General features: G+C 38.5%; 1 pseudogene; it reads left to right on the forward strand.

Annotated features, from left to right (window-relative positions):
* The first annotated feature begins 35,899 nt into the window (after nt 1–35,899).
* Nucleotides 35,900–42,898, forward strand: LOC102970795 (annotated as a pseudogene).
* The last annotated feature ends 29,191 nt before the right edge of the window (nt 42,899–72,089 follow it).

Raw genomic sequence — 72,089 nt, forward strand, 5'->3', positions numbered from 1 at the left:
GCACACACATACACACACGTGCAGGAAAATGTGAAAGATACACACTTAGTGACAGAACAGTAACTGCAACATGTTATCTCCACACTAGCCCACACGCATTCCTCCTGGTACGTACTTCCCAAGGTGACTGACTTCAAATTCACAGTATTGTGTGGGACATCCGACCGGTGTCCCAGCCGCAGGCAAGGCAAATCAAGGACGTGACCTGCCCTCTTAAAGAGACAAGAATCACATGGCAGGAAGGTTCCCCAGGATGTAGGAAAGGTATTCAAAAGATGCCGGACAGCAGAAGCATTGCTTCATTTCTCTTGTTGTTCAAGAAATCTTTGAGTGCCTACAATGTGTCTGCTGCTCTTCTGGGCCCTGGGATAAAACAACAAAATAGGGAAAAGTCCTCTTTCGTGAGAGTTTACGTTCTAAAGGGGCAGCCGGACAACAAACAAGGGAGCAAATAAATGTTCAACATGTCGGATGCTGATTAAGTGCTACGAAATAAAACAAGCAGGATAGAGGGGCAGAGAATAAGTGGGAGCCATCCTGACAGGGGGGTCCAGGACACGTCACTAAGAAGACTGCACTTGAGCAATAATACATAGTATACTACCTCCAGGCAGAGACACCCCCAGCACATGCAAAAGCCCGGAGGTGAGACAACTATGTTCTACACGCCGTGATAAGTCTCACGGACCCTTTAGGCGGATGTGCGAAGCCCAGAGTCGAACTCTATGTTATCTAGTATTCCTAAGAGCTTTAACATTTTTCCACACTTAAAATTCCCAACTCGCAACGGTGGGGGCCCGCAAGGCGCTTGTAAAAATCCAAGACTACTGAAGGAGGCCACCAGCAGGAAGCAGAGTTGCTTCCACCGTGGACACAACGTGTGTGGCCGTACACAGAGGTGGATCCTGGGTCAGCAAGAGCCAACCCTGGAGTCGAGGCCCTCGTTCCAATTCTGTTGTAGCTGCTACAGTAGCGTCTTATAAAGACAGAGATGTCCTTACCGCCAGACGCCTGTGTGTGGAGGGCAACACCTGACAGTGGGTGGATGACGTTCCCCACATACTGACATCAACTCATTCTGAAGAGTAGCAAGATCAGCATTTGTACAAAGCAGCAAATGACTTTCTGCGCAATGTGTAGGAAGCGGAAATAAATCCTGCCTGTGGCTTAATGTTATTTCAGTACGCACATTTCCATTCCCAAACATGTGTTCGCTTGCTCACTCTACCGGCAGACCCTCAGTTAGGAGTTTGAGACACAGCTAGAGTTGGATGAAGTCAGATGAGAGAAAGGATATTTGTTACAGATGATGTGAAGCCTCACAGAAACCAAGGATGGGAAAATGCTGGAAAAGAGACTCGGACCTCTATGGGCTCACTCTCTGCCCCATTCCTCTCTTCTCTCTTCTACCTTCTACACATTGGCTTCTGTTTTCCTGGTTGGAAACACGGCAGCCAACAGCCCTAAGCTTTACATGACACAGTACAGGAATCTAAAGAGTTTGAATTCCAATAACAAAATTTCCAAGCATGAACCCTGTGATATAATAAAGAATATATCTGGGCTTTGTCCTTGGTTCCTTGCAGAGTTTCAAAAACCATTGGAATTTCCTGAATGATAAGTGTCTTTGTTATGTTAATGGAGTGATTTTAGGTGAGCTCCCGAAGATCAGAGATGGCTTCTGGGACAGCCTTCACTGTCTGGCTGTCATCAGAAAGACTTGGCATGTGACTAGACAATTGGAACTTCCCCGGGAGGAAATGGGTGCTGGAGACTGAGTCTGATCACATGGCCAAAGATTTCATCAGTCGTGCCTCTTAATGAGACCCCAACAAAAACTCAACACCAAGGCTCTTTCTGGTTGGTAAAGATAGAGATGTGCCAGGGAGTGAGATGCCCTGACTCCGTGGGGAAGAAGCATGGAAGGTCTATGCTTGAAACCCTCCCAGACCTTGCCCTGTGCAGCTTTTTCATCTGGCTGTTTCTGAGTTGTGTCCTTTATAATAAAATTGTAATCGTGAATATAGCACTTCCTTCAGTTCTGTGAGATCTATTAAATTATTGAAACTGAGGGGTGCCTGGGTGGCTCAGTCGGTTAAGCATCCAACTGCTGACTTAGGCTCAGGTCATGATCTCGCCGTTAGTGGGTTCGGGCCCCATATCGGGATCTACGCTCACTGCACGGAGCCTGCTTCGGAACTTCTGTCTCCCCTTTCTGGCCTTCTCTCACTCGTGCACTCTCTATCTCTCTCTCTCTCTCTCAAAAATAAATAAACGTTAAAAAAAAATATGGAAACTGAAAGAGCCATAGAAACCCCCAAATTCAGAGCAGGTCAATCAGAAGTGTGGCTGACCTGGGGACCCCACTTGCATCTGGTTTCTAAGGTGAGGGCAGTTTTGCAGAGGACTGAGCTCTTAACCTGTGGAGTCTGGTGCTAATTCCAGGCAGTTAATGTCAGAATTGAATTGTAGTTAACCCATTTGGGAAGGGAACAACGGACTCTGACCAGCCAAGCCTAATTAATGAGGCCAAAATAGTGGGGTAATTTGATTAGCCCAGCTTGGATCTTCTTCCCACCCCAAACCAATGAATAGTCACATCTATAAACACGGCGACATCTACGGCAATCACATGAATTTAGAGGAGAGGGACACTTCCTAGAAAAGAGGTGTTTGGCAATTTCCTCGGGCCCTACTCCCACCGCACAGAGCTTCACCAACTGACTAAGTATGTCATGCATTTCATTCTCAAGCCTACTCAGATATACAGACGGCTCTCCGAGGCTAGAAATTCATGCAATCATGCCACGTAGCTAGTACATGTAATCCTGAACTTCTAAAATGAAAAAAAAAAAAAAAAAGACACTTTTCAGCGGCTAAAACATATTAAAATTGAGAGTTTATAAATAGTAACCGGATCTTCTAAACAATCAGCTGTAAATTCCATGTGTCTAGGAAATTATTCAGTGTTTTTCTCAAGTATGTATTTTCTTTGGCAACGTAGATGAGTAGTCTCCTCCACGCAGCCCCGACAATAAATGTAAGGTCTATTCTGGCATTACATATGCGAGAGAGTAGTTTCCCATGTGGTATTGTGGTAAGCTATAATTTGACTGCAAAGAACTAAAGCCTTGTAGATCTGAAAGAATAAAGACGGGGGTGCGTGAGTGGCTCAGTCCGTTGAGCGTCCAGCTTCAGCTCAGGTCATGATCTCACGGTCCGTGAGTTCAAGCCCCACATTGGGCTCTGTGCTGACAGCTGGGAGCCTGGAGCCTGCTTCGGATTCTGTGTGTGTGTCTCTCTCTCTGCCCTTCCCCCACTTGTTCTCTCTCTCCCCCCCCCCAAAATAAATAAGCACTAAAAATTTTTTTAAAAATAAAAGAATAAAGGTGAACATGATCTATGTTCGGTCACCAGGCACACACAAGAAAGAGGATGCTTTTACCCTGCTCTGCTACTTTCTGCCTACACAGTTTGCCCTCACACCCTGAGAATGTGTTCTGTATCTCCTAGCACCCCAACACAGTACTTCATATATTAGCTCTTAGATCTCTCTGTTGTAGTCGTCTGGAAATTCATCTGTTCCCCCAGAACACTCTACAGGAATTGAGAACAGAGGCTGCCTTCTATTCTGTTTTGTCCTCAAGACAAGCGTAGTGCCTAGGACACAGAAGGAGCACAATAAATATCAGTTATATTTGCATTGTTTGTCTCTGGCAATGACCTAAATTCTCTGAGTGTTGGTTTGCTTACGAGTAAAATGAAGGTAATTATAATCCTTACTTCACTGGGTTGTTATGAGGACTAAATGCTCCATAAATGCTGCTGTTGTTGCTGTTGATAACTGGGGCCCAGTCAGTAATCATTATTCACTGATTAGAAGCCATCAGGCCCAAAAGCAAGCTATTTATAGGTGGAGAAATCACAAGAGAATATTTCACAAGAGGTCCAAGTGACTGTTCTCAAAATAAGCAGCAAATGAAATCGCACTATTCAGACAGACGTCCCCTTTCCTGGCATCTCCATAGTCATTACACCCTGGGTATTATTAGAGCTTTTAAAATACATGTCAACCTATTTATACATTCGTATTTACTACCTGTTATTCACTTGTTTGTAACAAATCACCAATGTAACTTATTAGAAGTCAGATAATATAATTTTAGTTTACTTTCTGCTGCATGTTTAAAAACTTTATTAGATTTTGTGGCATTGCAATACAGAAAACAAAAATTCTGGTGCTTTTTCTCTTTATTTCATTAAACAACTTTGCTCCAGAGTACTTGACATTTGTCGTTTACTTTTTTAGCAGTCCAGCTCTGTTCCTTACTAATTCATGTCCTCTACCCTGCAATGTTAGTCAATAAAATAAACATATTATGGAAGCAATTTATAATAGACACTAATTATGTCATTAAGAAATCATTCTTATGCTTAGGCTCTACGAAAATCAAGAATCATAACATCCCCTTTGTGCCATAAATTTTTAAGAAATTTCAAAACACACACACACACACTTTGGAAAGAGCAAATACACACGAAGTTCCAGCAGGCAAAGAAAATCTCTTTTTAACCCAAAATAACAATAATTCTTCGGAAGGAACCTCTGAGATGTCATCTAGAAAATAATGCTACTAAAAATAATGACAGGTGCAAGCTGACAATTAGAACTATAGTTACACATGATACCCAGGCAACCCCTGAAAAAAGAAAACGATCTGTTTTCAAAAGTCATATTTACTGGGGCACCTGGGTAGCTAGTCATTTAAGCGTCTGACTCTTGGTTTCAGCCTAGGTCATGATTTCCTGGTTTGTGGGTTCGAGGCCCGTGCTTGGCTCTGAGCTGACAGCTGTGGAGTCTGCTTGGGATTCTCTCTCCGTCCCTCTCTGCTCCTCCCCCACTGACTCTCTATGTCTCTATCTCAAAATAAATAAACATTTTTCCTTAAAAAGTCACACTTGTCAAAGATGTATTTTTTAATTAGTAACGGCAATGCCATTAAAAAAATTTTTTTGATGGAGAAGGAGAAGAAAGCTCACCAGCTAGAATTCACATGTATTGCCTTAAATAAAGGTACTTGGCACTTGCCAACCACTGAATTAATTTGACAGAAAAACTGAAGTTATTTGAATATTAATTGCATGATGAGAATTTATGTTGGCCGGAAGCCATTTTTAAGAGCTTATTACTTTAAGGTGATTTCTAAAACTCTTCCATTAAGAACACTATTCCAAAACTCCCGGAGTGTATTTAAATGTGGAGTAAGCTGTCTACTGCCCAGAAGACCCTGCAAGCAGTTTCGTTGAAAACACGCTGATAATGCCTCTGTCCTTTCAAATATACAAAGGTGATTTTGTTACTGAAATCACACATTCTGTCCTTAATTGAGATTATAATCGTCAGTCTTTGCCCCAAACAAGTTCTTAGGGAATTATACACCAGGTCGTCTACTTGATTTTGACCCACGGTAAAATGTCACAATTTGCCGTCCGTGATCACAACTTTGGCATCTCGACAATGGCATGCGAGGCATGTCGCTTCCTGAATTGTTGCCAGCTAACGTTCATTTTGATATATGACTATCACCAGGGAAATTCAGACCCGTTCAGCCACTTATGTCTCACGTTAATACTCCCAAGAGGTTTTATGAAAGGCGCCAGCATTGCTACCCATTAGGAGTTGTCATGCAGTGTTTTATTTTGATATTTTACTTCACTGATTTTCATCATAGTTTCCTACCTAGGTTCCAGACACTATGACTGCATTCATAAACTTGCATATAATATGCATGTGAAATCATATTTCCTTCTTGGACGTGTTAGCAAAATTCCATCTGTCTGTTCCTTTTTAAACTGCTGAGTTTTCCACATCGAAAAGAGAATTGGGTTACAATTACCTACTGTGGCTTTTCATCAAAATAACGTTTTAAGTTGTATGTAATATTGTTCCATGTTATCCCTTGCCTGGGGAGTTTCAAAGATTTCACACACCCAGATTTTTCTACAATGAACCCAAAGACAGATTAAAGCATTTTCAAGTCGACAGGAATTTTTAGAGATTTTTCTAGCCTAACCCCGTCATTTTTCAGATAAGAAAGTTCAGCTCAAAAAGATTAGAGAAGCAGGAGTGCATGTGGGTGAGAATGTGAATTCTGGGGCCAGACTGCCTGGGTTCAAGGATGTCTCCACCACAGCCTTGTGGCGGGACGTTGCCAACTCACTTCACTTTTCTGTGCCTTCATTTCTGTGTCTGCAAAATTTTGACAATAATACCTGTTATATAGGGTTTATGTAAGAATTTACATGAGCTAATAGATTCATTACCAGGAAAAACAGTTCTTCTCCATGCCCATAACTTCGGGGAAGAGGGAATTTCCTTAAGTACCCCTTAGTATGACCTTGGAAGAAGGGGTAGAATGGGGGAGCCCAGATCCTTGCCTTCCCTTTATCCTGGGATTAGCTACCTACAGAAGACTCAACTTTTGTTCTCTTCAATACGGGATGCCCTTAAGATGCCCGTCAGTGGAAAACCTATCAGTCAACCAGCAAAGCCCAAGACTGAATGTAGAAATCTATCGTATCCCAGGGCTTAGCATTTGGGAGCCTGTCGTTTGTTGCCAGGCTATCTGATAATAGCTTCATTTAAAGGTGATATTTGGTTCTCCATCTGACCAGTTGTTCTCTCTCTCATTTGGTTCAGAACTCTGGCAAGAAAACACCAACATAAAGTGCGTAGTTCACAGAGTGCTTCACACAGAATGAGCACTCAAGTAGCATTAGCTGTTAACCGTCATTATTGTATCTTGCTCTAAGTCACCCGTTGCTTCAACACCAAAATTAACATTACAAACCAGATCCCTTAATTACAGTGCTAAGAGCTGATCTATGAACAGAAAAAAAGGACCTTTGATTATTTAATACCGTAGGGTCATATAATAATGTTTCGATTTCACAGTTCTTCAGATCCACTTAACAATCAATCCCTGTGCCCTTATTTGTTTTGTTTTGTTTTTTCAACGTTTTTTATTTATTTTTTGGGACAGAGAGAGACAGAGCATGAACGGGGGAGGGGCAGAGAGAGAGGGAGACACAGAATCGGAAACAGGCTCCAGGCTCCGAGCCATCAGCCCAGAGCCTAACGCGGGGCTCGAACTCACGGACTGCGAGATCATGACCTGGCTGAAGTCGGACGCTTAACAGACTGCGCCACCCAGGCGCCCCTCCCTGTGCCCTTATTTGAAGCAAACATATGCTATAAATATTGACCAAATATTCTTTGGGACCTACAATTCAAATAACAGTTATTTATATTCTTGCATAAAAATATTTAAGTCAGGGGTGCCTGAGTGGCGCAGTTGGTTAAGCGTCTGACTCTTGATTTCACCTCAGGTCATGATCTCACAGTCCTGAGACTGATCCTTGCGTCGGGCTCTGTGTTGGGCATGGAGGCTGCTTGAGATTATCTCTCTCCCACACCCTCTGCCTTTTCCCCATTTGTGTGCATGTGCTGACTCTCTCTCTTAAACAAATTAAGTTGTATCTTGATATTTTGAGATACAAAAATATGGAAGTAAAAAAAAAAAAAAAACAGCCACGCAGTGTTCGTTTCTCACATGAAGAACCCACATTTCTTGGATTTGAGTTTTCAGTTTAAAAATGCTTCATTCCTCATCTTTATAATTTGAGGTTATATTTTCCTCTTAAATTTGCTATTTGGCCCTCCCCACAATTACATATACATAGACACACACACATACACACACTCCATATAGACCATATACATAGGAGGAATATTTTACTTGTTAGTAAATTTATTTTTTTTAATTTCATAGTCTAATAAGAATGTCTATGAATGTTTGTATGGTAGAACTTTGAATAAGAGATTTTAAGTTTCTTTGGAGAAGTTCCAAGATCTTTTTCAATTGTGTTATTCATCATAAATCAGACCATATCAATTCCCTACTTAAAACCTCCGACAGGGGCGCCTGGGTGGCTCGGTGGGTTAAGCGTCCGACTTCGGCTCAGGTCACGATCTCGCGGTCCGTGAGTTCGAGCCCCGTGTCGGGCTCTGTGCTGACAGCTCAGAGCCTGGAGCCTGCTTCAGAGTATATGTCTCCTTCTCTCTCTGACCCTCCCCCCATTCATGCTCTCTCTCTGTCTCAAAAATAAATAAACATTAAAAAAAAAAAAAAAAACCTCCGACATCTTCTCACCCCATGTAGAATCAAATCCTCTAGAGCCCTTCATGATCTGGCCCTGCCTCCTCTCTGACTTCACCTTTGGGGAACCCTCCTTGTCATTCAGGGCCTTCCAGCCAGTTTACCTCCTCGCTGTGCCAGGACATGCCAAGAGTATCTCCATCTTGGACATTTGAACTTGCTCTTACCTTTGCAAAGAACTGTCTCCTGTCACACATTTGCTTAGCTCGCCCCCTCACTTCACTCAAATGCTGTCTCTCAGACCGTTCCTCGCCATCTTTGTGCAAATATCCCCACTCTCACACTCTATCACTCTGTATCACTTTATCTTGTCTCATTATCTTCATAGCCCTTATCACTACTTCATAATATATAGAGGTCACTTATTTCTTTATTTTTTTGTCCCCCCCCCCACTAAGATGGGAGTTTCAAAAAATTAGAGATTTAATTTACTTTACACTTGTATCTCAAGAACTTGGCAAATATTAGGCACTCAAAAATGTGTTGAATTGATAAATAGCAAATGAATCCTTGGTGTGCCAGTACTTAGCAAAGTCCCCAGCTCATCGTGAGCACTGGATAAGTGATGGCTGAATCAATGAATAAAATGTTTTGTTCAATCAAAAAATATTGCACCCGGAACAAAAGGCATGACCCACGTGTCTTCAGACGTCTTAGAAACTTACCGGAGACAGAATAATTGCTGCACTAAAAATTTTTAAATGATACATAATACTGCACTAAGCTGTATGCAATCAGTTCTACAGTAATTGTGTCTCAATCAATGATATAGCTAATAAGTTCATGACTGCTCACGAAGCAGAGTCTGATAAAGGCCGGAATTCTCAAGTCAGAATTCACTGGGTAACCATTTGAGATAAATCTTAAAGGACTTATCAAATTTGGATAGATAAAGAGGAGTTGTTGGGGGGGGAGAATATCACAAGTAGGAAGAAAAAAAGCCAGTCGTGATGGAATTGTATTTTCTTTTTTTGTTTTGTTTTGGTTTTGGGTTTGGGCTTTGGGTTTTGGGAACTGTATTTTCTTAGTATTTTTTCAAGTAAAAGTGTTCTGTTGGAAGTACAGTTGACTCTTGAACAGTAAGGGTTTGAACTGCACAAGTGCAATTACACACAGATTTTATTTTTAATGTTTTTATTTATTTTTGAGACACAGAGAGACAGAGCATGAGCAGGGGAGAGGGCAGAGACAGAGAGAGACACAGAATCGGAAGCAGGCTCCAGGCTCTGAGCTGTCAGCACAGAGCCTGATGCAGGGCTTGAACTCACGGACTGTGAGATCATGACCTGAGCTGAAGTCGGACGCTTAACCGACTGAACCACCCAGGCGCCTCCTACACACAGATTTTTTTAAATAATACAATACTGTAAATGTATTTTCTCTTCCTTTAATTTTCTTAATAACATTTTCTTTAGCTTACTTTATTGTAAGAATACAGTATATAATTCGTATACAAAATATGGGTTAGTCAACTGTGTTGACATTGGTAAGGTTTCCAACTAACCATAGGCTATTAGGGGTTAAGTTCTGAGGGAGTCCAAAGTTATATGCAGATTTTCAACTGTGGGGGGGGGGGGGAGTAGGGGGGAGGTGCCCCTAACCCTTGTGCTGTTCAAGAGTCAACTGTACATAATATAACAGATTGTATCTCTTGGGCAATGCTGAGATTCTCATGATATGAAGTTTAGAATTAGGAAATAAAAATTAGAAGTTAATTATAATCACCCGCATCTTTCTTCGTGTGCTAATATGCCCAATTATTTTTGCCTAAAGTAATTTAAGTAGAAGTAATTTAGTATCAGTATTAGTAAATTCTGCCTATTTAGAAAACTAAAATGCTTGTAGAAGAAAGGTTTTTAATATATTGAAGATATGGGAAGGGTACTGGAATATCTTCACATGGCCATATTCATAAACCTCATGCTTTTTATGATTACGAAATAAGTTATTGAAGATATTTTTAGAAATACTCATTATCTCTGACGTGCTCACTGTCTTAGCCTGTAGTTGACTAATAAGTAGCTTAAAAGGTATTCTCAGTTGCTTGTAATTCAATGTGGTAAAGCTGCTTATCAAAGTATGATACCTCCATGCCCTGAAAGAATTAGCGTGGGCTCCAAACTTTCAATAGGTTACACTTTAGTGAAGGATCAGGACAGTATATAATTTGTAAGAATTCATGCTTCATTGCTATATCCTCATATTGAACTTCTGATGCTATTTGACATTAGTCACCAAGTCAAAGCCAACATCCTGTTAGTAGAATGCACCACTGCGTCCCAGGGGAGTGAGTCAAATTCTGAGCAGAGATACCGCTGCAACCGAGGTATATGACTCTCCACTGGTTCAAAAAAAAACTCAAAAGAAATAGGTTTGAAGTGCACCATATTTCTTAAAAAACTGAAAAATTCGGGGCACCTGGGTGGCTCAGGCGGTTAAGCATCCAGCTTCAGCTCAGGTCAACATCTCACGGCTTGTGAGTTCGAGCCCCGCATCGGGCTCTGTGCGGACATCTGGGAGCCTGGAGCCTGCTTCTGATTCTGTCTCCCTATCTCTCTGCTCCTCCCCTGTTGTCTCTCTCTCTCTCAAAAATTAATAAACATTAAAAAAAATTTTAAACAAAAAAAACCTGAAAAATTAAAACAGCTGAAAAATTGGTGTCTTACTGAACTGCAAGAATAAGTTAGTAAAATAATGCCCTCATTCAAAAAATAGTAAAGAATACCTGTTTCCAATTTCCTTCTTCCTCTTTCCAGTGAATATGTTGAAGCTAGAAAAGTGAAATAAACTATATTAAATAGAAATCCGACCGGTCTGCCTTCATTTGACATTATAAATGAACATGTGGGGCATATGAAAGGTATTTGTGAGGAGACCTTTCTTAATGAAATGGTCATCTTAAGGTCCCTCTACCCTCATTTTCCTGGAGAGAAACTTTTAATTTACATCACCATGCATGTTAACTGTTTTCCAGTCAGTCTGTTGTCAAGCATGTGGCATGGGAAAGAGTGTCTGCATTTTTGAGGCTACCTGTATTCCCTGATCTTAGAAGATAGTAAGAGAGTGGAACCAATAATGGCTAAGGATTGAGTCAGAACTAAAAACTATATTCTTTCACTATCTGAACAGCTAAATTCCAATTACATCAATGAGTTTCTTTTCATTTTCAAACATATAAGCAGATATTATATAGACGAATGTTAAAAGAATGCACTGAATTTGCTTGAAAGATAAAGGCAATGTACAAAATGATAGTAAGACACATCTAACAACATCCAAATACAGTGACTGAGTGTTGACTCAGGATTTCAACTCAACAATTTGGAAAACATTGCTACACATGAAGTTTAGGCTGACGCTCCAAATTCTAATAATACTACCCATGAGCAATGTGACATTTATTTAATCTTCCTCGATTATCTGTCCTTACTGGAAAATGAGGGTAAAAGTTCTACCTCCCAGAATCACTGTGAGAATCAAATAAGATATTTCAAATGTGTATTGAGACAAAGTATGGGTGTGAAAATATTTCATAAATTGTAAAGTGCTAAACACATGGTAATTATAAATACATTTGATTTTTTTATTTGTGCAAAAGGACACAAAACGAGATTAACCATCATTTTTTAATTACTATAGAAGGACATTCTATGCTCTTATCTAAAGCTGACCCATCCACTTATGTATTTGATTTTCAGTCTTCTGCCTACTCAAGGCCACACCGGCATTTCTCACCTCTCTATGCCGCATTATTAATGTGGCAAACTAACCATTTCCTTCAACATACAAACATGCTGTCGTTTACCCCATCTTTAACCACACTTTTATTCCCATCTTTGACTCCACTTTTCTTTGCACAAGATACCATCATTTCACAACTCCCCTTAAGGCAAGTCTCAAAGCATGGTCTAGAGTGACTATTTCAAATTCGTCTCCTCACATTCTGTCTTATGTCACTTTTGACGGACTTGCTGTCTCTCCTCTCTATAAAAAAACATTCTCATCAAAGTCACTGAAGACCCCCATGTTGCTAAATCTGAAGATCAATTCTTTTTGTTCATGTTACTTGATCGAGCAACAGCATTTGATACAATTGATTCAATTGATATTGGTATTTGGTATCCTTTTTTAAAACTCATCTTCCGGAATACCACGTTCTTGGATTTCTTGCCACCTGGCTGATCACCGCTTCTCAGTTTCCTTTTCGTAGTTTCTTCTCTTTTGCCAGATCTCTTAAGATGAACATTGCCTGGAGCCCAGTCTTTGAGCCTCTTCTCTTCAATATCTAGAGTCACTTGTAGTGAGCTCAGCCTCACAGCTTTAAGTACTATCTGTACCACAATGACTCCCAAAGTTTCTCTCCTGAACTCTAAATGTGAATATCCAAACTTCTATTCAACATTTTCTCTTGGATATTGTGATAGGCAGAGTTCTAAGGTGGTCCCTCAAGATTCCTGGCCCCTGGTATACATGCCCTGAAAAATCCCTGGGACTGTAAACATGATGAATCTTCCTCCTGTGATGATGTTATGTTACATGGCACAGTTAAATCTTAAAAGGCAGGGTGGGGGTGACAAAATTAAGAGAAATTTTAAAAACAATCCCTTTTACAATTACATCAAAGGAATAAAATACCTAAGAATAAATTTAACCAACGAGGTGAAAAACCTACATACTGAAAACAATAAGACATTGATGAAAGCAGTTGAAGGCAACACAAATAATTGGTAAGGTAATCCATGCTCATGGATTGGAAGAATGAAGATTGTTAAAATGTACAAAGCAATCTACAGATTCAGTGAAATCCCTATCAAAATTCCAAAGGCATTCTCCACAGAAATAGAACAAATAATCCTAACATTTATATGGAACCACAAAATATCCCACATAGCCAAAGAAATCTTGAGAAAGAAGAACAAGCTAAGAGATCACCCTCCCTGGTTTCAAACTAATATTACAAACACAGGAATTAAAATAGTATAGTATTGGCACAAAAACAGACACATAGATCAATGGAACAGAATAGAAAGCCAAGGAATAAATCTCCATATATATGGTCAATTAATTTACAGCAAAGAAGGCAAGAATATACGAGGGGAAAGACAGCCTCTTTAATAAAGATGGGAAAACTAGTCAGCTACATGCATAAGAATGAAACTGGATCACTCTCTCACACTATACACAAAAATTAGCGCAAAGACTTGAGTTTAATTAACTTAAAGACTTGAATATGATACCTGAAACCACAAAACTCCTAGGAAAAAAATCTACGCATCGACTTTATTCTTGGAAATAATTTTTTGAACCTGACTCCAAAAGCAAAAATAAACATGGGACTACATCACCCTAAAAAGCTTTGCACAGTGAAGGAAACCACCTACAAAGTGAAAAGGCAACCTACAGAATGGGAGAAGATATTTGCAAACCATATATCTGATAGGGGATTAATATCCAAAGTACCTATAAATTATAGAACTCCTACAACTCTATAGCAAAAAAAAAAATATTTTTTCAATTAAAATATGGGGAGAGGATTTGAATAGACATTTTTCCAAAGAAGATGTACAGATGAGCAACAGGCACACGAAAAAATGCTCAACATTACTAATCATCACTAATCAAGAAAATGCAAATCAAAACCACAATGAGACATTATTACCTTACACCTGTTAGAATGGCTATTATCAAAACAACTAGAAATAGTAACTATTGGCCAAAATGTGGAGAAAAGAGAACCTTCATTTACTGTTGGTGGAAATGCAAATTGGCGCAACCACTATGGAAAACAGTACGGAGTTTCCTCAAAAAATTAAAAATAGAACAATCATATGATCCAGTATTTCCACTTCTGGGTATTTACCTGAAAAAAAAAAAACACCAATTTGAAAAGATAAGTGCACCACTATGTTTATTGCATCATTATTTACAATAACCAAGATATAGAAACAACCTAAGTGTTCACTGATGGGTGAATGGATAAACAGGATGTGGTATATATGTACAATGGAATACTACTTGGCCATAAAAAAGAATGAAATCGTGTCATTTGCAATGACATGGATGGACATTGAGGGTATTATGCTGAGTGAAATTAGAAAGACAGGGAAAGACAAATACCATATGATTTCACCTATATGCAGAATCTAAAAAAACAAAACAAAACAAGCACTCATAGATAACAGACAGCAGACTGGTGGTTGCCAGAGGGGAGGAGAATAAGGAGGTGGGTGAAATGGGTGAAGGGGAACAAGAGTTACAAACTCCCAGTTGTAAAATAAATAAATCATGGTGGGGGGTGCTGGGGGGTATAATGTACAACATGCTGACTACAGTCAGTAACAATGTATTGCATATTTGAAAGTTGCTAAGAGAGAGGATCTTGAAAATTCTCATCCTAAATTGAAAAAAAAAACTAACCAGGTTTACTGCCTTAATCATTCTCAGTGTATACGAATATCAAATCATTATGTTGAATATCTTAAACTAATATGATATTATACATTATATTAAATAAAATATTTCCAGAAAAGGGCAGAAATAATATAGGATGGTTAAGCATTTGCTGTTACCTATACTTTAATCTAATCATCTACTCTTTTTTAAACAGTTACTTATGTTTTCTAGTAATAGTTTGTTATACATAGCTCCTTTTCAGGTTGCTTGATACTTAAAGTTCAAGCAAATTGTGAATATTTTTTTTTTTAAAGATGGGGGTGGGAGATATCCAGGTGGGCTTAACCTAATCACATGAGCCCTTTAAAAGCAGAGAGCTTAAAAAAAAAAAATTAAATAAATAAATAAATAAATAAAAGCAGAGAGCTTTACACAATACAGAAGTATATCAAAATGTCAAATCATTTACCTTAAATATTTAAAAATATTATGTTAATTATACTTCAATAAAATTGCAAGAGGCGAATGTCAAGCCCAGTAAGAAAATGTGAAAAATAATAATAAATAAATAAATAAAAGCAGAGAGCTTTAAAAAAAAAAAAAAAAGCAGAGAGCTTTCTCCAGCTGGTCTTAGAAAAGGAAGTGAGAAAATTGAAGCATGAGAGGAATTCAACAGGAGGGAAATTTTCCTTTGCTGAGGGAGGAGAAGGCCATAGAGCAAAGACCTCAGGGTGGCCTCTAGTTGCTGAGAGCAGCTCCCACCTGACAGACAGCAGGAGAACAGGGACCTGAGTCCTAGCACCACAAGAAACCGAGTTCTGCCAACAACTTAAATGGGCCTAGAAGTGGATTTTTCCCCAGAGCTTTCAGACAAGAATTCAGCCTTCCCGACACCTTGATTGTAGCCTTATGAAACCCTGAACCGAGAATCCAGCCACGCACAGCCTGACTTCTGACCTACAGAACTCTAAGTGGGTGTTATTTGAATCCACTCCACTTCTGGTAATTTGTTACACAGGGAAAGGGCAGGGCAAAAGAAAGAAAAAGAGGGAGAGGAAGAGAGAGAGGAGGGGAGGGAGGGAGAGAGAGGGGGAGAAACAGAGAGGAAGGAAGGAAGGAAGGGAGGGAGGGAGGGAGGGAGGGAGGGAGGGAGGAAGGAGTAACTAAGAAAATACAAATGTGTAACCCCCGCAGATCATGGAACTCCACTGTTCACAATGCTGCCACGAGTCCTCGTTTTACTAAGAGCGAGTATGACAGCAAAGAGAGAAACAGGTTTCCCGTCCTGTTACCAGGATCCCGAAGAGGAAAAAACAAGGAAAGAGGTATTTGAACAGAAGTTCCAACAGAGTATAATTTTATCTCCAGCCACACTTCTCTTTTCATTGGACAAATTTATTTTTTTTTTAATTTTTTTTTTAACGTTTTATTTTATTTTTGAGACAGAGAGAGACAGAGCATGAACGGGGGAGGGGCAGGGAGAGAGGGAGACACAGAATCGGAAGCAGGCTCCAGGCTCTGGGCCATCAGCCCAGAGCCCGACGCGGGGCTCGAACTCACGGACCGTGAGATCGTGACCTGAGCTGAAGTCGGCCGCTCAACCGACTGAGCCACCCAGGCGCCCCTCATTGGACAAATTTATAAACAAACTCAGTAAAGGAAAAGTTCCCGATTATCTCAACACCCTCGAATTTTCTGCGAACAGTAAAAGGGCTAGACAAGTCTCTGCTCGAAAGCTTCCATTGGAAACTGTTGTGATTAAAAAAAAAAAAAAAAAAAAATTGGAAATTGGAATTCGTTTCCAGTACCTCTGCTATTTCCCAGCCACAGGACCCTGGCAGGCCCTATGGCCTGTGAGGCTCAATTTCTCATCTGAAATGGAAGTTTGTGAGGCCTGCCCTGCCCCATTCACGGGGCCACTGTAACAATTAACTGAGATTCTCATGTTTGGGGAAAATGCTCTAATGAAAGAGCTCTGTGCATATGTATATCCTTATTTATAACAAAACTGCTTAGCAGTTCCCTGGTGAATGAGTGGCTTCTCAGCACCTCATCACTCCTCCTGGAGCCAATGAACCTCCCTATAAAGTTACAAAGATTTCCAGACCTGCAGGTGACCCTTAGGCTTGGGTGCTGGTTGCCTACCCTGTGACCAAGTAATGAAGAGCACGTTATGGCTCGTAAATTTTCAGAGCTGTCTTTTTCCTGCAGAATTTGAAACGAAGGCGGAAAGGGGGATTGGCGCTATTTGGTAAATACATCCATTCCTTCCTCTTACACAGCGATCCCAGCGTTCAGATGTCAGCTAGTATTACAACAAATTTCAACTTCTGCCTTTCTTCATTTCCACATCCCCAGCCTTGCTGAGGAAAAAGAAAATGACAGAACAACCCCAGGAAAGAGCAGAGCAATGGTCCCAAGGAGAAGTGGCATTGTAGGAATGTGCTGTAGGTGCCTGCGTGAGCAATTCTGGTAGCATGGTTCTCAGCCGTGAGAGGTTTCTGGCCCGTTGCGCTTCCCGTGGCATTGCCATCACATGTGGTGTGCCTTCCCAGTGTGATTCGGGTATTCTGACAGAGGCTACAGAAAAAAATACAGCCACTAGAAGAGAAGCCTGAAAACCAAGTAGGAAAAACCTTAGAAGAAAGCGATTATCATAGTCTCTAGAAGCCATAGTTTGGATTCAGATGGACCACACCACACCCACCACAGATGAACTCAAACCAGAGCAGATCTTCGTGAGTCGTTTTACAAGGCCTGCGTTCTTTCACACCTCTGAGCTGTGTCTACGGTAAGAGCTTCATGTAGCCTTGCCGTATGAGGTATCTTCTGTCTCTCTCCAAAGTCCATGTTCTCTACCTTCTGGGCCTTGATCTCTAACTGGGAAGCCAGCCTGTGTGAAATTCATCATCTGATGATGTCTAGCTGGGTCCAGCCAAAGGGGATCATTACCAGGAGAGCAGAAGGAAAAGGAGAGCGAGATCTCAGGTTGTATCGTGCCCCCCAAACCTGCATTCTCACACCGGGGGCACCTCGGGCTGCTGTGTCCCTCAACCAAGGTCGCTGTTCATCTCAAGGCATTACTGCCCCTCCTCCTGGTACTCAGGTCTCCATGCCCTCCGGCTTGTCCCTTTGGGTCTAGGGATTGTGACAGCTCTGTTATTAATGGCCCTGAAAATACTTTCCATACACCATCACCGCCGCTTTATAAATTTATTCAACCCTCCTCAAGTTCTCCATTTTGCAGGTAGCATCTGTTTCTTGGTGAGCCCCTGCCTGATACAGTTGCCAATTGAATGAGCATGTCCTAAATATTTCTTTACCTCGTTTGTCAGACACATGACATAAAAGAGCCCCTTGGTAGAAATTCTATCTAATTTTAGCACATCCTATATAAGAAGCGTCTTTATATTTTAATAACTATATCCTTCGGGGGGTGCCTGGGTGGATCAGTCAGTTAAGCGTCCGACTTCAGCTCCAGTTCTGATCTCACGGTTCGTGGGTTTGAGCCCCACGCGGGGCTCAGCCCCACATCAGGTTCTGTCTGGAGCCTGACAGCTCAGGATCTGGAGCCTGCTTCGGATTCTGGGTCTCCCTCTCTCTCTGCCCATCTCCTGCTCGTGCTCTCTCTCTCTGTCTCTCAAAAATAAATAAACGTTAAAAAAAATTTAAGTAAAAAAAAAAAGTATATCCTTCGAATCTCACCTTAAATGTCTCTTCTTCCAACCTGTATTCCCCAAACCACGATCTCTTTTGTAGCATCTTGCTTTTCTTTACTATTGCCTAGCACGGTTTCTTGTTATATACGTTTGTTTGTTTTCGTGTTCAATGCCTATTGCCCACCAGATCTTAAACTTCATGAAGGCAGCAGCTATGCTCCTCGTCTTCAGCACTGCGTTCCTCACCAAGGCACCCTGGACTATGAGTGATGTGCAATAAACATGTGCTGAGTAGGTGACTGAGTTAAAATAGTTCAGGGGGAGGGGCGCCTGGGTGGCGCAGTCGGTTAAGCCTCCGACTTCAGCCAGGTCACGATCTCGCGGTCCGTGAGTTCGAACCCCGCGCCAGGCTCTGGGCTGATGGCTCGGAGCCTGGAGCCTGTTTCCGATTCTGTGTCTCCCTCTCTCTCTGCCCCTCCCCCGTTCATGCTCTGTCTCTCTCTGTCCCAAAAATAAATTAAAATAAATTAAAAAGTTGAAAAAAAAATTTAAAAAAAAATAGTTCAGGGGGAGAAGAGCCATCTAATTCCTCATGCCACACATTTCAACCTCAACACCTATGTAGCTTGCCCCACCCCCCTAATACAGGTCAGGGTTATCATCCTCCTTGTTCCTCGCCTGCCCAAATACAAGCATTCCATAGCACCTTAAAGCCCTCATTGGTCTTCTTCCTCTCTCTACTCCTGTATAAGTGAGTGTTGCTTCCCTAAAATAGACTGTAAGCATCTAGAATATAGAATCTATGACTTAGATTTATTTTGTATCCCCTATCAAGCACTTTAAATAGGAAAATCTATTGTATGGAAACCAATTTGACAATAAATTTCATATTAAAAAAAAAAAAGAAAAGAAAATCTAGGACTGAGTCCGCCCTAGGCCAAGGGTTCTCCACAATGGCACCAGAGCTATACGGCTGACAAAAGGGGCTCAAAATAACCTATCGGAAATATTTTACGTAACTGCGGGATGGATAGAGAAGGTCTAAGACTCAGACCTCATTTCAATTACGAGGCCTCTGTAGCGCAGAATCAAATATCTTTCAGGCCCTGACTCCCATTCTGCATCATTCAGCCACATAATTCTTTGCCGAAACAGAAACATCCCTCATCAAGAAATGTTTATATCCCAACACAGAAAAAAAACACATTAAAAACTCCTTAGCACTATTTTAAACCTACTCCAGCATGCCAGAATTTTTGCTGTACGTGCATCTGCCACCACTTGACTTCTACTGCCAAGGGGATCATTTCTTTGTCTATATTCTCCAGTGAGGAACTTATAGATACAGTTTTCAGATCAATCCAGTCTCTGGTAAAACAGAGGAAAGACAGCACAAAACCCTGACAGCATTACCTGCCAGGCAACAACTTTTGATTCAGCGTAATTTAAATCATGTGTCTAATTACCTAGTTATTTCAATATAACTGTGTTTTGTATTGACTTTTGGGAAAGCCTCCTTCATTTGTTATTTTCTCCTACCCTTACGAGGAAAAAAAAATTTAAGAAACCAATAAATTTTTGCAATAGTCAAGCTGATTTCGGAGCTCATGACAATTGCATGAGCTAAAGTGCCTGCCTTTAATGAGGATATACCCTTTTAAAATAGAAACTTGAAACTTTCAGAAGGATGTATTGAGAAGTTTATTATATTCCTTTGTGTTTTATCTTCTTCCTGGTTCTTACAAATGGGCCCTTTTGGAAGAGAAATGGATTCTGCTTAATCTGCCTTAGATCTGATCTGGCTTCTCTTTGAGAAAACTGTAGATGAGACTGACCAGACTTAGCCACACTTTGGGTTCATCTGGCCCAACCTGCAACATCTACAAAAAGCATTTAACTTAACTTCTTGCATCCTATCAAAGTTAGACGCTGTTGAAATAGCCCTTGAATTATCTCTTACCCCAAATCACACAGTATAAGGCAAAGGCTCAAAGCCCAGAAAGTACCGTTGCCCAGACTGAGAAAAGTGAATTCTAAAAGCCCCTTTTGTTTTCCAACAAGGTTAAAATCACAAGTTCAACATGCGATAATGCATAGAAGATTGATACACAGTGTGTATAAACATGGTGACAGAGAATACCAAGAGCCGTCCATCCCATCATGACGCAGTTCAAAATTTGACATGTTTGAACTCTCAACACACTTGGCGAACTTCCGGTAAGCTCTACCAATCATAATTAACCACTAATGAAATTTTACTAGGAAAAAAATTACAAGCCATATTCAAAATCTCTTTATGTCTGAGGGAGCAAATTCCGTGAGAATGATTGCCTTCCTATATAAGAGACTGCCACAGAAAGGCTCAGAAACAAATCCGTCCCCAACAGCTAATAATTCACCTATTATCAAACCCTCTAGAATCATAATACCTCAGTCCCAACTGAGGGGCTGCAAATATGTGACAAAACAATTGATGAATGGCAGTGACCAACTGAATTGGTAATGTGCCTTGGGATTTAGGAACTCCACCCACCCTATGTGTGAGAAGAATTTATGAAGATAACATGACATGCTAATATATTTTTACAGCTTAAACAAGATATTCCATGCCATTTTTGAGCACCACACATAGTTTATCAATATAACTCTTAAGACCTTTATCCCCTTTTGTTTCTTTGCCGCTGCACATAATATAATTATCAAAAAGGTTAAGACTTACGAGTGGAAGCATTTGAACCCTAGACAGAAGCTCTTTTTTTCCCTTCTTTCTCCATTTCTGTTGTGTTCATTGGTTCATTTTGACTTTGGTTGTTTTTGTTGCAATTGTCTGAATACAATCTTCAGCCATGACAGAAACATAACAAAAAATTGTAAATGGCTGAGATGTGACCTTTGAAAAACTTTATTCTTCTTTCTCCTTTGAGACGGGTCAGGTGGTACATCAAATCCTAAAGCAGCATTGGCTAGAGTTCAGGTATCTTTCAGAAAGAAATCAAGGTCACCACCTCTGAAGGACAAAACTGTTAGTTCGTAGGTAGAAAAGACATCAGCTCTGTCCTCTCCCGGCTGTTGGGTGAATGTCAGATCTACTTCTGAAAGCTGTTTTCATTCTCTAACACAGTTGAGCAGTTAATTATAGAAAAGTACTTCAGGCTTCTCTGCTTAATCACATTTAAAGTATAAAAAATGTATGCTGCTATATTGAGTGGTCAAGAAAATTCTTGTAAATTGAAAGAGTTAATATATACCAGGCTTGTCACTGCTTGTGATAAAAAAGAACAAGCAGCTAATAGATGGGGAGTCATTAATATATGCCTCACACAATGTACTTTCCCTGAATTAGCTCACTCAGTCCTTACACAACCCTAAGAGATAGAAACTATTATGATGGCCATTTTCTAAATGAGGAAGCAAGCTTCTGGAGTTTAAATAAGGTAAACAAAAACAAAAAGCCTAGTAAGTGGAAGGGCTGGAACCTTGAACTTGAGCTTAATCTACTACAAAACCCATGGCCATTAAAAGCTAGATTTAACAGTTTCTGCAAAATTCATACACACTCCATGTTGCTTTGAAATTTTTCAAATACAGAGCATGCCCTGGAATAAGATTTAACCATACCACAAATCCTTTAAAATCAAACAAATATGAGTGAGAAACACCACCGATTGTGAACAGCACGGTCTTGGGAAATTTACTCAAATTCACTAAGGTTCAGTTTTCTCATGTGTATGAAGCTTACAAGATTATTAAAAGGTAAGTAAGATCACATGTGTCAGTACATAGTAAAAGACCAATAAATGGAAGCATTCTCCCCGTTAATCCATTTAGAGATTTTCAATATTTAAGATAACTCAATTCAAAAATAAATGACCTTACACATATTTTCCCTCTTTCATACCTATCTGGCATGTAGCAGGTCATTTCATGACTATCTATTGGGAAAAACTGAGTGTTTCCAGAAAGTCTGAGCAGGAAAATATTATCTGATTGGAACTCTAGCAATGACTTCCTCCTATCACGCTTGGCCACTCAAGAATTTGTTATGTAAAATGGCAGTAAACTCAGATAAAGTTTATGCTCTCATGTAAGAGCATATCACATTCTGACACTGAAACTTCAAATCACCAACACACAACAGGTGACCTCAGACATCTACTGAAGCATCACTTTAAAAAGATGCGCAAATACATTGCTGATAGAAAAAGATTCAACCATAGGTCTAGAGCTGTCCCACCCACTGGCCACATTGACTACTGAGCATTTAAAATGTGATTGGTTCAAGGATGCCTGGGTGGCCCAGTCAATTAAGCATTGCACTCTTGGTTTCAGCTCAGGTCATGATCTTACAGTTCATGAGTTCGAGCCCCACATCAGCTCTGCACTGACAGCACAAGATGTGTTTGGGATTCCCTCTCTCCCTCTTTCTCTGATCTTCCCCCACGCACTCTCTCTCTCTCAAAATAAATAATAAAACTTTTTTAAAAATACACATATACATATATGTGTATATATATGTATATATATGTGTATATATGTATATATGTGTGTATATATATGTGTATATGTATATGTATATGTATATGTACATGTATATGTATATATGTTTGGTCCAAAATGAAATCTACTCTAAGAGTAAAGTAAACATTAGATTTTGAAGACTTAGTATGGGGGGAAAATGTAATATTTCTCACTAATAATTTCATATTGACTACATGTTGAAATAATTCTACTTTGGGGGGCACCTGGCTAGCTCAGTCGGTGGAGTGTGCAACTGTTGATCTCAGAGTTATGAGTTCAAGCCCCACATTTGGTGTAGAGATTACTCAAAACCTTAAAAAAAACAAAAAGAAAGAAATGATTCTATTTTGGATGTATCACATGTAATATTAACATATATAAGACATAACACACTAATCTCTATTCATACATTATTGAAATTAATCTCACATGTTTCTTTTTATTTTTTAATGTGCCTATTATAAACTTTAATAATGTGAACTTTACTGGTTCACATTTTATTTTAATTGTTCAGTGCTGTCCTAGAGTGTTTACCAAATCTAATCAAGGCAATTTAAAAATAATATAATTTATTAGTGAAGAAAACAGAAAAGACAGGTAAGTTCAGAATCTAGGAAACAGATTAAAAATCATTCAGTATATCTTCGGGACTGTTTAGAGAGAAATCATTCAGTATATCTTCGGGACTGTTTAGAGAGAGTAAACTCTGACTTTTAATGAACAATATTATTTAGTGAAATGGAAATAATTCTACAAAAAAATTAATTATTGCATTAATTATTTATTTACAAAAAAATTAATTATTGCTGGGGCTGTCATAACAAAAACATACTGCAGGGGCGCCTGGGTGGCTCAGTCGGTTAGGCGGCGGACTTCGGCTCAGGTCACGATCTCACAGTCCGTGAGTTCGAGCCCCGCGTCAGGCTCTGTGCTGACAGCTCAGAGCCTGGAGCCTGTTTCAGATTCTGTGTCTCCCTCTCTCTGACCCTCCCCCATTCATGCTCTGTCTCTCTCTGTCTCAAAAATAAATAAACGTTAAAAAAAATTTTAAAAAAACATACCGCAGACCGAGTGGCTTAAACAGAATTTTATTTTCCCACAGCCCTGGAAGTCCAACAACAAGGTGGGCACAGGTTTGCTTCCCTATGAGACCTCTTTCTTTGATTGATCCATGGCCACCTTCTCATTGTGTATTCACTTGGTCTTCCTCTGTGTGATCACAGGTATGTGTCCTAATCTTTTCTTAAAAGGACACCTGTCATATCGGATTAAGACTGAACCTTTATGACCTCATTTTACCTTATTTACCTCTTTAAAGGTTCAATCTCCAAATACACTCATATTCTGAGGCATTGAGGGTTAGAACTTCAACATGTAAATTTGGCAAAGATACAATTCAGCCCACGATACTCAACTATAGTAATTTAAAGGAAACCCATTAGGAATATTTGCGGGGGGGGGGGGGGTTGTTCCTGATTATAGAAAGTTTCTAATGTATTACGGATCTCCTAAGTGAATCTACCTAGCTGAAGGGAAAACTCACTCCAAGTGATCAATATTTGTAATCCCACAGACATGCATTTCTCTTTACAGAAATACTTTGGACCTCTACTTTCTAAATCAACCTCTTGTGGGTCTTTTTAATACAAATCGGTCTCCCAGAGTTTAACCCTCCCTGGAAGGTAATACTTTTCTCTCCAGACACAGCGGAGGCATTCTGAGCATCATTGTACAGTCCGGTGCAGGGCAAGACTATGGACCCAACATTCATATCAGCTGAGTTTTCAGTTACCCTAACAAAGCTCTTTATGATCTATTGCAAATGTTTCTGAATAGCTGGTTGAGTTGATGTGGTATGATAGTTAACAAAGTCCTCAAAATGACACAGACTTGAGATTAAATCCCTGCTCTGCTAGTTTCTAACTATATGATTCAAAGAAGGTTGTTCAGCCTCTTGCATCTCAGTTTCTTCATCCGTGGTAGAAGAAAAATAAGGATCCTCCTAACTGTACAATGAGGATAAGGATGAAATGCCGAGATTTAATGAACTTCCTGCTCCAACAAATTTGAACAACTAGTTTTCTCCATCATTCTCTACTTCACCACCTAACACCCAGGTAGACAAGAGATGACAAGCCTTTTCACCAGCTTTCTTTAGGAACTCTGTATCTAGACACTGTGTTTGGTCTGTGGCTAAGGGGCCTATACCCATTAACACAAGCTGGAGTTGCAATTAAAGAAAAGTAACAAAAAAAGATTATGTTTTCAAAAGAGGTCTTTGAAAACGGCACCAAAAATACATTATAAGAGAAGAAGAGAGCACAGAAAACCAGTTTCATGAACCCCATCAGTAGATGTCTTGGGTGTAAGAAAAAGAAAAGGGATTAGAGAAGAGGTAGATTATTAGAAGCGTGTGGTTGGCAATATCAAAAGGGAATTCTGAGTTCAGTTTCCACCCAAAAAGGAATCCAGGAACAAACCCGGGGGAAACTGACCCAAAAATACTACACTCAGAGGTGAAACAAGAGCCATAAGGTGAGTCCAGCTTTCCTGACATATTGGGGAAATATGTTTGAACCAAATCTGAAAAAGTAAGAGCAAATTGTCTCACTTAATTGTAGGAAATAACAGGTTTTATGCCCCCCATGCATGCCCATTTGGGTTCCTTAGAATCCAAGAAGAATTTGAAAAATCTTGTCAACAAGACAAGCAATCTGGAGTGAAAAAATTGTTCCTGACTAGTCTTTCAGAAGGATTACCGTAACGTCTGGTTGGGATTGCATACTTACTTGAATCTTGCCTGAAAAACCTTTAACTTTAAAAAGGAAGCACTCAGTTGCTTCAGAAGTTGAGAACATTAATTACACGTGTTTTTTTTAAATTTTCTGTCATTTTATGAAAATATATCCCACCAAGTAAATGTTGATCCTTATGTCAATGGTGAAAACAGCCCACTGAAGTGCTCTAGCTTTGTATTTCTTTTCCATGAGACTATTCTTTCTGTATACTGCTTGTAAGTTTAATCTAAGCTACATTTGATAAAATTTTCCTTTTTTTAATTTTTTTAACATTTATTCTTTCTAGACAGAGCATGAGCAGGGGAGGGGCAGAGAGAGAGAGGAAGACACAGAATCCGAAGCAGGCTCCAGGCTCTGAGCTGTCAGCCCAGAGCCTGACGCAACAAGGCTTGAACTCAGAAGCTGTGAGATCATGACCTGAGCCAAAATCAGACGCTTAACTGAGCCACCCAGGTGCCCCTCAAATTTTGTCCCTCAGGAACAAAACCAGTAATTGTGTTGTGACCCAAACAGTTTGTATTGGTTTGTCACACTTGTCATTGTCTCATCACTAAGCCTGAGCCAGAAATCTTGAAGTTGCTGTAGGATAATAATATATCTGGCCTCTGATCCCACTAGGGTTTTTTAATCTGTGGTCAAAATATAGATGAGGATGTGGCTATTTGTGACGGTCATTGAATATAGAAATACTTTCACTTGGGTTCACAACTTAATCAGTTAATGCTTACATCCTTATGTCCCCTTTATGTGTTAAGTGGAGTTGAATGACTATTTATAAGAGACATCTAGAGACCAGACAGCTCAAACTTCTCTGGGAGATATAGACAGAGAGATGATAGATGATAGATGATAGAGGGAGAGAGACAGAGATGATGATAGATAGATGACAGAATAGAGATAGATAGATAATGAGCTCTCAGTAGATAATAAAAATAAGTAAGGCCACCCTTTGGTCAAAGACAAGAAGAGCAATATTGCCTAAAATTGAGAGTGAAAATGGGACAGAAAATCTTGAAGACTGGGCACAGGTTCCAGCCAAACATTCTAACAAGCTCTGACATTTGCTTGTGTGCCTGAGAAGAACTAGTCATTCCAGTTTCCAGTATATGAATAGCCCTGTAATTAAAATTACTTTTTCACTTTTTTCAAATGGCAATTTTTTTTCCATTCTATGTCAGTCAAATGATCCCTGTACTTGTTGATTTGCCCAAACCACACTTGAGCTGTTTGAGTAATCAGCCCATGATTTTGACTGATAGAGAGCCAGTCAAGAAGAAAAAAAAAAGGTAAAAATTAGCTAAGAGTTCAACCTTCCACTTTTGTTAGGTAGACATAGCCTTTGAATCAAGAAGTATGACATTTTCAGAAGAGTTCTCAGTAAACATCGTAGATCTCTAATAGCAGCTACACAATGTACAGAGATATTCCATCACTATTAAAATCATTTGATCATCATCAGAATCATTCATGTCATTCCATCACCTCAACCAGGTGCAGAGGCAATTGCAAAGGTGTATTTTCAGGGAATAAATTATTACTGAGGAAAGTAAATGAATCTGTATAAATATACCTCCACAGGGAAGAGTTACATAAATAACAACAAAGCAATGCCCAAAATTCTGCAATCCAGAAAGGATGCTGTTTTATTACCAACTGATTATAAATATTTATTCCACACCTACTGTACATCATATTGGTCCTTTTGGGGGGTAAGTCAAATATATAAAACAGTGATAAAAAAGACAGTTGCTCCAAGCATGCTTAGTTGGTGAATTCTTCCTGATTATCTCTGTCTACGTGAGGAAATAAACATAGCTGAACCCCTTTGATGTGCCAGACACTGTTAAGTGCTGGGAATATAAAAATAAATAAGATGCAGTCCCTGCCACAGATGAAATCACAGTCTAATGGGAGAGAGACTACAGTTCTTACCATCTAACGTGCTAAGCTCTGTAACAGCATGACAATGATGGACAAGATACTAACACAACCATTTCACATAATCGATTCAGTTTGAAAATAGAACTGAGCATATTTTAACAGTAGCTGCAGTAGATGTGGAGTCACAGCTCCATTTTGTCTCCATCACCCCACGTGGAACTCAATCTCTCTAACCCTCGGAGGACTGTTCTCTGTAGAATGGATAGCTGGAAAGAAAGAGGTCATTCTTTCACCCTACAGACTTGTTCTGGGTGTGTGCCTTCCACAGCTAGTGTGTTTGCAATCTCAAGTCCACAACAATGGAATTCCCAGGTTCTGTGTTCCCTTCATGAGAAAATATGCAACTGCTTTGGGCTATTTGAAATTTCCCATTCCCACTGAAAACCTTCCACCTCTTAAATCTAAAACATCACATCCCAGTCACAACTTTTTCTCTTCACATATTCTGCACTCTCTTACTTTCATTGATACCTACCGTCAACCTCAGAGAACCTGCCTTATCTTCTTCCCTTTCTCTCCTCTTTCTGGTCTAGGCCTTTGGGATCCATCCCTTCAGATATTCTGTTGTTAACATCCATTGGCTTTGACCTTGTCGATCTCCCTTCTAATGCATAAGGACCGAAACCCCGTGGATCATTCTAACCACTGGTCTGTTCCACTAAATCTGGCGCCAGGAAGAAATGTAGTTTACAGCCCTGATGGAGCCTTTGGGGCCAATCAGCAGTCCTTTACATGCCCCTAGTTGGCCCCTTTTCCCATGACCCACAAACAACTTCACTAATTACATTTATTATTTTTCAAACTCCTTTTTCAAACCTTGTCATTCTCATTTGCAGCAGATTATCTTGTCCTCTTCTCTTTTTTTTTTTGAGTTTTATTTATTTATTTTGAGAGAGAGAGAGAGAGAGAAAGAGAGAACATGAGCAGGGGAGGGGCAGAGGGAGAGAGAGAGAGGGAGAGAGAGAGAGAATCCCAAGAAGGCTCTGCACTGTCAGTGTGGGGCTCAAACTCACCAACTGTGAGATCATGAACTGAGAGGAAATCAGGAGTCAGACTGAGGCACCCAGGCACCCCTTATATTGTCCTTTTCTTAACATAGAAAACACAAATCATTTAAAAAGAACTTTCTTATAGCCTTGTTTTCCTATATATCTACATATATATATGCCCCTTCTATCACAGAGAATGAGATATCTCACTTCCTGCCCAAAGCTAGTCCTACAATCCACATCTTTCACCCATTCAGGTCCCTGCTCTGCCTATCAGCTCTGTTTTCCCCTGTACTTTGGGGGTTTTACCCTCTGCATATGATATAGTCAAGCCTCTCCTCGTGAGAAAACAAGCCCTCTCTCAACCCTGTGTCTTTCTTAAGCAATCTCTCTAGCTTCCCTTGACCCTCACAACCAAGTTACTTAAGAGTGATCTTTGCCTCCTGCTTACTTCTTCACTCACTGTAATTTGGTTTCTTTCTCCTATCTACAAAAACTGTTCTGATGAGACCAAATTGCTGTTCATGCTGTTCCCAAATTGCTATAGCCAGTGGATATTTAGCCACTCTATCTTTCTTGATTGTTCCGTAACATTTGACACTATGGTCAACTTTTTCAAACTCTTTTCTCTCCTGGCTTTTATAACATCATATCTCTTTGTTTTTCTTCTACCTAAATAAATACTTTTGGAGACTCATCTCTTATTTCTCCACTCCTTAAATATTAGAGTACCCTCAAAGGCTTTATCCTCAGGCCTCATCAATTCTACATGCTAACTCAGTGTTACCTCTTAGGGTTTCAACGTTCACCTATACAATAACATCTCCTGACTCAACATGTCTAGACCTGATCTCACTGTGAATCCAAGACCACAAATGCATCTGAATAAAGAACAATTCTGTATGGATGTCAGTAAGATGTGTGAACACCTTAAATTCAGCACATCATTAAAAATTGAACTTGGGGGCTCCTGGGTGACTCAGTCCATTGAGCGTCTGACTTCAGCTCAGGTCATGGTCTCGCAGTTCATGAGTTAGAGCCCTACATCAGGCTCTGTGCTGTCAGCACAGAGCTCTGCCCCTCCCCCACTCATTCCCCCCTTTCTATCTCTCTCAAAAATAAATAAACTTTAAAAAACGTTTTGAACTTGAATCCACAGGACACTGTTTAGAGATGTAACATGTAATTATAAAACCAGAATGGCTCTTGACATATACACAGTTGGCCCTCAAACAATACAGAGGTTAGGGGCGCAACTCCCATGCAATAAAAAAATCCACATATAATTTTTGACTCCCCCAAAACTTAACTACTAATAGCCTACTGTTGACCAGGAGCCTTACCAATACACATATATTGTGTATGTATTATATACTGTGTTTTTACAATGAAGTAAACCAGAAAAAAAGAAAGTGTTATTTTAAAAACCATAAGGAAAAGAAAATACATTTACAGTGCCATATTGTATCCCAAAAAAGTCCATGTAAAAATAGACTCGCACAGTTCAGACCCATGTTGTTCAACTGTATTGTCATTTTTTTGTCTTAACTTTAGAGGGAGCTTTTAGGAATTAATATCCCTTACGGTAAAAAATCATGTGTCTAAAGTCGAGTGAATCTTGTAACATCTTTTTCTATATATTTTTTCCCATAGAAATATGTCCAGAAATAAATGTTCCAAAAGTTAATAATGAATATTTCTGAGTCCAAGGACTTGGGGTGACATTTAACTTTCACTTTATGTCTTCTTGTACCTCTTTAAGTTTTATAGTGAGTTTGTACAATTTTTCAATAGTTTTTAAACTAATCTCATCTCCATCTCTCTCTGTATTTCCTATTCACAAAATAACACCAAATGGTACCATCTTCTAATTTGGATGTAGTCCTTGATTTTTTTTTCTTGCACCCACCTCCTCTTGAACATGTCTTAAATCCATTCACTTCCTTTTCAGTCCCACTGCTCTATTCTAAGTAAGGACTTCATTCTTTCCAACCTCAGCTCTTGCAGTGGCTTTTTGCCTCTAGTCTCAGACCCTTCCGTTCCATACTCCATACTATTGTCAGAAGTTTGTCTCTAGAACCCAAATCCTGGCATGCCATATGCTGTTTAAAATCAGTAGCTTTCAGTAGCCTTCAGAATAAAATCTCAACGACTTGGAATGTCCTAAATGATCTACATGATCTGACCCATGTATTTTCAAAATGGTGACCTTAGACCTTAGGATCAGAGCAAGGTTCAAATCCAAATTCTCTATTTGCTCTCTGGTGACTCAGACAAGTTAATTAACCACTTTGGGGCTGTTTCTTTGCTCCCAAGCTGGAGCAAATGATACTTTGCAGAGTTGTTATGTTAGAGATAACTGCATTTAAGTAGTGGACATAACTTTAGGTGCTCAGTAAATGTAACTTATTATTTTTACTACTACTGCTTTTATTGTTTCCATATAGCCCTTGAGGAGGGACAGTGTCTTATTTACATTTATATCTCCATCTCCTGGGCCTAACATATTCAAGGAACTCAAGAAATATTTGCTAAAAAAATAGTACAGGTAATATTTTGGACTCCTCTTGGTCGCAACTGGGCCTTTGTAGACTGGCTGTGAGCCTCTAAAATTCATCAGTTAAGTCATCTGATCTTTTCCATCTGAATCCAATCATAAAGTTAGTCTTGTGTCTGCATGCAGAGATTACAGAGAATTCTTCTAGCATGCTCCCTCAGTTGATTACTTAAAAATATCAATGCCACACTGCCCGTCTGAATTTGAAAAATTCGCACAGTTCTGAGTCACACCAGATGAATCTAAAAATGTTTCTGTATATACTTGATTATATAATGTCATAGCCTCTTATTCTACAAACTTCAACATTTGTTTTCTTGGATTACTAAAATTGATTTTAAGAGTTCAGATTCTAAAGTCAGATTTATCAATCCATTTGTATTTTGACCCTCATACCCTAAGTTAAAAACCACCAACAAATTCCAAAGTGCTTCAAAGTGCAAACCAATTACGGCTTTGAGCAGTCATTAAATTAAATGCAGTGCATTATTTTGACTAAAGAAAAAAAGCATTGTCTCTGTAAATTTTTATGGAGTACTCCAAAGGCAGGGTTTTCTCATCATCCTCCGAATAAACAAAACCGTAAATTCTACAGACCAAAGAGTAAAATAAAAACAAAATTAAAAATTGGCCACACACACCTGCCTGCTTAGCTGTAACAGATGTGATTAATGTCACAATTTAGTACCCACGCAATAATGAGGTGCCCAAAGAGGACTCGGTAAAGGTAATTAATGCTAAATTCGCAGCAGTTTGATTTTTAACCTAAAAAAAAATTGTTCTAAATAGTAAATATTTTCCTATTTAATAATTAAAATGCCTTACATAGGCATGTTTTTTCCACTTCAATAGTATAAATCCAAGATTCTCCAGGGCTAACTGAATGACAATCTAGTAACATCAATGAGATACACCATACAGCTATAAATGCCACTTCTAGAATTATTAAGATGATGCCATCAGAAATCACGATCCATTCACATTATATCTTGAAATTGTTGGCTGGCCTCCCCTAGACTCTACTAACCCACATTAAAACTCAGTGGCAAGCTAAAAGTTGCATCCCCTTGTGGGGATGGATGGTGAACTTCTGAATGTACAACCTTTGATTCCAGTGGATATGGTGCTATGGTCTGAATGTTTGTGTTTCCCCCAAATTCCTATGTTGAAATCCTAACCCCCAAAGATAACGTTATTAGAAGGTAGGGCCTTTGGGAAATGACCAACTCATGATGGTGAAACCCTCGTGAATGGGTCTAATGCCCCTCTAGCAGAGGCTCCAGAGAACTCCCTAGCCTTTCTACCATGTGAGGAACACAGGGATAAAACTGCCAGCTATGAACCAGGAATAGAGCCCTCCCCAGAATACAACCATGCTGGCAACTTGACCTTGAAGTTTCCAGCCTCCAGAACTTTGAGAGATGAATTTCTGTTGTTTGTAAGCTACGCTGTCTACAGTATTTTGCTACAGCAGCCAGAACAGACTAAGACACATACAGTGATGGAAAAATCTACTTGAGTAATTTGAGATCATTATATTAGCAAAGAGCTGGAAATTACATATAGAATACATGAGAATCTAAATGGATAAAATGTAATAACTATGAATAAAAATATTACATTTCCTATGACCAATTCTATTATATAATGAAATATATTGTTGGCAACTTTGCATTAGAAAACTGGAAGAGAGGGCCTGGGTGGCTCAGTCAGTTGAGCGTCTGACTTCAGCTCAGGTCATGATCTCATGGTTTGTGAGTTCAAGCCCCATGTCAGGCTCTGTGCTGACAGCTCAGAGCCTGGAACCCACTTCGGATTCTGTGTATCCTTCTCTCTCTGCCCCTCCCAGCTTGTTCTCTCTCTTTCTCTGTCTCTCTCTCTCTCTCTCTCTCTCTCTCTAAGATAAATAAATAAACAACAAAAAAAAGAGAAGAAAACTTGAAGGAGTAATTCACTCAGGAAAGTCTACTTAAATCAATAGGAAACCATATAACAACAGTACTTTTATTTTTGTATAAAGATTTTCTTTCAGATGATCCACAGTAGCTCACAAACACTCATCCTGGATTGGTCAATAAAATGAAGGAAATTACTTAATAGTTTAAGTTAAGAAAATGACCCCTAGAATGACACTCATTACTGTAAAATGTATTCAAAGTAAAAATCTGCTCAAGTGAACATCACCAAAAGCAACATGTCCGACTTATAATGCTAACACCTCAACACAGCAGTGGCAAATATCTTTATTACTTTCAGTTTAATGTAACAAAGCTGCCTACTGATAAGTTGCCTGCTCAAGTTTCTAGAGTCAATATAAAAGGAATATAATATACAGTATCATATAATACTTTCTTGACCCCAGTTTATCCTAGAAATTTTTTCTTTTTTATAATGTGTAATAGTCTTAAAGAACTGATCTAGATACCAATAAAGTGTGACTAATTTATATTTATATTTGGTTTATAAATAATAAATTAGTGGACAATGGAGACAGATTCTGTAACAGAGCAAAGAACTCACAAAGAATGCAAGAAGTGACGAAGTGTGAGATGGGGTAGCCAGTGCAGGCTAAAAGGTGATGATGTATGAAGTGTAGCTGAAAATCCCAAGGAAGGATGAAGTGAGAGGGCAGTGATCTTGGGGTGGTGGACGTCCAACTGTAAAGTAAAAAATTTTATCTGAGAGATTATTAAAATGACCAGAAGGAAGCTGGACGACTGGTGGGGCTGAATTTTGATAAATGGATAATATATAGAATATTAAGAGCAACACTCAACAACTAAATCTTTAAACACAATATAGATGTCTTGTCTTCAAATTATCTCCTGTCTTCATGTGACTGCAGTGATACATTTTCAGTAAGCAGTCCCCAAAGACTATAATCTGCCATAATTTAACCTCCATATGTGGATTGTTTTGAAACTCAATAATGTCATAATTTACTTTTAATAAATCCTGGATCCCAAGGATTACTAATGTATTTCTAAATCTCAGTGCTGATTTGTTTTAAAGACAAGATAGTAAGCTCCATGAAGACATCTGAAACACTTCTACAGTACCTGGCATATTGTATATGATCAAAAAGTATGGACTGAGTGAGTGGATGGATGGACAGATGGATGGATGGATAGATGGATGGATAGATGGGTGAGTGGATGGATGGATGGATGGATGGATGGATGGATGAATGGATGGAAGGATGAAGTCAAGATAAATCTGCAACCAAGCAAAGTTAAAACCACACCATAGGTTTTCCACATTACAGTGTGGTAGACCAAAATAGCTCAAAGAACATAAGGCACCTGATGGGTTTTCCTGTACCATTTTTGGTGACACTCATCAAGTCATTGGACTACAGGCTGCTTAAGCCAGAGGTTGCATCTGTGGCACCATCAGCACCCAGCTCTAGGGTTATATGCAGGATCAATTAAGAAAAGTTGTTGATCCACACAAATTCATATTTGTAACAATGTTAAATGAGAAGATTTCATCTAATAACATTGCTCTTCATAAACCGGGGACTATTTTTAACTGTCTTTTTCTTTCCCGAACTATTTTAATGAACTTCTGAACCAAACTGGGTATCTTAACTCAGCATAGCTTACTATATGAATGCATCTATTTCGTTTTGAAATGTGTAAATATGGCCTATAAAGGTGTAATTCCTGGTCTACCTCTGGTCTTCCTTATTCTCATCTTAGCCTTTAACATCATCCTTCATGCCAAACTACCTAAGATATTTTTGGTCCAAGTAGACATTGGTTTCATAGTAATAGGGATTGGGAGTTAATCTGACAATAATTATTGAAACATGCCTTTTTAAAAATCTGACATCGAAATAATAGTAAAGTCTTCTATTAAAATATAAACTTTTGGGTGGCCTGGGTGGTTCAGTCTGTTGAGCATCTGACTCTTGGTTTGGGCTCAGGTCATGATCTCATGGTTCGTAAGTTTGAGTCCCACATGGGGCTCTGTGATGATGGAGCAGAGCTTGCTTGGGATTCTCTCTCTCCTCTCTCTGCCCCTTCCCCACTCGTGCTCACTCTCTCTCTCTCTCAAAATAAATAAACTGCATATATATGTATAAACTTTTGATTAATGTGTAAATTTGCTTCTATTTCAGCCTGTCTGAAATAGCCTTCCCATATTATCAACTCTGTATTTAACATTCAGGTGCTTTTACCACCACCACCCTTTGCTCCTAATATCTCTCCTTTGCATGTATCCACTTTGCGTCTCTTTCCTTATGAAAATTTTACCCTGAAAAGTCTTGTGGTCATTCCTACTCCTTCTTCACTTACACTGCAAGTAGTAAAATGGCTGTACCCCTCAAAAACAGGAGGTACTAGGAGGAAAGTTAGTAAAGCATATCCATGCTTACTGCTAATGAAAGAAAGATATAGAGACAGAGTGTTATCAAGAGGGAAATTACTACTTTTAAGAAATTGAATAAAAGTTAAAATTTGTTTTCTGGAATAACCAGGAATAATAGTAGGAATACCTGGGAATAATAGTCCTAGCACCATAACACATAGGCACTTTGGGGGAAAAAATGCACAGAATAGGTCAGAGTGCAGGGGGCAGTAAGGAAATCTATGGTCAATTAGATGCAGAGTGAAATTTATCCAAGATTTGGATTTCAAAGAGACCATATTGTTCCAATTCATCCCAGTTCTGCTCTTCACAATGAAGAAGAGAAAGTGAGCTGTCAATAGAGATCGCCTTTATTTGATATATTTACAGGATGGGTATGAAGAGGAAGTGGAGGATGCACAATGTCCCCTCTGACCTATTTTCTTGTGTCGTGTGTCATATTGTACAGGGCATGACAATCAGTATGACCAGGGTGGAGATAGCATACCTCTTCTTGGGATGCAGCAGTCATGCAGATGGCCAACAGTCATGGTATCTTCCCTTTGAAGACAAAAGAGGAGAAGGGAAAATCCTTGCCATACACAAAGAAGATGACAGGCTCTGCCTAAATACAAAAGAAGAAAGCAAGGACTTAAAAGGTACAACCTAGGCCAGTGGCCTTCATTACAAAAGGTTGGTTTTGAATTGAATGAAGTATGTGCAATCTCTTCAGAATCTAGCAATCAAGAATCTAGCAATCAAGAAAGCAATTACTTTCTTTGGGAAGTAATCCTGAAAAGTACCAGGAAAGAAGTGGGGAATTGAAAATAGAGAAAGGAAGGAGGCCAATCAAGGGTATGTTTTCAAGCAGGCTACAGTTATTAGTGACTAGAGTTTCAGTCCCACTGAAGAATCCAAGGAGACAATGAGCAATATGCCTCAGAGATAGCCCAAGCTAGGGATATTTGCCCTCCAGTTCTATCACACATTGCCCAAGAGCTACCCCCAAGGGGTCTGAATGCCTCAGCACTCCCTGCATGTCCTACCCACAGGCCAAATACACTCCAGTAGCCAGAGAAGATCTTACACAGAATCGCACATACTTGCTGCACAAAGCAGAATAGCTGGGCAGGTAAATGATGGGTACTGAGCAGATAGAACAAGGCATCAACAGCATTTGCTACCCCTAATTCCCATTAGATTGGACTCCAAAATACCAATATATTTATCATCTGATCAAAAAAATGAGGGAAGAGAAGTAAACTATCTTTGTATGAAAGAAAATGCTGCAGGTAAAAGAAGACTAGAGCATTAATTTAAAAGAAAACTTCCTTACTGTAAATTTCTTGGGCCTTTTAGAAACTAATATTAGGTTAGAACAAGGGTTGGCATTCTAAGACCCTCATGCCAAATACAACCTGCCAACTGTTTTCATACAGCTCCAAAGCAAGGGTTGTTTATATTCTTAAATGGTTGGGAAAAGGTAAGAAGAGGACACTTTCATGACCCGCAAGATATTTTCTATGATATGCAAATAGCAATGTCCATAAACATGTATTGGAACACAGCCACAGTCATTCAGTTATGCAATATCAATGGCTATGCTGTCCATGGCAGGGTTGAGTAGTTGTGACAGAGACCATACGGGCTTAAAAGCATAAGTTTTCTTCTCTGGCCCTTCACAGAAAGTTTGCCAACTATAATTTAGAACCTGACTCAGTCTCAGGTAATCTTCATGATAATAGTGATTCCCTGGGGGTGGAGGGAAGGAACAGTCTCTTTCTTTTTTTTTTTTTTTAAGGAGAATTAAAACCCCTGATTAGGCTCCATCCGTCAGTCTCTGGCTTCTTGGACAAGGATGACTGTTATCTTTTCCACCCCTAAATTGATCAGAGCAGAACAAACAGTCTCCCATTATTGCCAACATAAAACTTAAGGTTTCTCAGGGGTAAAGCATGTTCCTTAGAATGAGATTCTTACAAACAGTAATAGAAATGGAATAAACTTTAAGATTTAGAATCGCTTTTTTCCTCCAATATGAAACATAACACTTTGCAAACACCTGCTCCATTTTGAGTTTCTCCAGACATAAATTCACACTGGAAACCAACGTTTGAACCCTTGAAAAGAAGCTAATTTTGAAACAGGAGATGAAAAGATACCACCCCACAGGGTAACTAGAGAGAGAGAGAGAGTGAGAGAGAGAGGACACAACAGCAGGTGAGAGAGAGTTTAATTAATATCATTTAATCATCAGGCACCAAGCTAATACATTATCAAAGGAATAAAGATTTAGATAAACGATTGGACATAGAGCGAAAGAATTAAAACTGGTAACTTTCATCAGATCCCAAGGGAATCCAATATGCCAAGTTTAATCTGGTACCTAACCACATGGTTCCTTGTTCCGTCATGGAAACAGGGACTAGATATGTAAACCAGGTCTTTTCCAGGGAGTGTTACAGTGATCTATGGGTATGCTATAAATCAGCATTGCGTCCCTCAGGATGCCAAAGTCCATTCTCAAGGCCTTGTTTACAGGAGAACATCAGTATTCTCTGGGCACACACGTCAATGCAAAGAGAACTTTAAATAGCACAAGAGAAAAGCGTTCCTGGTAGTCATACAGCCTATGAGAAACTTTGAAGTACAAATGAGAAGTGGAAGTGAATGTTAAACGTATGCCTTGTCCTAAAACTTCATGAAAAATGAAATGTACAAGAAAAGTTGGATCCCTGCCATGACACCCATTACAGTGTAGACTAAGGCTCTGACCTTTTGGGTTATACTTACTGTGTTTTTGACACATTTGGTCAATTAAAACGGGTGAAGTGTAATTTGTTTTTCTTAAGTTTAATACAGCACGTCAATAGAAGTTAACCAAAATTTATAGTTGGAACACTAAAGCTGCCACATGCACTTAAACAAATGAACACAATTTATCACGGTTGAAATAAAGAGAACATCACGGGCATTTGACTTTATACTTCACATAAGCGTGTTGCCAAATATAGGAAAGTAAGCTCCTTCTCACACTTCCAATGGAAAAGACATTTTGGTTCACATTAAATATTGGTGTGAAAAGTCTGGCAGGTATCCAGTCCTAAGGAGTGTTAACGTTGGCACTTCCACTGTGTACTTTTACTATAAATTGTTGTAGCGTTTATTTGACATGGAATACCCAAAGGATTGATGAGCAAAGAAAGGAAGATTTTTTTTTTATTGTGCCATATTACCTTTTTCAGACATCTATACTAAGCCTTTACATCTTCCAAGTCTAAACAAGCAGCCACCTGTATTCAATCGGTGCAAGATATTTTTCATGAAACTATAGCTTGCCTTTTTATAAACCTATAAAAGCACACATTTTCCATTTTATTAGTCAGCAAAGCAGTGGTGGATTTAATAATAAAACTTATAAATGCAGTTTCTTTATAGACAGTTGAGCTTTTTTTTTTGCTTGTTTAAAATACCATGAGAACAACCAAATTTATTTCACAGTTTCTGTCTCTATCACAGAGAAACAAGGAGCTGCGATTTTGTATATCTTTACATTAAAAAAATTCACCTAGCACTCAGACCATTTATATAGCAGCCTACAGACTCCCAAAGATTTAAGAGAAACACAATACCACTAGGGGAAAATTATCTGCTACCATCAAATACATGTATTTGATTTTGACATTCATAATATGTATGTCACTACATACAGCTACAGCAGTCATGCACTTTGAATTTCTTTTTTTTTTAATTTTTTCAATATTTATTTATTTTGAGAGACAGAGAGAGACAGAGCATGAGAGGGAGGGGTAGAGAGAGAGGGAGACACAATCAGAAGCAGGCTCCAGTCTCTGAGCTCTCAGTACAGAGCCTGATGCGGGGCTTGAACCCACGAACTGTGAGATCATGACCTGAGCCAAAGTCAGACACTCAACTGACTGAGCCATCCAGACACCCCTTGCACTTTGTGTTTCTAAATAAATTTGTGTCTCTTTTTTAATTAAATATACGTATACAATATACACAATAATTAAATATATATATGCGCAGAATCTCGCTATTATAAAGTGAAATTTTAAGGTAGCAATACGTAACCCATATGATATTGGTAAGATTTAAAACAGTGGTACACCTATCGATGAGGGAGATATAGGAGAGTATGCTGGAGGAAGTATGGATTGTTACAGCCTTTTGGAAAAACAGTCTGGCAATATCTGCTAAAATATAAATCACATACACTTTTCTTTTCTTTTTTTAAATTTTTTTAAAAGTTTATTGATTATTGGGAGAGAGTGCGAGCCAGGGAGGTAGAGAGAGAGAGAGGGAGGCACTGAATCAGAAACAGGCTCCAGGCTCTGAGCTGTCAGCACAGGGCCCGATGCGGGGCTCCAACTCAAGAACCATGAGATCGTGACCCGAGCCAAAGTCGGACGCTTAACTGAATGAGCCACGCAGGCGCCCCAAATCACATACACTTTTCAAATCAACATCTTTGTTACCGGTAATCTGTATCATAGAAATAAAATACTAGTATATACGGATAGTTAATGCAGTTTTTTTAGGGCAGGGACAAAAAATGGGGGTGGGGGGAGTGAATGTCTATTAATGGGTAAAAGTTTTAATAAGCTGTGGTTAAAAACATTCCATGAAATAACATACAGCAATTACAAGGAATTTTATGAATCTATAGTCAATGATTAAAAAGATTCCCACAACACACTTTGGGACTGCCTGCCCTTGGCCCCTACAGTATTAATAAAAGACATTTTTATTTTGTAGCTATTGAAACATCTCATAATTAGTTCCTAAAATAAATGTTAGCTTCTGGGGTGCCTGGGTGGCTCAGTCAATTAAGTGTCTGACTCTTGATTTCAGCTCGGGTCATGACCCCACAGTCATGAGACAGAACCCCACATCGGGCATTGTGCTGACAGTACAGAGCCTGCTTGGGATTCTCTTTCTCCCTCTCTCTCTGCCCCTCTGTCTCTCTCTCGCTCTCTCCCTCTTTCAAAAATAAAAATAAATAGACTTAAGAAAAGGAAATGTTAGATTCACCATAAAGTAGAGGAAGTAAATACATTCTTAAGTTCTGGAAAAAATAAAATAAAATAAAATAAAATAAAATAAAATAAAATAATACACACAAACAAAAAACGATGTCTACAACATGCTGTTAAATGAGAAAGGCAAGAGACAGAGAAAAATATATATCATCCTACCTTTCTAAACCAAACAATACCAAAATATTTAAATACATATATAACTCTAAATGTGTGTGAATATATGTAAACATGTATGTGAATATAATCATATGACCACAAATTGAAGTAGGCCAAGATACATACGAGGTTGGTAACATTGATACCTAGGGCTATTCAGCTGGTGGGAGAAGAGATAATGAACAAAAAGAAAATTGCGGGTTTTTTTAAGTTTATAAAATAAAAACAAAATTATTATATGATCATCTTTTGCTAAAATCTTTGGGGAAAGGAGTGTATGTGTATGTTTCTAAAAAAGGTACATGAAACAATAATCATCAAAACATTGATGGTATTTTTCCCCAATGTGCAGAGATTTTGGATATTTCCTTTCTCTTTTGTTGGCTGATTTTTTTTTAAGGTTTATTTATTTTTGAGACAGAGAGAGACAGAGCATGAACGGGGGGAGGCTCAGAGAGAGAGAGAGACACAGAATCTGAAACAGGCTCCAGGCTCTGAGCTGTCAGCACAGAGCCCAATGCAGGGCTCGAACTCACGGACCGTGAGATCATGACCTGAGCAGAAGTCGGACGCTCAACCGATTGAGCCACCTAGGCGGCCCTGTTGGCTGATTTTTTTAAACAAGGATTGTTATTATATACGATGAAAGGGCTATTTGCATTGGAGAGAAAAAACTAAGAACTATAGAAAGAATATACTAGCTTAAATTTCTCTAAATAAAAATACTCACTATGGGAGAAATTTTTAAAGCTTGAAATGCAAAAAAAAAAAAATCTTACTTTTCAAAGGAAAAAAAACGGGAAAAAGTCATGAGGAAAAGGATGTGGTATATGCCACCAATAGGTCTCACTATCCATTCTCCCCCTTTGTTTGCCATTATGAGATTGTCTTTGTGTTTCATCCGGACAAACTGGCACTGAGACTAAACACTGTATTTTGCATTCTCCTTACAGGTAGGAATGCAGGAAGGTGCCTAAGTTCTGCCAGCTGATTATAAGCAGAAGTGAAGTATGCAATCCTCAGGCCTGGAACATGGAAGCGGCAGCGTGAGCCACATGCAACCACACAGACCAGAGCAAGCCCAAGGGACTACAGAGAGCAAGAAAAGGCAAGGTTATCATATCATAACCCCAGACTGCATATGTTTGAATTGGCACAAATACACTTTTATTGTTTCAAAGTCGCCGCCACTTTATTCTTTACGTTGTGAACAGTCAATACACTCTACAACAACAGAGGTGCGTACCTAGGCATGAGCTACCTTAACAAAACTTAAAATAGCAAATATTAATTCAGTGGTCAGTTGGTGATCAGCAAGAAAACAGATACAGTGGGCTGGAAAGTTGGTGATCCTTCTTGTCATGGTAGATGACGTGATAAACTGACTCTCAGATTAGCTGTGGACTATAATATCTTACGAATACAGATCACATGCAGATAGAGCTTATGAGTGAGACCACCTGGGAAAAAACTATCAAAATACGGGTAAGAATTGGCTCTTTCTTGCCAAGTTTGGCAGTCCTGCAGGAGAGATCAGTTCAAGAGAATTAGAAGATATTTCTGTAGAGGCAGATTTTGCAGGAGATAAGACTGGCCCAGCCCTCTTCAAAACACCACTGAGAATGGGGACGGTGTAGAGGCAAAGATAGGGCCTTTTGCCTTCTCATCCAAGACTCCCCTTTCAAATGACCAGCCTTGTCCCGGGTGGGCAGAGGCAGCAGCTTCCAGGGTGGCCTGGGCGCCAGCATGAGTGTGGTCAGCGGCTACAGTGGGGCCAGGGAAGTGGGCAGGATCACGGTTGCATCAGTGAACCAGAGCCTGTGGAGTCCCCTTAAGCTGGAGACAGACCCCAGTATCAAGGCCGTGTGCACCCAGGAGAAGGAGCAGATCAAGACCCTCAGCAACAAGTTTGCCTCCATCGATAGGGCTGGCACCTGGGGCAGAAGAACAAAATTCTGGAGACCGAACGCAGCCTCCGGCAGCAGAACACAACTCGGAGCCACAGGGACATGTTCTAGAGATACACCAGCAACCTTCAGCAGCAGCTGGACATATTGGACCAGGAGAAGCGAAAGCTGGGGTTAAAGCTTGGCAGCAGGCAGGGGCTGGTGGAGGACTTCAAAAAGCAGTACCAGGAGATCAAAGAGCACGCTGTCGCTGATGCAGAGCAGTGCAGGGAGCTGTCCGTGAAGTTCACCAATGCCAAGCTGGCACGGCTGGAGGCACCCAGCAGTGAGCCGAGTAGGACATAGCATGGTAGCTATGCGAGTACAAGGAGCTCGTGAACATCAAGCTGGCCCTGGACATTGGAGATTTCCACCTACTGCAAGCCCTTGGAGAGCGAAGAAAGCTAGCTGGAGTCTGGGATGAGAACATGAGTATCTATACTAAGACCACCAGTGGGTACTCAGGTGGGCTGAGCTCAGCCTACAGGGTCCTCGTGAGCCCTGATCTCAACTATGCCCTGAGCATCTTCTAGTCTGGCGGGGGCTCCAATTTCTTCAGCTGCGTCAGCTCCTCCAAGGCGGTGGTTGTGAGCAAGATAGAGATCCGCCACGTGAAGCTGGCATCCAAGTTGTCTGGTATCCTGTCCACCTGAACAGCCACTGAGGTCTCTCCCAGCCACCCCTCTCATGGCGGCCATAGAGCCTTTGGGGGAAGGAGCTGTGCTGGGGACTGTCAGAAACAGGAGGACCCACCTGAGGCTCCGCTTCAGTCCTCAGCCTGCCAGCGGGAGGAGTCTAGTGCCCTGGATACCCCATCTTGCTCATGTCCCCACCTAAAAGCCAAGTCAAGGAGCCTGGGTGACTCAATCGTTAAGCATCCAATTCTTGATTTGAGCCCAGGCATGATCTCAGGGCAGTGAGATCGAACTCCACATGGGGCTCAGGACTGGGCATGAAGCCCACTTAAGATTTTCTCTCTCTCTCTCTCTCTCTCTCTCTCTGCCCATCCCCTGTGTGTGCTCTCTCTCTGTCTCTCAAAATACACATTTAAAAACTAAAAATATAAAAAAAATAATAAAAGCCAAAAGCCAACTCAAGTGCCTTTTCCCAAATAAAGCCTCAGATGGCTCTTCCAAACTTCACACAAAAAAAGTATAAAGACACAAAATAATAAATAACAAAGGAGAAATAAATTGACAAAATTTCGAAAACCATGAGTCCACGCTGTGTAATTCTATGAAAATAAATGTGAAAACCCAGCTAAAACTGTCAATTTCATACAAAATACATTTATCGAATTTGACCTTCTCTGTCCAGGTATTAGTTTTCCATTGCTGCCATAAAAAGTCACCACAAACTTGTGGCAGAAAACACCACGTATTTATTATTTTATAGTTCTTAAGACAGAAATCCACTATGGGTCTCACTGAACTAAAATCAACATGTCAGCAGGGTGGTTCCTTTTATGGAGGTTCTAGAAAAGAATCTGTTGCTGGCTCATTCACGTGTTGGTAGAAATTATTTTCTTGTGGGTGTATGAACAAGGTCCTTGTTTTCTTACTGGCTGTCAGTTAAAGGCTATTCCCTGCTTCTAGAAGCCACCCATATTCTTTGGCTCATGGTCCCTTAATCCATCTTCAAAGTCAGCAATAGTAAAACATTGTATCTCTCTGACCCAGCAAGAAAAAGTTATTTACTTTTAAATTCTCAAAAAAGTAGGCAGTTCAGGATAATCTCCTCATCTGGAGGTCCCTACCCTTAATCACATCTGCAAAAATAACCTAGTCATAGGTTCTGGGGGTTAGGGCATGGATATTTTGGGGGCCATTGTTCTCCTATCACAGATTCAAGTATGCATTTCTTATATATATATATAAAAATTTCGGATGAAATTTCAAAAGAGAAATGGAGAACTGGCCCTCAAAAATGACCATGTGCAGATAGTTTCACAGGGGAGCTCAGTCAAACCTTCAAAGTGGAGATAATCCAATGTTATATAAATTTTTCTAAACATAGACGTTTCCAAAAATGCTTTTACAAAAAAGAAGTATCAATACATAAACCTAATAACATAGCATAGTAAAGAAAAACAGAAACCAATCTTACCTTGGAATATTGAGGCAAAAAATCTTAAGCAAAATATTAGGAAATAGAATCCAACCGCTCATTTAAAAATTAATATATCACGGGGGTGCCCAGGTTGCTCAGTTGGTTAAGCTTCCAACTTCGGCTCAGGTCATGATCTCACAGCTTGTGAGTGCGAGCCCCGCGTCGGGCTCTGTGCTGACAGCTCAGAGCCTGGAGCCTCCTTCATGTTCTATGTCTCCCTATCTCTCTGCCCCTCCCCCGCTCATGCTGTCTCTCTCTGTCTCTCAAAAATAAATAAACGTTAAAAAAATTAATATATCATGACCAGTTTATTACATGAATGCAAGAGTGATTTGATATTAAGACAGTGGCTCAGACAGTTAAGTGCCTGACTCTTGATTTCAGCTCAGGTCATGATCTCACGATTTGTGAGATTGATCTTTGCATTGGGCTCTGCACTGTCAGCGTGGAGCCTGCTTGGGATCCTCTCTCTCCCTCTCTCTGAGCCCCTCCCCCACTCATGCACGTGGGTGCACACTCTCTCTTAAAACAAATAAATGAAACTTAAAAAAAAAAGAAAGCCATTACTATGATCACCATCTGAAAAGATTGTTTAAAATTACTTGACTATGACATAGACACTGAAAAAAATGCAACTAAATTCAAAAGTCGTTTCTGATAAAATACTTCATAAAATAGAAAGCCATAGATGTTTCTTTAAATTAATAAAATAAATTTCCCTCAATCTTAAAGCCAGCATATTATTTATTATGTAGACACTAGAAGCATTTGCACTAAGATCCAGAATAAGGCAAAATGCCTGCTATTCTTTTTAACTATTTAACACAGAATCAGACTTACTAGCTAGTGCAATGAAACAGGAAAAAAGAATTTGAGATAAAAGAATCAGAAAAGAAATAAAATCATCTCTACTTTCACCTGGTATAATACTTTACTTGGAATATCTGAATCAATGATAAAATTATTATAAATAAAATAATTCAGTAACTTAGCAAGATACAAGATTATACAAAATTTTGCAGCCATAATATATATAAGTAATAACCAATCAGAAGATATAATGACAGAATAAAGACATCAACAAAAATAAAAATAAACATTTTGTAAATTAACAGTTATGTACAAACCCTATATGGGTGACATGGCAAACACCCTATAAGAAAAAAGGAAATTGAATGAATGGACTCTTCATTAGAATCACTGAACTGAAAACAGGTATCAGGTCTCCTCCTAGTTAATATGAATGTAATGTGATTTTCTAAAAAAATATATAAATGAGATTTTTTTTCTAGAATTAGATAAGTTGGCTCTAAAATCCATGTATGTATTCAAATGCATTTAAAATTATATGATAAGCCACTTATTAAAAAAAAAAAAAAAAGCCAAGAGGAAACTAATTAGCTCTCCTATGTACCAAAACATGGCATATGAGCAAACAGCCAACCAAATACAACAGAAAGGAAAGTTTAAAAATAAACACAACTACATATGGAAATTTAGAATATAATTGAGACAGCATTTCACACCTGTGAGGACAAGATGAACTCTTTAATAAATAGTGTTGTGACAAATGGATAGTCATTTGGAAAAAGAAAATATGTAAGAGAAAAAAGATAAATGCCAATCTAGGAGAAAACACACAAAATGTATATCAAAGATAAAGAACTAATCTGGGGTGCCTGGCTGGCTCAGTTCTTGGGGTCATGTCTGAGCCCCATATTGGGTGTAGAGGTTACTTAAATAAATAAATAAATACACTAACTAGCTAACTAATTTTAAAAAAAAAAGAAGAAGAAGAAGAAGAAGCTAATCTTCCAAATATACAAAAAACTCTGGGCAAGGACGAGTAATTTTTTTTTATTTTCTTCCAGCTTTACTGGGGTGTAATGGACAAAATTTTAAATTATTTAAATTGAAATAATTACATTTAAAATGTTTGTTCATATTTGATTAAAATATGTTTATTCATTCTGAAAATGTTTATTGAGAACCTACTTCCTGTAAAGTTTACCACCTGAATTTGGGACGCGGGATAACAATGTGCGTGGACATCTCTGTTCAAAGTAGGAAAATCCCCTCGAAGGCCTTTCCACCTCAGGAGCATCAACTGCTCTACTAATATCTCACACATGTTTTTCATTTCACTATTTGCCTTCTTGAGGATCGTGGAATGCAGAATAAGCCACGAAAAGGACTATAAATACCCTTTGATATTTTAAGATAAGAAAAATATCCCTATTCATCATGATATTTATTTGAAAACTTGTAAAATGCAGTTCCTCAGGATAGTTTTATTAGAATATAAGGTCCTAATTTTAAAAGCAAATTTCAGTACCATCTTTTGTTTGCAACCAGTAAAGTAGTCAATTATGTGTTACTTTAACCCTGATTTTAACTTGAAATATCTAATAGGACAGTAATTGCATTATTCTCAATTCAGTATTGGCCTCTGTATTTTACGTCACTCACAGCTCTAAGAATTCGGAGCTTGGAGTCCTCCATTATTTCTTACTCAAACATACAGAGTTCAAGTTGCTTAATATCTTATTTAATAATTTTAGTTAAACAATGGTAACGAAATTGTTACAGTTTTCCCTCCTAATGGGTTATTCTTTTTACCATAAAGGGAGTCCAGGAGACAAGGGCAACGTAGGCTTCCCAACTGACAAGAGAACTATACCCACTTTTGTATTATTTACACAACAATGATCAAGGCCCAGGGCATTTCCTGGGGATTAATGGCTGACTGGGAGATTGGCTGAAGGCCATTAACTTGAGGCAGTCATTAATTTTCTTTAGAAAACCTGGTTAAAGTCATTATTTTGATTATAAGATCAATAACACACACCCCTCATCACCACCACCACAAGGAACTCACTGGAAATAACTTTTTTTCTGGAATTTTTCATAAGTACCTTCAATCTGTAGGTTTGAAGAAAATATTTTTAAAGAAATGCCACTGAAACCAACTTAGTAACATTGACAAGCCTCATCACCTAATCATCAACGTCATGTACATCTGTAATGGTTTCCTGTCTGCCCTGATTTAGGAGTCAAGCTAAAAATAAAGTCTCTCTCTCTCTCTCTCTCATTCTCTCTCTCTCCCCACCCTTGCTCTCTTCCTCCTTCCCATCCTCCTTTGCTCCCTCCATTCCTCCTCCCCTCTCTCTTTCCCCCTTTCCTTCCTAGCGGCTTTTTTCAGCAAGTTTCCACTGAAGGTATAAATCTGCAAAAGCAGCATGTGGTGGGGCACACAATGTACAAATTATTGGAGAGCAAGTGGAATTATGACTCTACAGTGTTCCTCAGAAATAAATGTGTGTGTGAAAGGACTGTTCCTTCTTAGCAACTTAACTGAAATGGATCTAAGAAAACTGGAATTCACGCCATTAAGTAGGCCTAATTTGCCTTGTCACTGCTTGGATGGTCTGAACACTGAGACCAGCAGGAGGAGGACCCTGACGCAAACCCCAGTCCAGGAAGTCAAGAGCACCAAAAGACATTGGAGCCCTGAAAGAAGCAAGAAAACATATTGTAAAATAAATGCTAAAGAACCTTAGGAACTGCATTTCAGCACAGGAAAGTGTATGGTTAGGGCAGCACCACATCAAGCAGGGGGGGAGTTCTCTCCATCGATGCTCTAGTTCAGACCTACTTAGAGATTTAGTTCAGATCATCCCTCTTCTGCCTCTCAAAAGTCCCTACATTCTTTTAGGCTAGGAGAAGAGTACAACTAACTTCCTAAACAGTAAATATGATAGTTAAAGAAATTGCATCAATCCATTTTCCTCATCTTTAAAATAGGGATAATGTGAATTACATTCTCATGTGCCATTCAAGGGCAAGGTATTATTATTTCATGTAGTAAGAATGACTAGTCACCTAAGATGCACTAGAAACAGCACGTGAGGCATGATATGCAATTGGAGCCCCCACCCACCTTCTTTCTCTTGATCTCATTTCCATTCCAGCCACTCCTTACCCTTGAAATAAGCGATACTGTCATATTCTCACCTGTCAATGAGCTTACATCACTTCCTTGTAGATCCATCTCTTGGAGGCTATGACATAGCTCTATGTATCAGGTACTTCCTTCCCTCCTTCCCTTATCTCTATTCCTCCCACCCCCACTAACCCTCCACCACCACCACTGTGTATATTCAGTGCACAGACAGGGAGAAGTGGTGAGTCAGGAAAAGCAAAAGAAAAAAGGCTTTGAGAGTGAAAGGCAGAAATAATTGGTTGGTGCTGAACTCCTGAGGTTAATGGACATCCATCCTTCCCACAAGTAAGGAAAATCTACAGTAAGTGACTGAGCTGATGAGAAATACAAAAATAAATTTAAAATAATCCCCATTCCTTAGGAGCTTACAATCCATTAACAGAAAAAAAAAAAAAAAAAGAATACAAATTGTTGTAGCATGAATTAGTAGGCAATAAGAACCATGTGATAGACCGTAGTCTATGAGTGATTTGTTAGTTTTGTGTTTACTTCTGGTTGGGAGAATCGAGGAGAACTTCATGAAAAAGATGACTAAATAATCAGAGACTGCCTTACAAGCAAAGAGAACAGCTTAAGGTGTCAAGGATAAAAATATGGGGGGATTGTCTGAGAATCATGAACACTCTGACTCATCTAAAGCATGCAGAGTACAAAAACACTGTGAGACATAACTAGTATAGATTGAGGTCAAATAAATCGTAGAGGTCTCGAAAGGCCAGCTAAGAAATCCTGGGGAAAGAATGAAAAATTTGAATAAGATAATGATGTGAAAAGAGTTGTATGTTAAAATCAATCAAATATCAAGAGATGTTTAGAATGGATTGAGGGGGAAAACTGGATATGAGTCAATTATGACACAATTTAAATAGTTCAAAGCTGAGCTATCTAGACTTGTAAGTCATGTAGCATCAGTAGGAACTGAAAGGAGATTAATAAAAGAGCCAGTGAGTAGATGTAGGCTATTGGCAAGGTCCTATCTTTCATGTTGGGTGGTACTTCACTTAATTATTGTCTTTATTATTATTTTAAAACAGAAGAACAAACAAATAAATAAATAAAGTGTGGGGGGCACCTGGGTGGCTCAGTCAGTTAAGCTCTTGATCTCAGCTCCACTCCGACTCTTGATCTCAGCTCAGGTCTTGATCTAAGGGTTGTGAGTTTAAGCCCCATATTTGGTTCCACCCTGGGCATGGAGCCTACTTTAAAAATATTTTTAAAAAATAAAATAAAATGTGGCCATGAATGCACCAATGATGAAAGTGTTGTGAACCAAGGATTATAACTAATCTGTGTCCCTAAAACTTAAAAAATAATAACAAAATTTCTTCAGGAGGGAAACGCCCTGAAGAATAATACTGTCCCCTTGAGGGAAATGGCTTACTCCACCAGAAATAAAAGGGGGGAGGGGGGAGGGCCTCAGGGTACAAATAAACCTGGCCCCGAATTCTGGCTCTTCTCTTTACAAACTCAATGACAGAGTCACCACCTTAACTTCTTTAAGTTTCTTTGTTCTCACTGGGAAAATAGAAACATTTATACCTACTTTCAAAGACATTGTGATACTTAGATGATAACAGTGTTTTTTGGCAAATACTAGATGCTCAGTAAAGGGTGATTGATTACATAGGTGTAACAACTATATGTGATTGATTACAGTATAGAGGGAAATGAATAAACATAGGTGATTGATTACAGTATAGAGGGGAATGAATAAAACATTATTCCAAGGCTTTGAGCCTAGATAGATGGCTAAAAATAATCATGTTATTCATGGAAATATAAAAGTCAAGAAGTATGAAACAAATTTTAGGAAGATTTTTCCATTTTATCAGTTTTCATCTTATACAACCTATATAAATCCCATACCATCACTAGAACATTCAAATATTTGAAGACATAAAAGCCAAAATATATTAAAATATAATATAATTCATATTTAATGAAATACATAAACCCACATATCCAAGACATGTCATGATCAAGTAACTTAAAATCTTTGTGATAGGAAGGTCTTGAAAGTAGCCAGAGAAAAAATATATTACACAAAAAGAAACTAAGATAAAGATGACATCAGATTTCTCATCAGAAAAAGACAACCCAGAAGATAGTGGAAAAACATCTTTAAAGTTCTAAAAGGGAAAAAAAAAAAAAAAAAAGGTCAACCTCAAATCCTTTATTCAGCAAAACAACAGTAAACTAAACACACTTTTCAAATATACAAAAGCTGAAAGAATTCATCACTAACACAGCTGAAGTTCAAGAATTGATACAGAAAGTCTGTCAGTCAAAAGAAAAATATCAAATGGAAATCATAAGCTACACAAAGTAACAAAGAGCACCAAAAATGGCAATGACGTGTTTTTTAATTACTTTTTTCTTATCAGTTAAGTATCTTTATATTTTTTAAAGTTTATTTATTTTGAGAGAGAGAGAAAGAGCAAGCACAAGTGGGGGGTGGGCAGAGAGAGAGGGAGAGAGAGAATACCATATGGACTCCACACTTGAACTTGAAGCCATGAGATCATGATCCAAGCTGAAATCAAAAATATATGACAATAATGACAGAAAGGCTGGGAGAAGAAAATGTGATAAAGATTTTATATAGTATGTAAAGCAGTATAATATCATCACTAGAAGTTAGAATATGATAAATTTAAAGATGTTTACTATAAACACCAAAGCAACCACTAAAATCATACAACAAAGAGTTCTACCTAATAAATCAACAACAAGAATTAAAGGGAGCAATAAAATATTCAATAAATCCAGAAGAACACATTTAAAAAAAGATGACAAAGGAGAATAATGAACAGATAGAGCAAATAGAAAGCAAATACCAGGATTTAAACTCCACTATATTAATAGTCTCATTAAAATGTTAGTGTTCTACACACACGAGTCAGAGACAGTGATTGATTAGATTTAAAAAAAAAAGAAACAAAATACTCAATTCTGTATATTGCCTATCAAAAAAATTAAACATAAATAAAAATTGATTAAAATTAAAAGAATGAAAAAAGATGTACTATGTGAACAGAAATCAAAAGATGGGGGTGTCTGGGTAGCTCAGTCAGTTAAATGATTGGTTCTTGATTTTGACTCAGGTCATGATCCCACGATTCATGAGATGGAGTCCTGCCGTCGGGGTCTGCACTGACAGTACAGAGCTTGTTTGGGATTCTCTGTCTCCTTCTCTCTCTGCCCTTCCCCTGCTCATGATCTCTCACTCTCTCTCAAAAATAAATAAACATTTAAAAAAGAAATCAAAAGATGGGACACCTATATTATATAGGATAAAGTAGATTTCAAAGCATGGAACAAAGATATACATTATTTAGATAGAAAGGTCAATTCATAATGAGGACATAATAACAAAACATCAAAACACATGAAACAAAAACTGATACATCTGCAATAAAAAAAGGACAAATTCACAATTATATTCAGAGATTTCAACAATCTCAATAATTGTTACAATCATTAAACAGAAAATGAGTAAGGATATAGAAGAGTTAAAGAACACTACCAAACAATTTGACCTCAACTGGTACTTTTAGAACAACCCATTCAATATTACAGTAGAATACACATTTCCTTCAAGTGCACATGAAACATTTTCCAAGGTATATATTTTAGATCACAAAACATGTCTCCATGATCCAAACCATACAAAGTATTTACTCTGGGCGCAATAAAAATAGATAAGGAATCAATTATCTGGAAAATTCTCAATTATATTGAAACTAAGCAACATGCTTTTAAACAAACCATGGGTCAAAAAAAAAGGAAATTAATAATCATGCTGGATCAAAAACACAACATTTTAAAATTTGTGAGATGCAGCTAAAGCAATATTTAGAAGTAAATTTATAACACCAAACACCTATCTTAGAACAGAGAAGGCCTCAGATCGATGACTCAACTTCCATGTTAAGAAACTAGAGGGCCACCTGACTGGCTCAGTTGGTAGAGCATGAGATTCTTGATCTCGAGGTTGTGAATTTGATTCCCATGTTGGTTTTAGAAATTACTTAAAATAAAATCTTAAAAAAAAAAAAAAAAAGTAGAAACAAAAAGACAAATACATACCAAAGTAGAAGAGAGGAAATAAGGAAATAATTTTAAAAATCAAACTAGAAATCAATGGAATAAAATATAGAAAATCAAAGAAAAGATTAATAAAAATAAAAGCTGCTTCTTTAAAAAGATAAATAAAATTGATAAATTGCTAGCTGGACTAATGAGAAGAAGGAAAGGGAGAATACACAAGTTACCAATATCAGGAATGATAGAGATGACATCACTATATATATCCTACAGATATTAAAGAAAAATAAGGAAATATTAAGAACATTATGCCAACATTTGACAATTCAGATAAAACGGACATATTTCTTTAAAGATACAAACTACCAAATTTACTCAAGAATAAATAGATAGCCTAAATAGCCTATTAAATAAATTGAATTTATAATTAAAAACTTCTCACAAACAAATAAACAAAAGCTTCAGGCTCAGATGGTTTCACTAAAGAATTCAATCAAGCACTTAAGAAAAAAAATGTATCAAGTCTACACAAACTCTTCCACAAAATTGAACAGGAGGCAATGCTTTCCAACTCATTGCATGAGGTCAGAAGTTCTCTGGTATGAAACCCAGAAAGACATTATAACAGAGGAGACTATAAACCAATATCCTACATGCACATAGATGCAAAAATTCTAAATAAAATTTTAGCAAATCATACATAATACATAAAATAGCATAAAATGCTTCAAGGAAAGCAAGGTTTGGTTTAACATTCAAAAATCCATAAATGTAATTCACCACATTAACAGACTAAAAAATAAAAATCATATTGCCATCTCAACAAGTTCATAAAGAGCAGTTGAGAAATATTAAATAAGCATATCTGCTGAAAACTCTTAGCAAAGAAGAACTCAAAGGGAATTTCCTCAACTTGAAAACTTACAGCTTTCCAGAAAACTTACAGCTAATATCATACTTAATGCAGAAAGACTGAAAGCTTTCTCCCTATCATATGGGAAAAGGCAGTAATGCCCCCCTTACCATATCTATTCAGCACTGTACTGGAAGTTTAAGTCAGTTCAATAAGGCAAATAAAAGAAATAAAAGGTCTCCAAACTGGAAAAGAAAAAGTTGCCTCTATTTGCAGAAAAATGATTATCTACATAGAAAATCCTTCAGGAATTTCAAAAACAAAACAACAACTAGAGCCAATAAGTGAATTTAACAAGGTTTCAGAATACAATATTTTATTTGTACACACTAACAATGAATAATTAAAAACTGAAATTTTAAAAACAATACAGTTTACAAAATGCAAAAAAGAACTTTGGTCAATGCCTCATTAAAATCTGTGGAATGCATCAAAAGCAGTTATAAGAAGGAAACTCATAGCAATGCAGGTCTATCTCAACAGACAAGAAAAGAATAATTAAATCTGGCAATAAATATATGCCTACAAATTTATAATTATTTTAAATATACATGGACTAAATTCTTCAATCAAAGACATGGAGTGGTTATATGGGGAAAAAAGAACAAAAGACTCACCTCCTTTGTAAGGACACACACAGACTGAAAGTGAAGGGATGGGAAAAGATATTTCAGGCAAACCAAAAGAAAGTGGGGTAGCTATACTTATATTAAATAAACTAGACTTTAAAACAAAGATGGTAATAAAGGACAAAGATGAGCATTACATAAGGGTCAATACAGCAAGAACATATAACATTTATAAATATTTATGCACCCAACATAGAGGCAAATAAATATATAAAGCAAATATTCACATACCTAAAGAGAGAAATCCACACCAATACAATAATACTAGAAGACTCTAATACCCTACTTACATAAGTGGATAGACTATACAGACAATAAATCAATAAGGAAACATCAGCCTTAAATGATACATTAGACCAGATGAACTTAATATATACAGAACATTTCACCCAAAAGCAGCAGAATACACATTCTTCTCAAGTGCACATGGATCATACTCCAGGATAGATTATATGTTAAGCCACAAAACAAATCCCAACAAATTTAAGATTAAAATCTGTCAAGCACTGGGATGCCTGGGTGGCTCAGTCGGTTAAGCGTCCGACTTCGGCTCAGGTCATGATCTCACACTCCGTGAGTTCGAGCCCCACATCAGGGTCTGTGCTGACAGCTCAGAGCCTGAAGCCTGCTTCAGATTCTGTGTCACCCTCTTTCTCTGCCCCTCTCCTGCTTATGCTCTGTCTCTCCCCCCTCTCTCTCATTAAAAAAAAATGTTTATTTAAAAAAAAATTTTTTTTAATAAAATCTGTCAGCCCCTTTTCAGACCATAATGACATGAAACTGGAAACACAAAAAGAAAACTGGAAAAATCACAAATATGTGGAGATCAAATAATATGTCACTGAACAACAAATGGATCAATTAAGAAATCAAAGGAGAAATCAATAAGTACCTTGAGACGAATGAAAATACAACATAGCAAAATCTATGGGATACAGCAAAAAACAGTTCTAAGAGAGAAGTTCTTAATGATACAGGCCCACTTCAACAAACAAGAAAAATCTCAAATAATCTAACTTTGCAGCTAAAGAAACTGGAAAAAAAGGAACAAATGAAGCCCATAGGTAACAGAAAAAGGAAACAATAAAGATCAGAGTGGAAATAAATGAAATGCATACTAAAAAGACAATAGAAAAGATTAATGAAACTAACATGATATTTGAAAAGATAAACAAAATGGATAAGTCTTCACCTAGTCCCACTAAGAAAAAAGGAAAGAGGGCTCAAATTAAATAAAATTAAAAATGAAAGAGGGGAAGATACAACAAATACCAAAGAAATACAAAAAATCATAAGTGACTACCATGGACAATTATATGCCAACAAATTGGAAAAATTGGATAAATTCCTAGAAACAGAAAATATTCTAAGACTGAATCATAAAGAAATAGAAAATCAGAATATACTGATGTCTAGCAAGGGAATTGAATCAATAATCAAAAACCTCCCAAAAAACAAAAGTCCAGGATCAGTCAGCTTCACTGATTCATTCTACAAAACAATTAAAGAAGATTTAATCCCTACTCTTTTCAAATTCTTCTAAAGTATTGAAGAGGAGTGCAAATAATCCAATTAAAAAATGGACAGAGCATCTGAATAGACATTTTCCATGAAGACATACAAATGGCCAACTCCTAATAAGATGCTCAATATCACTATTCATCAGGAAAATGCAAATCAAAACCACAATGAGATATCACTTCACACCTGTTACAATGACTATTATCAAAAAGACAAGAAACAACTGTTGGCAAGGATGAAGAGAAACAGGAACTCTCATGCACTGTTGGTGGGAATGCAAATTGGTGCAGTCACTATGGAAAAGAGCCTGAGCTTTCTTCAAAAAAAAACTAAAAATATAACTACCATATGACCCACCAAGTCTACTTCTGGGTATTTATCCAAAGAAAATAAAACATTAATTCAAAAACATATATATGCATTCTTGTGTTCATTGCAGCATTATTTACAAGAGTCAAGAAATAGAAACAACAAAAGGGATGAATGGATAAAGAATATGTGGGATGTATATATACCATGGAGTACTACTCAGCCATAAAAGGAATGAATGGATAAATATGTGGGATATACACATACTACTCAGCCATAAAAAAAAAAAAATCTTGCCATTTGCAACAACATGGATGGACCTTGAGAGTAATACGCCAAGTGAAATCAGTCAGACACAGAAAGACAAATGCTATATGATTTCAGTTATATGTGGAATCTAAAAAAAAAAATAAAACAAAATTCATAAATGTAGAAAATAAACTGGTGGTTATCAGAGAGGAGAGGGGTCATGAGGTGGGCAAAAAGGAGAAGCTCAAGAGGTACAAACTTCAGGTCATAAAATAAGTCATGGGTATTGTGCATATAGTATGTTTGACTATATTTAACAATATTGTATTGCATATAATGTACTTTATATGATGATGTGGAAATCAGACCCACTGTGGTGGTCATTTCACATTGTATACAAATACTGAATGATTATACTGAATATCTGAAACTAATACAATATTATATGTCAGTTATACCTCAACTCAAAAATGAAAAGGGGCACCTGGGTGGCTCATTTGGTTAAGCATCTGACTCTTGATTTCAGCTCAGGTCATGATCTTGCAGTTCATGGGTTCAAGCCCTGCATCAGGATCTGCACTGACAGTGCCCAGCCTGCTTGGGATCTCCATCTCCCTCTCTCTGCCCCTCCCCTGCTTGTTCTCTATCTCTCTCTCTGTCTCAAGATAAATAAGCATTAAAAAAACTTCTTAAGAAGAAAAATCTCAAATAAGCAATCTAAGATAAACCTAAGATTATACATCAAGAGAGTAAGGGAAAAAAAGAACAAAGAAAGCTGAAAAATAGCAGAAGGAAGAAAATAATAAAGATTAGAGCAAAAATAAATGAAATAGAGTCTAGAAAAACAATAGAAAATAACAACAAAGCTAGGAGTTGGCTTTGTGAAAAGATAAAATTGACAAAACTTTAGCTATACTAAGAAAAAAAGATGAATCATATAAGTAAAATTATAAATGAAAGAGGGACATTACAACTGATACCACAAAAATACAATGGATCATAAGAGACTACTACGAACAATTATATACCAGTAATTTGGACAACTTAGAAGAAATGGATAAATTACTACAGACATACAACTTACCAACATTGAATCATGAAGAAATAGAAAATCTGAACAGACCTAAAACAAGTAAGGAGATTGAATTGGTAATAGAGAATTTCCCAACAAATAAAAGACCAGAACAAGATGGTGTCACTGGAGAATCCTACCAAATATTAAAGAAGAATTAATAACAATCTTTTTCAAACTCTTCCAAAAAAACTGAAGGGGAAGAAATACTTCCAAACGCATTTTATGAGGCCAACATTATCCTGATACCAAAACCAGGCGAGGACACTATAAGAAAAGAGAATTATGGACCAAAAGCCCTGATGAACATAGATGCAAAATATTAGCAAACAGAATTCAGCATATTAAGAGGATCATACACCGTAAGCAAGTGGGATTTATCCTTGAGATGCAGGAATATTTCAAATTCGTAAATCAGTGAATGTGATACATCACATTAACAAAATGAAGGATAAAAATCATAGGATCGTCTCAATAGATGCAGAAAAAGCATTTGGCAAAATTCAACCCCCTTTCATGATAAAGTGTCAACAAATTAGGTATTGATGGGATGTACATCAAAATAGTAAAGGCTATTCATAATAGCATTATAGTGAAAAGTTAAAAGCCCATTTTCTAAGATCAGAAAAAATACAAGGATGCCCACTCCCATAACTTCCATTCAACATAGTACTAGAAGTCCTAAATACAGCAATTAGACAAGAAAAAGAAATGAACGGCATCCAAAATGAAAAAGAAGTAAAATGATCTCTTCAGGTGATGTGATCTTCTATATAGGAAACCCAAAAGACCACCAAAAAACTGTTAGAGCTAATAAACAAATCTAGTAAAGTTTCAGGATACAAAATCAACATGCAGAAATCAGTTATGTTTCTGTACACTAAAAATGAATTATCTGAAAGAGAAATTAAGAAGCAATTCCATTTATAGAAGCATAGAAACAGTACATACTTAAGAATACATTTGACCAAGGTGGCAAAAAACCTGTTCACTGAAAATGTTTATAAGACATTGATAAACAGAAATTGAAGAACACAAACACATGGAAAATATCCCATGCTTGTGAATTGGATGAATTAATTTTATTAAAATTGTTCATACTATCCAAAGCCATCTATAGAGTCACTGCAATCATTATCAAAATTCTAATGTCACATTTCTCAGAAATTAAAAAAAAAAAGACTATTCTAAAATTTGTATGGAACCACAAAAGACCACAAATAGCCAAAACAATCTTAAAAAAGAACAAAGCTGGAGGTATCACATTTCCTGATTTCAAACTATATTACAAAGTTATGTAATCAAAACAGCATGGTACTGGCATAAAACCACATACATAAACCAATGGTACAGAATAGAGAGCCCAAACATACAGCTACACATATACAGTCAACTAATCTTTGACAAGGGCACCAAGAACACAAAATGGGGAAAGAATAGTCTCATCAATAAAAGGTGTTGAGAAAACTGGATATCCCACATGCAAAAGAATAAAACTGGACCTTTATTTTATACAACTCGCAAAAATTACAAAATGGATTCAAGATTTAGATGTAAGATCTAAGACTGTAAAATTCCTAGAAGAAAGCACAGAGAAAAGATTCCTTGACATTGGTCTTGGCAACAAAAGCTAAAATAAACAGGTAGAACTACATCAAAGTAAAAACCTTTATAGCAAAGAAAACAATCAATAAATTTAAAAGGCAGCCTATGGAATGGGAAAAAATGTTTATTTACAAACCCTATATCTGAGGTAAATATCCAATATATATAAGAAACTCATAAAACACAAGAGCAAAAAAAAAATCCAATTAAAAATAATCAAAGATCTGAATAGATATTCTCCCAAAGAAGACATATAAATGACGAAAGGTACATGAAAAAGATAGCCTACATCACTAATCATCAGGGAAATGAAAATCAAAATGTCAATAAGATATCATCTCACATTGCTAAAAAACTATTACCAAAAAGACAAGAGATAACATGTTGGCAAGCAGGCAGAAAAGGGAACCCTTGTACACTGTTGCTGGAAATGTAAATTCCCCTTATGGAAAACACTACAGAGATTCCTCAAAAAAATTTAAAAAATAGAATTACCATATGATCCCACTCTCGAAAATATACCCAAAGGAAATAGAAGCATTATATTGAAGAGACATATGCACACCCATGTTCACTGCAACATTATTCACAGTAGCCAAAATATGGAAATAACCTAAGTGCCTATCAGTAGATGAATAAACAAAATGTAGTGTATATGTATATATATAATGGAATATTATTCAGCCATAAAAGTGAGTTCTTGCCATTTGAGACAACGTGGCTAAACTTGGAGGGCATTATGCTAAATGAAATAAACCAGACAGAGAAAGACAAAGACTGCATGGTATCACTGATATATGGAATCTTTTTCAAAAAAGGAAAGCTGTAGAAACAGGGTGGTGATTGCCAGGGGCTGTGGTGAGGGAAAAGTGGGAGCTGTAGGCCAAAGGACACAAACTTCTAATTGTAAAATGAATAAGTTTGGAGAATATAATGTACAGCATGGTGATTATAGTTAATAATATGGTGCAGTATACTTAAAATTTGCTGAGAGTAGATCTTATGGGATTTCACCACAAAAGAAAGAAAGAAAGAGAAAGAAAGAAAGAAAGAAAGAAAGAAAGAAAGAAAGAAAGAAAGAAAGAAACAGAAAGAAAAGGGAGAGTTAATCACGTGAGACAATGTATATGTTAATTATCTTGATGTTGGTAATCATTTCACAATGTATATATATATCATATCATCACATTATAAACTTTAAATACATATGACTTCATTTGTGAATAATTTCTGAGTTAAGCTGGACAAAAAACAAAAGCACCTTGTAAAATAAGATATATATATTCGTGTGTGTGTGTGTGTGTGTGTGTGTGTGTGTGTAAACTATTTCTAAGGAATGCTCAAGAAAACAGGTAACAATTTCATCCAGCAAAGAAAAAATGGCTGGCTCTGTGACAAACAGAAAAGAGACTTCCTTTATTACCTGGATTTAAAATCATTCAAGAAATTAAAAAACAGACTTGGCACTCAATTACTAGACTGGAGTACAGGGCCAAGTTAACAAGATAAAATTAACTTTTTATAAGGTTTTCCTCTTGACACCAGAAAAAGTAAGCAACTAAAAAACAGGAAATATGTGACAAGGACCCCAATAAAAAAAGACATGAAGCTTTGGTCTGTCCGTTTAATATTTATAAACAGAATCATGCAGGTGCCAAGAAAAAGGCTCATGCTCAGTTGAACTCAATATTTATTAATAATCTACTGGGTTGGGGCACCTGGGTGGCTCATCAGTTAAGTGTCCAACTGTAGCTCAGGTCATGATCTCACGGTTCACAAGTTCAAACCCAGCATCTGTCTCCCTCTCTCTCTCTCTCTGTCCCTACCTCGCATGTGTGCATGTCCTCCCTCTCTCACAAAAATAAGTAAATAAACATTTAAAAAAAGATTTTACTGTATAATAAGAGCACAAAAATGAAAAAGAGATCTATTCTGTTCTGAAGAAGATACATACTGGAAAATATAGGTATATTAACGTATAATTATATAGAACATACTAAAAGCAAAGGCAGAAACATACGGAGTCTGAGGGAAGCATAGAAGACAACACAGAAAACATCCAGAAGTTCAGGGAAGATCTCCCAGAGGCAATCTCTCTCAAGACCTTAAGCTGCATTGCTAGCAGTGCGATGTGTTAAATAGGGAATGTGAAACCTTACCTCTCTTCATGCTCACTACAGCATACCTCCAATACCAATACCGTGGTCTGTCTTTAGTTCCCCTGAGAGATGGGAGAAGCAGGACAGGACGACAAGGAGACTAGGAATTTTTCCGTACACGAAATGATTAAAGGAATTAGGGCCTGGAAAGAAAATAAAATCCTTCTACTTTTCTCAAGCGCCATCACCGAGGAGAAAGAATAGCATTTCTTTCTTCGAGGAACCGGTACCAATAGGCAGATGCTACAGGAAAGTATCTAAACCAGTTCCATTTAAAAACCATATACTTTACCCATTAGAAGACCATGGATGGCTTGTGTTGCCACTGAAAATGGAGGTCAAATGCTCCTCAGAAAGGCTGTGAGGTGATCCCTCAGGTAACAACTAAGGTTAAGCCCAGTCTTAGGAGATTCGAGACTTCTTAGGAGATTCTAGACTTCTTAGGAGATTCCTCCACTGAAAAGGGAGGTCAAATACTCAGAAAGGCGGTGGGGTGATTCCTCAGATAATTCCTAAGGCTAAGCCCAGTTGCAGGAAATTCTAGAATTCTCATAATCGTCTTGCATAGATTTACATTAAAACCACCTCATTTTCATTGTGCTTTATGGTTCAAAAACACTTTTGCACACATTATTCCACATGAATTTCACAGTTACCTCATGACAAAGCCCAGGCCAGGGTTATCATCCCCTTTTCACAGAGGGGAAGTTCAGAGAGAATCCAATAGCTAACATGGAGTGGTGTCTGATCCCCAACCGAGGTCTCCTGATTCCAAGCCAGTCATTTTTTTTCATTTTAATTTATTCATTTACTTAAGTAACCTCTACACCTAGTGTGGGGCTTGAACTCACAACCCCAGATCAAAAGTTGCATGCTCTTCTGACTGAGCCAGCCAGGAGCCCCAAAGCCATTTTTAAATGTGTCAATAATTCTCTATATTCTCCTGCTACATGTCAATCCAGCAAAGTTGTCATCCAAATGAGAAAAATGACATAAATGAAATGACTTCTGCATAAGTTAAATTGACTCAGTTTAAAGCACTATTCTTCATTCATACATTAGACCTTTCTTAATTTTGAGTGTTAAAAGGTACTCTCAATTATTAAATGATAAAAGTATTTGTTTCATGTCCATAACTGACTAAATCAAATTTTGACCATCAATATACGTTCCCCAAAAAACTTTCTGGAGATTTTGCTGGTCCGTGCAATCCCAAATCTGGAAAGCATCAAAGGAGAGATATGAATAAGATAGACTTTATGGGACTGGCTACAGCAATTGGGGGAAGTATAAGAGAAGAAAATACAGTAGATGGCTGTTTTAGCCCTGGAGAAGTGCAGACTATTCCAGAAGCTATCAAAGAAAATTCGGGGGGCGCCTGGGTGGCTCAGTCGGTTAAGCATCCGACTTCGGCTCAGGTCACGATCTCGCGGTCCGTGAGTTCGAGCCCCGCGTCAGGCTCTGGGCTGACTGCTCAGAGCCTGGAGCCTGTTTCAGATTCTGTGTCTCCCTCTCTCTGACCCTCCCCCGTTCATGCTTTGTCTCTCTCTGTCTCAAAAACAAAAAAACGTTAAAAAAAATTTAAAAAAAAAAAAAAAAAAGAAAATTCGGAATACAATTCCACATACACATCCCCACCCCAACCAGCTGCTCTTGGAATCAATTACCTGAAGCCATAATGTATATGAAATCTGCACCAACAGAAACTTCCTGGGTGAATTTCCAAAGTGGCCTGAAATAACCCTGAACTAGGATCTAGAAGTTTAAAAAGCAAAGAAAACTGTGTGAGAATAAAGCACAGGGCAGATATAACATTCAAAACGAGTTTCTATTTATGCACAAAACATTGTGTCTGACTGGACATCCATGCACCCTAAAGACGTTTAAGGCACGTAAAAACTAACCAAGCTTGGGGCTCCTGGGTGGCTCAGTCGGATGAGCTTCGGCTCAGGTCATGATCTCGCACTCTGTGAATTGGAGCCCCCGCGTCTGTGAGTTCGAGCCCTGTGCTGACAACTGGGAGCCTGGAGCCTGCCTCAGATTCCGTGTCTCCCTCTCTCTCTGCCCCTCCCCCGCTCATGCTCTGTCTCTCTGTGTCAAAATAAACAAACATTAAAAAAAAAAAAAAGTAAGCCAAAGTGAGCCATCATGTGCTATCATACCCACGTGTGGATTTCATAAAGCTGAAATCACCTACAATTCAACTTTTACCCAGTTTTAATTTGCTTGAGGTATAATCTGGCAGTGTGTGAAACCAATTGATTGCTCTATTTTCTTTCTAATTTTAAGCCACAAATCCCTGGAGAAACGCCGCATTTATTTCCCCCACTTTACCTACAAAACAAACAGCCAGAGCACAACTTATTTTAACAATGTGGATTATGGAATGATTAAGTCAATCACCGCAATGAGAGGGGATCACCAGGACTGATGAAATAAGTAGCTTTGGAGTGCCCCTCCCCACATACGGGCACTGGGAAACTAAACTGCAGGCGTCGTTAAGCCTCAAGGCGCTGGCTGCAGGGAATCCAGAGCCTTACCTCTGCACTCCATTCACAAAGCTGAACGGATGGTAATTAATTCATGATTAGTTCATTTCAGCTAATATATGAGCCTAAGCTTTTGCTGAGTGATGTAATATTTCAAAAGTAGAACTGTGCGACGGAATTTATTGGACTTCCTGAAATCACCCATGTAATTGTTTTTGCTGTTCACATATTAGGCGCAGTCTCAAGGGGGAAAGCTGATTCTTCTCCTATAATACTCTTTTCCCCCCGAAGTTTGAAAGTCTGTCATCTTTCTCAATATATTCACTTCGTTAAATAGTTTACAGCTTGCAAGAGGGTCACAAAGTCTGAGTAACAAAATGACTGTCCTGACAGATTTAAACAATAAAACCACCAGATTGTTACATAAATGTTTTTCTCAGAGGCTGTTTCTGAAACACATACTAAATGCAAATATTGAAACACCTGCATGCCAAGCCCAATTCTTTTAACAGATGTTAATCCCTGTGCATTTAACCAATGGATTTAGATCACACAAATGTAACTTGCCCCCTTCAGACTATCTTGGAAAGCTACCAATTACTTTATTTCAAATTGACAAAGAAGCTATTACTCCCTACGTTATAATTTCTATTTTATACTTTATAATGGGAATATCTGAAGGCAAGCAAAAAAATATGGTAAGCCAAGTTGAAACTCAGACAAAGCCTCTAAAGTACATCACAGGCAATTATGTAAGTTGTCTATTTTAGCATGGAAGTTTTACAAAGATCCATAAGGTTACAAAATTTAAAATTTTTTCTGCATGGCTCTGGAGATTGAAATTCTCAATTTAACGCCTCACTAATCAGGACAACCCACCGAAGAGCAGCCATCTTTTTTCCTTCCATTCCCGAGATCTGGTGGGTACCTTAGCTGATAGCTAAAGCCTTCCTTAGGTTATTTCCTGCTTGGGGATGTCTCTAAGAGATCTTATTTTTAGGGCAGTTTTACGTTCACAGCAAAACTGAACAGAATGTGCAGAGATCTCCCATCTACCCTCTGCCCCCACACATGCATAGCCTCCCCCATTATGAACATCCCCCACCACAGTGCTGCCTTTGTTACAACTGATGAACCCACACTGACACATCATAATCACCCAGAGTTTACATTAGGATTCACACCCAAAGGATCCACAGTTTACATTAGGATTCATTCGTGGTGTTTTACATTCTATAGGTTTGAAAAAATGTGTGATTACATGTATCCACTAAAATTTACCATACAAGGGCCTCGGGTGGCTCAGTCAGTTAAGCATCCAGCTTCAGCTCAGGTCATAATCTCACGGTTTGTGAGTTCAAGCCACGCATCGGGCTCTCTGCTGTCGTGACAGAGCCCACTTTGGATCCTCTGTCCCCCTCTCTTCTTTTCCCCTCTCCAACTCACGCAGGTGTGCACAGGAGCATTTGCACTTTCTCTCTCTCCCTCTCTCTCTCAAAAGTAAACATTAAAAAATTTTTCCATACGGAATATTTCATTGCCCTAAAGATCCTCTGTGTTCTACCTACTCATCCCTCCCCTAATCCTAGCTTTTTAAATTCTTCTTTAATCACCTCCCCAGTTTTCCAGCCTTGAATCATTGTTATGAGTCAATTGTTCAGTAATAATGAAAATTATCGTTCCAGGGCCCAAATGTATATAGCAGACCCCCCACTGGGTGCTTGACATACATGATCTCATTTAATTCTCAAAGATGCCAATAAGTAGGTTTTATTTTCCACATTTACTGTTAAAGTAACTCATCAGACACGTGTAATTTAACCTGACTCCCTTAGTGAATAAGTGGTAGAGTCCAAATTTTAACCGAGCCTCAAAGTCTATGCTTTTCACTGAACTGTGATGCTTCTCACGCATCCATAAAGTCACTTTCTGTAAAGGAGCCTTTTATCTTCATTTTAAAACGCATGCTGTTCTTGTTGTTTTGAGAGAGAGAGAGAGAGAGAGAGAGAGAGAGAGAGAGAGAGTTATGCAGAAAAAAGGGAAGCTACTTGAGGCGCCTGGGTGGCTCAGTCGGTTAAGCATCCGACTTCGGCTCAGGTCTGATCTCACCATTTGTGAGTTCGAGCCCCTTGCCGGGCTCTGTGCTGACAGCTCAGAGCCTGGAGCCTGCTTCCGATTCTGTGTCTCCCTCTCTCTCTCTGCCCCTCCCCCACACTCGCACTCTGTCTCCCTCTCTCTCTCTCTTTCTTTCCAAAATAAACATTAAAAAAAATTTTTTTAAAGAAAAGAAAAGAAAACTACTTGGACTGCCAAATTACTCCAAATATATGTGCTGGCCTTATTCTCTGCTTCTGGACCAGAAGCCAGGCTGCCACACTAGAGCAGATACCCAGTTAGCTTTCAATAAATATGGACTTGTTCCTTATGAGTTAGTATCTATGTGGATTATGCTATCTCAGAATATTCCTTGCTACCTCCTGCCACCTATCTTGTGCACATTGCATGGCCCTATTTATCCAAGGACCTTTTGGATGAAAGCAGCCAGATCTGTGTATGAAAGTTACTTCCATCCCTTATGTTTAATCAGAGATAAATCAACACAATTCACTAACACACCAAGATTAAACTCCAGTAAAATCAAGCCAAGAGTTGGCGGTAGAATCCTGGCCTGCTGCAACTCTGAAATCATAAAAACTTCCAGATTCTTAGTTAGGAATTCTGTTTCTTTGGTCACTAAAGCAGACAAACGGGAAATTACAAACAATTTTATTTATCATTTTGTTACCATGGACAACCTTTCTAACTGTGGCCTTTTCTCATCTTCCTATATATTCTCTAATACCATCTATAATATTCAGTACTGTAGTGGATGCCAAATAAGCTCCAGAAGTAGTTTCTGCATTCTAAGACCTTAGAACTTCCTTGAGAAAAAAACTATTAACTCGTATGAAACCATCAGAAACAGGAAAGTATATATTAGAAGGTTCATTTAAAAATCCTGGTGGGGGGGGGTGCACCTGGATGGCTCAGTCATTTACCAGGTTAACCGTCCAACCCTTGGTTTTGGCTCAGGTCATGACCTCAGTTTGTAGCTTTAAGCCCCGTGTCAGGCTCTGTGCTGATGGCCTAGAGCCTGCTTTGCATTCTCTCTCCCCACCTCTCTGCCCCTATCCACCCCCTCTCTCAAAATAAACTTAAAAAAGAAAGTTAAGAACTTAGGTAAATTAAGAAAGAGGGGTGCTTGGGTGGCTCAATAGGTTACGCATCTAACTTTGGCTCAGGTCATGATCTCACCGTTCTTGAACTTGAGCCCCACATCAGGCTCTCTGCTGTCAGCACAGGGCCCGCTTCAGAGCCTCTGTCCCCTTCTTTCTCTGCCTCTCCCCCACTTTCGTGTGGACTTGCTCTCTCTCAAAAATAAAGTAACATTTTTTTAAATCCTGGTAGGGTTTATAATTACAATGGAAGTTCCAAGAGAGTTTCAAGAGAGATAGCATTTCACTAAAATGTAGGAACCAAGAAGGCTGAAATAAGGTAGCTCTTATAATGTTGATTTTCAGGGATGGGTAGTATTAGAAAGGATATAATAAAGTGAGGGTAGTGTTGAGAAACGATTCTTCATGGGTCTGTCACATTTCTGCATTTCTTACAAGTAGAGGCACTGTCATTGTTCCAAACTATCTTTTCAAGGATGTTTGTATAGCTAACCACCTTAGAGATAATGTTTTTCTCCAGGGCCAAGAAGCAGGCATTCTTAACCCCCACCAAAATGACTAAAAGATTCAGGTCCTTCAGACTAAGGGTTCCTCTCTTGTAATGCAACCACCATGCTTGTACTCTTTATGTGGTCCTGCAGGAGTGGCGCTCGGGACACCAACATAAATGCTAAGCCCTGGCTACTGCTATTTGCCGTGAGTCGTGAAACTATGGCAGCTAACTTATTAGCTTGCAAGCAGGGTAAAATATACCCTTTGCAATTTCTAACAGGCATATTTGAGGCAGAAGCCATATACTGAATAAAGGCCTACTAATAGGAATATGCAGGGGGAAACACAGAAAGATAGGAGTTTCTCTATGTAGTTCTAAACAGCAAACGGAGGGTGCCTGGGTGGCTCAGTCAGTTAAGCATCCAACTCTTGGTTTCGGCTCAGGTCATGATCTCATGGTCTGTGGGATCGAGCCCCATGTTGGGCTCTGTGCTGACATCATAGAGCCTGCTTTGGAGGCCACCTCTCTGCCCCTACCCCACTCATTCTCTCTCAAAATAAATAAACATTTAAAGCATTAAAATAATAAATAAACAGCAAGTGTAGTGGGTCCTTATAGCTGAGCTAAGAATGAACAAGCCATGGGGCACCTGGATGGCTCAGTCTGCCAAGCATCCGACTCTTGATTTCGGCTTGGGTCATGATCCCAGCATCATGGGATTCAGCCCCACATCGGGCAAAGTGTGGAACCTGCTTAAGATTCTCTCCTGCTGCTCTCCCATGTGCGCTCTCTCTCCCTCTCTCTCTCTCTCTCGTTCTCTAAAATAAAGAAAAATTAAAACTAAGGGTGCCTGGGTGGCTCAGTCAGTTAAGCGTCTGACTTCGGCTCAGGTCATGATCTCATAGTTCGTGAGTTTGAGCCCTGCATCAGGCTCTGTGCTGACAGCTCAGAGCCTGGAGCCTGCTTCAGATTCTGTGTCTCCCTCTCACTCTGCCCCTCCCCCACTCATGCTCTGTCTCCCTCTCTCTCAAAAAATGAATAAACATTAAAAAAAGAAGAAGAAAAATTAAAACTAAAAAGAATGATATAGCCAGATTCTGCCAAGTGAGTTAATTATAGCCCAGGCTTAAATTGACTATATTTGGAGAGACATTTTTTTCTTCTAGGTGACATTTGAGGTAACGTAATAATACATTGAGTTGTGATCTGTAGCAGGAAAGAATCAATACACTTCCCTAAAATTGACGAACACATCACAATGGGACTTAGAAAAGCCCTGTCCCATGTGATTTTTATGCTCAAAATAATAGGAAAAAAAATCACAATATTGGCATAGTTTCTTTTCAGTGAATTAAATTTAGACTTTATCAATTATGTTTCCCTTTCCATGTTAGTCACTGGAAGTTCAGAGCCAAATTGAACTTGGCTTTACTCATGTGGGTGTGAATTGTTCTATTCCAATTCTCCCCGGCTCTGACCTTCACATTATATTTCCTCATGCATACTTTTAAAAAATTTCTTAATGTGGGGCACCTGGGTGGCACAGTGGGTTAAGCGTCCGACTTCAGCCTAGGTCACGATCTCACAGTTCAAGGGTTTAAGCCCCGCATCCGGCTCTTTGCTGACAGCTCAGAGCCTGGAGCCTTCTTCAGATTCTGTGTCTCACTCTCTCTCTCTCTGCCTCTGCCCACTCTCTAGCTTTCTCTCTTTCTCTTTCTCTCACTCAAAAATAAACATTAAAAAAAAATTTTTTTTAGGGGTGCCTGGGTGGCTCAGCCGTTGAGCATCCGACTTCAGCTCAGGTCATGATCTGGTGGTTTGTGAGTTCGAGCCCCGCATCGGGCTCTGTACTGACAGCTCCGAGCCTGGAGCCTGCTTCGGATTCTGTGTCTCCTTCTCTCTGCCCCTCCCCCGCTTGTGCTCTGTCTCTCTCTGTCCCTCAAAAATAAATAAATAAATGTAAAAAGAAATTTTTTTAAGTTTTTTTAAATTTCTTAATGTTTATTTATATTCAAGAGAGAGACAGAGCACAAGCAGGGGAGGGCAGAGAGAAGGATACAGAATCTGAAGCAGGCTTCAGTCTCAAAGCTGTCAACACAGAGCCCAAGCCCGACATGGGCTCCAACTCAGGAGCCATGAGATCATAACCTGAGCAGAAGTCAGATGCTTAACCAACTGAGCTGCCCAAGTGCCCCTCCTCATGCATACTTTTAATCTTATTTTACATATTCATGTATATCCCCTCAACTCTTCTCTGGAATGAGGTAAACCTTTAATTAGTCAACAATACTTCACTGATTATTGAAATAATTAAGCCAACTTTGCTGAACCTATTAACTGCTCGCCCAAAATTGCACCTTCTTTTCTCCTCCTTCCAAAGGCTAAAGGGGAAATTTTATGTTGAAATGTATGTCGAGCAGGGAATGTGACTACACTCTTCAGCTTGTGGATACTGCATAATTTTCGGCTCATTCAGCAGACAAACCCAAAAGCCAAGAGAGGAACAAAGGGAATGAGCACGAAACAACTTAGGTTCTTCCCCAAAAGTCCTAAAATGTCCCACGATCATGAAGAGAGAGGGTGCGATCCAGATCGTGTCGAGATTCCACAATGATTGGCTCTACATAAAAGTGTACAAAGAATGTGCTTATAGACTACTTGACATATCTGGGCTGATGGCATCATATCAGTAACGTGTCCTGCTAAATTGTACTTTTCACCTTCACGTCTGTTTACAAGCATTATTTATTGACACAAAACACCACACGGTTTAATTAAGTTGAAATAATTCGGAGCAGGGAATGGTGCCTAGACAATCAGAAGATGCTTTCCAAATGTTCTTCCAATGGAAGTATGTGGAATCCCTAAAATAACAATAATTATTTCAGCACCATAAATCAAGCTAAAATATTTGTTTCCAGAAACGTCCAGTAGAATGAACACCTTCCAGACCTATGTCATCTCAACATAATACAGCTGTCTGGAACAACACTGGAATTTCTCTGTTTTTCTTTTTTAACGAGAAAGCACCTTTTGAGGCATGGATGATAGGTGAGATTTACAATATCATATTTAGGAGCCTAGGGAAAGAGTAAATAAGAGAAAGATAACTCTAACGCTTTGAAGAAATGATTTGTAACTTCACTTATAAGGATCTTCTCTAAAAGGCAATTAAGTATGCAAATGTAAGGGAGGCAGGGTTCAAGGCTTCAGGAAATCATGAAGGATTGGAAAGAATGATGTTTTTAACCAGTGGCAGGCCATAAAAACAGATGAGAGAATCTATTTAAGTCTTCCTCTGGATTACACCTCTCTAGAGCAGTGCTCCACTGCAGAGGTTAAGAGCCAGACTTCGGGATCAGACAGATTACCTGGATCAGTCAAGCCCCATCACGTCCTCTCTATGTTCTTGAGACACTGCTGCAACCCCAGTTTCTTCATCAGCAAAATAGACATAGGAAGGTTGTTGTGAAAAACAAATTACATAATGCCTGGAAAGCACATCGAATAATGCCTGGCTCACATAAACTCCATACATGGTAGTTTTTTTTTATTATTACTTTTTGATTTAATGATCGAATTTACTACAACAATGCAGTGCCAGATGTATTTTCTATTTCTGATTTTATGGCTCTATATTTAAGCCTATATTGTAGGCAGAAGTCTACTGTTTTCTACAGGGCCTTAATTAATCGGATTATAACGTTTCCAAAGACACCTAACTTTTTCAGACCACTAGAGTTGTATTTAATGCTAAATATGTCACATGTCCTTTTATTTCCCAACCATTATTGGAAAGCTTGATTTGACACTTTGTCTCGGCTACACAAACCTTATTAATTTAAGCAGATGATAAACCTTCCGAGTAGAGCCTTCCTGGAGATTCCCAAATGCAAATCACACATTCTGAAATCTTCTCAAATGCTAGACACATCTTAATTCTGTTATTTATCACACATCTCAATCGGCATTTCCATACAATCTCTCTGGGATGTATCAGAAATAAGACACAATATTAAATGAAGAGATGCTGTCTGTGTTTTAAGAAAATCAAGTCTTTTTTTTATAAAACCTGACCAAATTGACTACAGCATTAATGCTGTACCCAACATTTCATTGTGAAGTAGTTAATGTCAAAAGAGATATAACTTCATTAAAACTAATCACTGCAATAACTTGCAACAAATTTCAATCATATGTTAAAAGATACATATAAAACAGGCAAATCAGAGTGCAATTTGTGTTGTAAAGATCTGTGTTGCTTACAGAAGAACATTTGATCTAAAAAAACTGTGAAAGAACTGTGAATTAGGGGCAAGTGTCACTATTACTTGAGAAAAACAATCCAAAATTAAACAGTTCTGGATTTTAATATATCAAGAGGATACATGGTTTTACCTAGAAAATTTATATTTATAACTAATGTAATAGGACTGAACTGTTGTACTAATTGAGGAAATGTAGGATTACTTATTAATTAAGAACTGAGTAGCTGTTCTGTGATTGTCCTAACACCTTTGTTTCATCCTCCTCTGTAAGATTACCTGCCTTTTGGCTGGCCTCCTCAACCTGGATAGGTTATAATATAATAAGGGAGCCACGGATCTTTTTTTTTAAGTATAATTTATGTATTTTCAGACAGAGTGCGAGCAGGGGAGGGGCAGAGAGGGAGAGAGAGAATCCC

This window comes from Panthera tigris, chromosome B1, assembly GCF_018350195.1.
Source record: "Panthera tigris isolate Pti1 chromosome B1, P.tigris_Pti1_mat1.1, whole genome shotgun sequence".
In the NCBI taxonomy this organism is placed as follows: Eukaryota; Metazoa; Chordata; class Mammalia; order Carnivora; family Felidae; genus Panthera; species Panthera tigris.